General features: G+C 35.7%; 7 protein-coding genes, 1 long non-coding RNA gene and 1 pseudogene across 14 annotated transcripts; 6 read left to right on the top strand and 3 right to left on the bottom strand.

Annotated features, from left to right (window-relative positions):
* Positions 1 to 4,670: 4,670 nt before the first annotated feature.
* Positions 4,671 to 5,795, bottom strand: LOC135790260 (uncharacterized). Its single transcript, XR_010547719.1, has 2 exons — positions 5,263 to 5,795; positions 4,671 to 5,208 (listed from the first exon to the last, which is right to left on the bottom strand). It is a non-coding gene; the product is annotated as an uncharacterized lncRNA (long non-coding RNA).
* Positions 5,796 to 7,369: 1,574 nt separating this feature from the next.
* On the top strand, positions 7,370 to 28,398 carry LOC135790252 (uncharacterized). Of its 3 annotated transcripts, none has more exons than XM_065300370.1 (21): positions 7,371 to 7,683; positions 10,470 to 10,621; positions 10,691 to 10,971; positions 12,446 to 12,691; positions 15,258 to 16,259; positions 18,219 to 18,439; positions 18,496 to 18,757; positions 18,866 to 18,936; positions 19,096 to 19,180; positions 19,270 to 19,308; positions 19,464 to 19,746; positions 19,805 to 19,916; positions 19,997 to 20,029; positions 20,211 to 20,282; positions 20,390 to 20,466; positions 20,512 to 20,684; positions 21,010 to 24,831; positions 24,958 to 25,044; positions 26,284 to 26,465; positions 26,816 to 27,594; positions 27,656 to 28,398. In XM_065300370.1, exons 1-21 carry the CDS (start codon positions 7,555 to 7,557, stop codon positions 27,825 to 27,827), a joined length of 8,280 nt encoding a protein of 2,759 aa, XP_065156442.1. In that variant the 5' UTR covers positions 7,371 to 7,554; the 3' UTR covers positions 27,828 to 28,398. The 3 variants fall into 3 exon arrangements, with proteins under 3 accessions (XP_065156443.1, XP_065156442.1, XP_065156441.1); XM_065300369.1 differs by having other exon boundaries at positions 7,372 to 7,683; positions 18,866 to 19,002; XM_065300371.1 differs by lacking the exon at positions 19,270 to 19,308 and having other exon boundaries at positions 7,370 to 7,683.
* Positions 28,358 to 33,122, bottom strand: LOC135790259 (alpha-actinin-4-like). Of its 3 annotated transcripts, none has more exons than XM_065300380.1 (3): positions 32,951 to 33,122; positions 29,752 to 29,954; positions 28,358 to 29,689 (listed from the first exon to the last, which is right to left on the bottom strand). In XM_065300380.1, the coding sequence occupies exons 2-3, from the start codon at positions 29,935 to 29,937 to the stop codon at positions 29,201 to 29,203; spliced, it is 675 nt and encodes a 224-aa protein (XP_065156452.1). In that variant the 5' UTR covers positions 29,938 to 29,954; positions 32,951 to 33,122; the 3' UTR covers positions 28,358 to 29,200. The 3 variants fall into 3 exon arrangements, with proteins under 3 accessions (XP_065156452.1, XP_065156453.1, XP_065156454.1); XM_065300381.1 differs by lacking the exon at positions 32,951 to 33,122 and adding an exon at positions 30,054 to 30,492 and having other exon boundaries at positions 29,752 to 29,995; XM_065300382.1 differs by lacking the exon at positions 32,951 to 33,122 and adding an exon at positions 30,054 to 30,492.
* Positions 33,123 to 33,190: 68 nt separating this feature from the next.
* Sam-S (S-adenosylmethionine Synthetase) lies at positions 33,191 to 39,829 on the top strand. Of its 3 annotated transcripts, none has more exons than XM_065300373.1 (9): positions 33,191 to 33,413; positions 35,092 to 35,211; positions 35,708 to 35,785; positions 35,847 to 35,969; positions 36,917 to 37,029; positions 37,292 to 37,435; positions 37,698 to 37,916; positions 38,102 to 38,418; positions 38,587 to 39,829. In XM_065300373.1, exons 1-9 carry the CDS (start codon positions 33,206 to 33,208, stop codon positions 38,690 to 38,692), a joined length of 1,428 nt encoding a protein of 475 aa, XP_065156445.1. In that variant the 5' UTR covers positions 33,191 to 33,205; the 3' UTR covers positions 38,693 to 39,829. The 3 variants fall into 3 exon arrangements, with proteins under 3 accessions (XP_065156445.1, XP_065156444.1, XP_065156446.1); XM_065300372.1 differs by lacking the exon at positions 36,917 to 37,029 and adding an exon at positions 36,292 to 36,404; XM_065300374.1 differs by lacking the exons at positions 33,191 to 33,413; positions 36,917 to 37,029 and adding exons at positions 34,770 to 34,896; positions 36,292 to 36,404.
* Positions 39,830 to 39,947: 118 nt separating this feature from the next.
* On the top strand, positions 39,948 to 41,631 carry Yod1 (Yod1 deubiquitinase). Its single transcript, XM_065300377.1, has 3 exons — positions 39,948 to 40,286; positions 40,421 to 41,181; positions 41,239 to 41,631. Exons 2-3 carry the CDS (start codon positions 40,435 to 40,437, stop codon positions 41,449 to 41,451), a joined length of 960 nt encoding a protein of 319 aa, XP_065156449.1. The 5' UTR covers positions 39,948 to 40,286; positions 40,421 to 40,434; the 3' UTR covers positions 41,452 to 41,631.
* A 40-nt stretch (positions 41,632 to 41,671) lies between these two features.
* On the top strand, positions 41,672 to 43,148 carry Dhod (dihydroorotate dehydrogenase 2). The gene is given in 4 exon segments (XM_065300375.1): positions 41,672 to 41,813; positions 41,874 to 42,083; positions 42,145 to 42,634; positions 42,637 to 43,148. Coding segments are annotated over 4 exon segments (1,170 nt in total). The 5' UTR covers positions 41,672 to 41,804; the 3' UTR covers positions 43,098 to 43,148.
* A 23-nt stretch (positions 43,149 to 43,171) lies between these two features.
* On the top strand, positions 43,172 to 44,238 carry LOC135790258 (uncharacterized). Its single transcript, XM_065300378.1, has 2 exons — positions 43,172 to 43,986; positions 44,045 to 44,238. The coding sequence occupies exons 1-2, from the start codon at positions 43,314 to 43,316 to the stop codon at positions 44,119 to 44,121; spliced, it is 750 nt and encodes a 249-aa protein (XP_065156450.1). The 5' UTR covers positions 43,172 to 43,313; the 3' UTR covers positions 44,122 to 44,238.
* Positions 44,013 to 45,216, bottom strand: LOC135790256 (uncharacterized). Its single transcript, XM_065300376.1, has 2 exons — positions 45,094 to 45,216; positions 44,013 to 45,042 (listed from the first exon to the last, which is right to left on the bottom strand). The coding sequence occupies exons 1-2, from the start codon at positions 45,164 to 45,166 to the stop codon at positions 44,138 to 44,140; spliced, it is 978 nt and encodes a 325-aa protein (XP_065156448.1). The 5' UTR covers positions 45,167 to 45,216; the 3' UTR covers positions 44,013 to 44,137.
* Positions 45,217 to 45,777: 561 nt separating this feature from the next.
* LOC135790795 (uncharacterized) lies at positions 45,778 to 52,484 on the top strand (annotated as a pseudogene).
* Positions 52,485 to 55,289: the final 2,805 nt, after the last annotated feature.

Here is a 55,289-nt window from a genome sequence, read left to right as displayed (position 1 = left end):
ATTGTTTGAATGTATTCAAATCTATTTTGAGAGATATAAAGGAAACTCAAAATAAATCACAGAGGCAAGAAATGTTGGTGAAAGCTTATAAAATACATCAATTTGCTATGCAGTGAGTATAAACAATTATAAAAAATAATAGTATATTTAGTATTAAGTAGTATGCTTTACCCCGTGACTAAAGTACTTTATAAACGACAATAATATATTAAGTATAAAGTACTAAAACCTGCGACTAAAACACTACCGCTGTAGAAGTAGTAAACAAAAATGAAAACATATGCAGAAAAATGTATTTTAGTGCTTGGAGTGGAGTTGCTAATACTTTCAAGTGGCCACTAATGGTGCAGTATTTGACATCTGCTATTATTATTGGATTGATTATTATATCGCAATTAATTGTATGTGTTTAATATAAAATTGCTTATTTTTTAAATTATGCTTGTAATAAATATTGTAGAAATTTGATTTTGTATCAATAGCTCATATGTTTATCTATATTATTGGAATTTGTTTGTTTGGATTTATGGGTGAAGAAATGAAGAGATTGGGCGAAGAATTTGAATATGCGACGTTCTATTCAATTCCTTGGGATGGCGACGTGAAAACTGCGAAATTTCTCATATTTATGAATTTAAATTTGCGTAAAGTGTTTGAATTACCTTTAGGTAATTATGCTGTCTACAGTAATCCACTTGCACTTTTGGTAAGAATTAATCAAATAAATTAATTAATAATTAAAACAAATTAATTATTATTTTAGATTTTTAAAATGGTTTATTCGGTTGTCATGTTATACATTAATAAATATAACAGTGTAAAAAACTATAAAAATTTAAACTAAAACGCTATCGGAGTGCAAAATAAATTAATATTAAAACGATGATAAAAAATGAATAAATAAATTATCAAAACACTACTTTGCTGCTCGTTGATTCTAATCTTCCCTAAATATATCAACAAAGACTCCAACATCATCATTTATTTCAAATCTACTGACTATCTTATTGTAATCCAAGTAGATTTTAATAAATATCAAGACAAGAAAACAATAAATAAATAAATAAAATAATTTCTGATGCCGATGGAAATTGTCTGATTATCTTGTCGACACTAACGATTACTCAGAATATAATTTATATACGAATAGTACTGTTCGAATTTTGTCTGCTAAGTTGACTTCTACACTTTGTTCTTAAATTATTTTAGAGATAATAAAATACAATGAGGCTAAACCGTGATCACTTTCTTGCGTGTAAAATTGCAGAAAGAATTTATTGGCCCAGCAATACCCTACTATACCAAAGCATCAATCTAATTTACAATTTTGCATTTTATGTCGTTACTGGTGGTAACATTGCCTATTTAATCAACTTATATCGTGAGCATAATATATTTATATTTTATTTAAACAAAATCTAGAAAAAATAAACTTTTTCAAGTGTCTGGAGCAAGTTTCAGTCAACTTGCATTAAATCTTTCATGGTTAACATCATTATCATTTGGACATTACGCAGCATATTCATTAAAACAAGCTTCAGAAACCGGACCAAACCTATGGCAATTCCTCGAAGACAATTCCTTATTTGCATATCCACCTAACAGACTAAGAAAACTAATTTATAATCACACATTTCTGGTGTATGTTATTCTTACATATCAAGCCTTACAATACATCGTAGGAATTTTCTTTTATGAATTCAGAAATTATGGATTAGTATATCCAGTTGTCCGTAAAATTAAATTTTAAAATTAATTTTTATTAAAATGAAATTTATTATTTCAGTATCTCTACGTTGATGTAAGCAAATCGCCTTACCGTCTGGTATACAATTTATTGTTTATTTGTGTGACAACGTACATTTCAGTGGGAATCTTGATAACATTTTGTTTTTTGCTTCTATTAAGAAGCATCGCACACGATTGTTTGAATGTATTTAAATCTATCTTGAGAGACATTCAGGAAACTCAAAATAAATCACAGAGGCAACAAATGTTGGTAAAAGCTTATAAAATACATCAATTTGCTATGCAGTGAGTATACAAATTTATAACAATTAATAGTATATGATGTATCAAGTGGCAAAACAGAAGTTTGTGTCACGAAATTGATTAAGAGCGAGTATTTAATCGATCGAGTGTTTAACATCGTTTAGCCACGTGATGCTTACACTATTTTTTCTACTTCCACTCTGTTTCCACGTTGAGGTTTTTGTGTTTGAATTTGTGTATGTTAAATCATTGAAATTGGGTTGCACACTACTGGGAAATGTAAGATTATAAATGCCGTGCCGTCCCAACACGATCAGCATCAGCGCATGCGAAGACGCATGCTCCACCCTGTGACTAAAACCCGAGACAAATGTACTTTAGTCACGGCCTTGGTCGTCCGTGTTTAAAGCACCGCTTTTCTTATCACAAAACCATGGAAAAACTGGTAGAAGTAGAAAAAATAAACAAAACATTGCAAAAACACGCATTTTAGTGCTTGGAATGGAGTTGCTAATATTTTCAAGTGGCCACTGATGGTGCAGTATCTTACATCTGCTATTATTATTGGATTGATCATTATATCAGAATTAATTGTATGTGTTTAATATAAAATTACATTTTTTTAAAATTATACTTATAATAAATGTTGTAGGAATTTAATTTTGTATCAATAGCTCATATGTTTATCTATATTATTGGAATCTGCTTGTTTGGATTTATGGGTGAAGAAATGAAAAGATTGGGTGAAGAATTTGAATATGCGACGTTCTATTCAATTCCTTGGGATGGCGACATAAAAACTGCGAAATTTCTCATATTTATGAATTTAAATTTGCGTAAAGTCTTTGAATTACCTTTAGGTAATTATGCTGTCTACAGTAATCCACTTGCACTTTTGGTAAGTATTAATTTTATTCATTAATAAATAATTAATATGGTTTAATAATAATTTTAGATTTTTAAAACGGTTTATTCCGTTGTAATGTTATACATTAACGAACTTAAAGGTATAAAAATGTGATTATATGAATGAATTAAAAATGTGCAAATTGATAAGAAATAAAAAATTAATTTTGAATGCATAGTGGAGTAGATTTTTATCAAACCTCCGTTTGCATACTGAATACTTAATAAAGTTTAGTTGCTAATTGATGTTTCTAATCTTTCCTTAATATATCAACAAAAAATCTCACATTATCATTTATTTCAAATCAACTGACTATCTTATTGTAATCCAAGTAGATTTTAATAAATATCAAAACAAGAAAACAATAAATAAATAAAATAATAATTTCTGATGCGATGGTAATTGCCTGATTATTTTGTCGACACTACCGATTACTCAGAATATAATTTATATACGAACTAGCGACCTGCCCCGGCTTCGCACGGAAGTAAAAAACCGCATGAAAATCCGTTGCGTAGTTTCAATGATTTAAGCATACAAAGAGACAGACAGAGAAAGCGACTTTCCTTCTCCAAACAAAAACATCAACCGGTCAACTTCAACCCACACGTGCACACATACACACGTCTATGCTTGGAGGGGGAAGCTACGAAGCATCGCACAAAGAGCAGACGGGAATAATCGAAAACTTTGTATTTACGACATCACATTAGAAACCTCAAAAATAACAGTACTTCTCCACTATTTAATGGATGTTATTATACATACAAACCTTCCTCTTGAATCACTCTATCTATTAAAAAAAACGGCATCAAAATCCGTTGCGTAGTTTCAAATATTTAAGCGAACAAAGGACCGGAAAAAAAAGCGACTTTACTTTATACTATGTAGTGATGATGGTGTTCGAATTTTATCTGCTAAGTTGACTTCTACACTTTGTTCTCAAATTATTATAGAGATAATAAAATACAATGTGGCTAAACCGAGATCAATTTCTCGCGTGTAGAATTGCAGAAAGAATTTATTGGCCCAGCAATACCCTACTATACCAAAGCATCAATCTAATTTACAATTTTGCATTTTATGTCGTTACTGGTGGAAACATTGCCTATTTTATCAACTTATATCTTGAGCATATTATATTTATATTCTTTTTTAACAAAATCTACTAAAACTAAATTGTTTTCAAGTGTCTGGAGCAAGTTTCAGTCAATTGGCATTAAATCTTTCATGGTTAACATCATTATCATTTGGACATTACGCAGCATATTCATTAAAACATGCATCAGAAACCGGACCAAACCTATGGCAATTTGTCGAAGACAATCCCTTATTTGCATATCCACCTAACAGACTAAGAAAAGTAATTCATAATCACACATTTTTGGTGTATGTTATTCTTACATATCAAGCCTTGCAATACATCGTAGGAATTCTCGTTTATGAATTCAGGAATTATGGATTAGTATATCCAGTGGTCCGTAAAATTAAATTTTAAAATATTTTTTTATTAAAATGGCATTTATTATTTCAGTATCTCTACGTTGATGTAAGCAAATCACCTTACCGTCTGGTATACCACTTATTGTTTATTTGTGTGGCAACGTACATTTCAGTGGGAGTCTTGATAACATTTTGTTTCTTGTTTCTATTAATGAATCTCGCATACGATTGTTTGACTGTATTCAAATCTATCTTGAGAGACATTCGGGAGACTCAAAATAAATCACAGAGGCAAGAAAAGTTGGTAAAAGCTTATAAAATACATCAATTTGCTATGCAGTGAGTATAAAAATTTATAAAGAATAATAGTGTATTAAGTATTAAGTGGCAAGCACCACCCCGTGACTAAAGCCCATGACTAAAGTACTTTACTCACAGTTTTGGCCATTTATGTTTAAAATAAAAAACTTTTTGTGATTCAAAACCATAAAAATATCTGACTTTTTAAAAGTAGCAGTAACAAATGAATAAAAAACATTATATAATAAAACATGTATTTTAGTGCTTGGAGTGATGTTGCGAATATTTTTAAATGGCCATTGATGGTGCAGTATTTGACATCTGCTATTATTATTGGATTGATTATTAATTCAGAATTAATTGTAATTGTTTAACATAAACTTGCTGTTTTTAAATTAACTTGTAATAAATGTTGTAGCAATTTAATTTTGTATCAATAGCTCATATGTTTATCTATATTATTGGAATCTGTTTGTTTGGATTTCTGGGTGAAGAAATGAAGAGATTGGGTGAAGAATTTGAATCTGCGACGTTCTATTCAATTCCTTGGGATGGCGACGTGAAAACTGCGAAATTTCTCATATTTATGAATTTAAATTTGCGAAAAGTGTTTGAATTACCTTTAGGTAATTATGCTGTCTACAGTAATCCACTTGCACTTCTGGTAAGTATTAATTTTATTAATTAATAAATAATAAATATGATTTACTGATAATCTTAGATTTTTAAAATGGTTTATTCTGTTGTTATGTTTTACATCAATGCACTTAAAGGTAAAAATGTACTTCACGTATAAATAAATAAATAACTGTTAATTGTCGCCATTTTTGACAAGGACAAAGCTCGCTTTCATATCACTCGCTGATTAGTTTCATTATTGATTGCGCGCAAAATCAGCGCATGTGCCATCGATCTCGCTGCGCCGCTATTCCCCGCCACACTCCGCGGCGGCAACCTTGCAGTGGCGGTGGCGGCACGCGGCACAGCTGACATTTTCCTTCCGTCGCGACGCCGCGCACCCTCGTCCGTCCTGCGCCGATTGCAATCGCGCCGACGTTGTCTCTGCTTTTTGTTATTGTTCACATCGGCATGTGAAAACTCGTCAGTGACACATGTGCGGAAATAGTTCGTTAAGGTGTGAAGCGTAATATCATCTAAATTCATATATATCAGTGAAAACAATATACTTTTTACAATACAGAACAAAGCCCTGAAATAACCCATAGATATCAACTATTATTATCAACGAAAAAATCATTCTAATCATTAGATTAGAAATTTTATTTACAATGTGATCATAAACAATTGATTCAAAGTGCATAGTTAATAGTTACACAGTGAACACGTATATAATAATCGAAATAAAAACAATGAGTGTTTAAATAATACATAACACATTTAAAATTTTAAAAAATCATTTGATATCATCGCAAACAACGAATTTATCATTTTATTACCACAAAGCATACCGCGAGAGAAAAGTTAACATCAGATAACATCAGATTAAAGATTTAAACTATTAGTAATGTAATATACTGACTAACAACACTATCAACGAGTAAAGAAGTAGTATTACTAGTAAACTTGCGACATTGAAGCATATACGAGTAGAAGAGAAGGGTTTGAAAGTGAGAGTGGAATCACCTCCATAGTCCAAGCATCACCGTCAAAGAGAAACACAGAAATACGAAACACGTCGAGACGCTTGTATAACTTCTACGACACGTGCCTGTGTGCTCAAAACCTTTAAACAATCGAAAACATCGGAGCGCAGAAAAAATTAAATTCTAAAATGCTGATAGTGAGTGTATGTGTTATTTAACAATGTGTAAAGTGATAAGGAATAAAAAATGACTTCGAGGGAGGTTACTTTGGAGGGTGGATCACCATGGGGGTTTCGGATGCATGGAGGAGTTGATGTTCATCAACCTTTAAGAATATCACGCGTAAGTAATGTTTGAGATGCGGTATAAGTGTCGAACATAGGATAATACATTGGTAAAATGTAAAAGTATAAGTATTTAATATTTAGCAAATGTTTGAGTTGCGGTATAAGTATCGAACATAGGATAATACATTGGTGAAATGTAAAATTATAAGTATTTGCAATTTAATCAATGTTTGACTGGCGGTATAAGTAGGGAACATAGAATAATACATTGGTGACACGTAAAATTTTAAATATTTAATATTTAGCCACTCTTTGAGTTGTGGTATAAGTATCGAACATAGCATAATACGATATATCGATGAAATGTAAAATTATAAGTATTTACAATTTAATCAATGTTTGAGTTGCGGTTTATGTACTGAACATAGGATAATACATCGTTGACATGTAAAATTGTTCCGCTGTGTGATTATATTAGTTATTCCGTGTGTTGTCCACTCTTGGTCCGGTGTGAACGCGCAACAGGAAGTAACTGAACCGAAAACAACGCAAAATTAAAATAAATCAAATAGGAAACGAGTCATGTTGCAACGCATGAAAAATTCTATACATCCATATACTTAAAAAGGTGTAGCACTAACCAAACATTTAATATATAATTCAAAAAGTGCCAGAAAGAAAATTTAATGTCACTTGTACAGAATTAAAATATTACTCAGCAGATCAACGGTTTAATTTTTGTGTGAGTTAGAGAAGCGCTTGAATGATGCTCGCGTTCGGTGATCTATTTCCATCGATGATAATACACAGTGCACTCAGTATCGTTTGTGCTTGTACTTGTAGTGGAGTGGTTTTTTCGAGTGCGGTTTTGGCGGTGAATCAAAATTTCGCGCTCGCATGTGCGCAAAGTGCGATGTGTTATTGACGGATTCGGTTGTCCTGATTAGCGAATATAACAAACATCAAACATCAAACATGTTTAATCGGAGCTGAAATAAATACATTTGTGGTTTTGTGAATTATGGAAGTAATTATTGACGTTAAGGTTGATGATGTGGGTGAACGGATTGTTGCGTTAGAAGGAGGTCCACCGTGGGGATTCAGAATGCATGGGAATTGTGATAATGATAGAGAATTACAAATTTCACGTGTAAGTAAAATATTAAATTTTATCTTATAACGGTGATTTTTTATTTTTTGTCAAAATTTTTTGTTTTTGAATTTTTCAACGTCAAAGAATCTTAATACGGCAAATTGTACTTATTTGTTTTATGCGTTACCATTTGCAGTTAACTATTACGTACGTATACAGACAATTTCCCATCGCTTACACGACCAAAACCGTCATACGTTCGAGGAATGTCTTTGCCAATCAACAATTAATCATTTCTAACTGTTTACAGCCACAAATAGTTAAATAAAACGTAAAATTCACGTTTTTATTTAATTTATTTACAGAGGAATGCGTAATATATTACGTCAGGTTTTGTAATCTGCCTGAAGCTACGAAAAAACGTGTTAACGTGTTCGTCTTGCACGACTATTGATTTAAATCGCAATCGTGTTCGCACAAATTCTTCATGGGCGCGTAAATGCATCAAAACACAATACAAGTTTTGCATTTACATTTGTAAACGTTAAAAACGTTAAAATGTCGGTTAAACGTGCTAATGAAAAGTAATGACGACGTGTTAATGAATTAATTCTCCGCTGGACAAATAAAGAATAAATATTTCATACGCAGAGCGTCGATAATTGCTAAGATGGGTTGGGCGCTGAGTAAATACGCGAAACAGTCGTAATTTTTTGTATTTATCGTCTTCAAACGATATCTGAGTGTTCCTGTCACGGATTACTTAACTTGATTGGATTGCACAAACTGTGAACGTGCTAAATTCATTTAAATTACGAAAATTAAAAAATTTCAACCGAATATGCATTCATTAATTGCTTAGATTAAAAAAATTGTGTATAACGAAGTCAAACTGTAATTATGCAATAGTAAAACCAATTATTTCTCTTCATTGGATCCCATTGACATTCAGGCTGCAATTCACCAAACGAACAAAGAGACATTGATGCACAAATGCACAGAATACTTAATTAGTTTCGTTAAAGCATGAAGAAACGCAGCGAATCATTGAGGAATTAAATGATGCGTGCGTGATACTTGAAATTAAACTCTAAATGAAACTTTTATTAAATCAAGCGTATTTTTAACTAAAAACAAATTAATTTAATATAAAGATATTTATACCATATCCGCATATTGTATTATTTATTATTACATAAATATAAACATAAAATATTTGCATTCAGAGTGCGTTTCGGTGTCTGTGTGTGTTTGATTAGCATAAAACATTAAAGCCGTTCGATTCGCGCCGGCGTTTTAGATAAATATTTAACGAGAAAGTGTTTATATTAACCTGTTATGCATAAACCGACGAATTGCCAGCTCAGACTCCGACCACAGAACGCGAAATTCAAATGAAAATCTATCCGATTTATCTCCACGCGGTTGGATTTAACAATAATAGCTTGTTTTGTTGAGGAAGGACAGTGAATTCCGCAGTAACTTACCAATTGCAAGCACGTGCCATGGGCTATTATTAGCAGTGAACAAAAAACATGTTCTTACGGTTTCTGTATCGTTTGTTTAACAGGATTTCTTGCAAACTCATTATCAACAGTAAATGACGCAGAAATTTAATAATTTACGTCCTTGGTTATGTAAAACGGTTAAATATAAACAATTACTGTGTAATTCAATGATTAAACTATTAAAATGCATAAAAACATTAAAAATAAAACGAATAATTTGATTTTTCGCTTTTTTTGAGTTTTTTTCGTGAATTTAGCTCTTGTTCCATTTAAATGTCAGCCAGACGCCATTCTGGCGGTGTCGACAACGCTTTAATGCCTTTCGCTTTGTTTACAAAACATATAAACCTATCTTTCTAAGGCCAGTGGCGTAACCACACCATCAATACAACTGACTAGTGATGTTGGTTGCCTACGTTACGCACACATTCATGCGTATTAGGTTACAAAAAGTTTCCTGACACATAAAAGCCAAACATAGGTATTTATATTATGAATATTTGAGAGGAATACGTAATGAAGTTTCAAATATCGTTGTATGCCATCCGTGTTTTCACAATAAACACGTAGGCGATGCGTGAAAACGCCCTGCGTTTCATTTTATATGCTATTAACATTAACAGGTCGTTTTACACCGAAATACAGAGTGTGAACAGAATTATTTACTATTCTATAGGTGGACATGTGTGGGACACCTACTATAATGTATTGATTTGTTGCAAATCAGAAACGCAATAGAATTCAAGCCCTTCGAACACTCAAAACGATCACATTTCCTCGCATGATATTAAATGATATTAAATGATATCAAAGAACAACCTGAATATGTCGATGCACTTTGTTTTCATTTTAAACATGCACTGAAAACATTTTATTTTATTTTCTGTTTGAGTTTCTGAAGTTTCTGTTGATTGTGGTCTGGTGCGTGTAGAATGCAAATGCAGAATGTATCTGTTCGTTGGCTGTTCTGTTGTTGATTTGCGTCCGAGCTTTTGTTGCATTAACAAGTAGCGCGTGTCCAGCGTTTATTGCGTGCTGTTGACGGTCTCTTGGGAGCTTTCGCGCCGGCCAGTCGAAGGGGGCGGGTTGTTGAAGCACCATAATTCTGGATTCCGACCGCAATCGCGCTTCCAACTCCCCCGAGGGATGCACAAACGTTTTTGCCATTCGCAACATGGCTACAAATCTCGATTCACGAACATCGTTCACGAACAGTTCGGTCTGGTGTTCAAATTGAATCATGCTTAAATTTTGTACAAAAAAGCAAAAATTTAAAAGTAATTGTTTTATTTTTAGTTTAATGATTGTTTATTTAATTTTGTGATATTTTTGCAGGTCAATCCAGGGAGTAAAGCATCATTAAAAGGTGTACGCGAAGGTGACCTCATCACGTCGATCAATGGCCGCCCCACGAAGGAAATCACAAATTCCGAGGCGCACACCCTGCTGAAAAGCGCTGGGGATCGATTGGTATTAGGATTAAACGAGTAAGTTATTACAAAGTTAATATCTACAATTAAAACTAATTAAAACCACTAAATTTTAATTTTTTTAAGAGACTGCCAAAATTCTCCGAAACGAAGACAATACAAAACCATCCTGCATCATCATCGACAAGAAGTCGTACATGAAACATCAAAAACGTCAACATCTACCAGCCACACAACACTTTTCACCACAAATGATCCAAATTCATCCACTGGGAAACAAAATACATCAAATAACACTAATGGCGACCAAGTTAACATCGATGAAGATACACCAGATGGCGCTACAATACCTAAAACTAATGGCGTCGTAGAAATCAACGAGGTTTTCGAAAAGGAAGCGAAATCATGTAAGTTTTCACTCTCTGTATGTTTGTCTGGTGTGTGTTGCGCTTGGAGAAACAGAAGACACAACGATGCCATTGTTGTGAAGCACTTAAACGTTGACTCACGCCCTTAGCTATTAGCTCTGCCTCAAAGCAATAGAACATGTAACATGAAACAACGTCGGAGAAATACGTTTCAGTTGATTTCATTCTATTGAACAGCAAACAAACGAATTTATACTTTCTTCAGTGAAAAATGGATAAATTCATCTAGTAAAGGTTGAAATATAATGATTAAATTCAAGTGTGTGTCATTAAAACGCGGGAAACAAAAGATACAGACATTTTTAAAGAATTTACGACAAAGAAGACGAAGACGAAGTGAAGTATCATCTTCATCTTCATCTAGTTATTCCAATTATAATTTTAATACTAAAAATCATTATTTTAATAATTGGAGAGGATTAAAACCAGGTAAAATATTTTTTTATTATTTTTTATTGAAATTGATATTTATTATTTTAATTTGTTTATTATTGCTTGAAATTTAACGGACGATTAAATATATTTTGGGTACGGTTCATATCTGCGTCTCTAGCATAGATTAATCAATTAAATGTGATTACGTCAGGCGTGTTTAGCACAAAAACAAATATAGGTCAGGAGAACACACAACAAATTGAATTTTATTTATTTCGCTTTGCTTTCCGCCAGTTCCAATGCAATACTCATATAATTCAATTAACTAAAATTAATGGCTAAACAAATAAAAGGTACTGATATAAATTCAGTAGAATTTGCAGAATGAAAGGAGTGAACATTAATGGAACAAGGAGTGTTTTACCTTCGGTATATACAGAGTGTTTTAATCATTTTAACAAAAAATTTTAGAAAATAAAATTTTAAATGTTTTAAATGAAAACAAATAAAAATGAAGGTTTTTTTATATAATGACGTTTGAGGTTATGTAACACATTGTATAAACTATTCAGCAAAGCGCCGCACCCATCCTCTTTAAAGCTTTTATTCGATTCGCATTGTGTTGTGATATTTATTGCCTGCATGCGTTTGATTCGAGTACAAACTGCCATCAAGATATATTCCGATTCTGACATCGGTATTACCTGGTACCGGATGAGTCGATTTTGTCCACCTCATACACATGATACGTGTGCCTAAGTATTTAATTTGTTTACCGGCATTGAAAACACGCCACAGTTTTCAGTTCTGCTTCTATTATTCAGCGGTGTATGTGGACCAAATCGGATGGACGGTCACATGTGGTGATGCGCGCTGATCAAACACAATTAAAACGCCAACAATGGCCGCGGATAGAAAACGGAAATAATAGCCGATGGACGAGTCTTGGTAGGTGAGGTGCAGGGCATCGATTGAACATCAAAATCGAAATCGAATCCATCCGGCACCTCAGAGTGCGTCGTGCATGTCTACCTGTGTGCATCGCCAATCGAAAATTGCATTAAAAATTTAATTCCAGCGATTGAATCGACTCCAAACGTACGAAGAACAAATGGTTTAACATTTGCGAATAATACGAATCCATTTCGACAACCTGTGAGCCCTGGAGACTTGGATAAAGCATTGGAGAGTGAATACGAGAATTTTTTCGAGCAACAGGAGGTTGACGAGACGCCGTGCGTGTCAACTGCGACGCCGACGCCAACATCAGCAGCGACACCTACCTTAACACCCACTTCAAGTCACTATTCTTCCGACACAAGAGGTAATTGTCTTATTTGCTAGCCACACACTGCACAATATACACTCAGATGAGACTAATGCTACATTTCCGTTCGAATAACGCGCCCATCGTATTTATAACTATATTTAAACTTAACATACCGACTGAAGGACGCCGTTTAAATTTAAATTTACATTTAGCAATGTGTTCACAGTTATTCACAACTTGTTATTCATTGATGCACTTATTAAACATGTCGTGTTTTTTTTCCTCAAGGTTAGAAGATATCATATTTTCGTTTTTTTTGCTGGTTTAGTTGCGAAATGTAAAAAATTTTAAATGCGGCACTTGTATGTGTGCGTCTGATATGAATGGCTATTACGTTATTACGCGCGTGTTCCGCAATATTTGCTTGCCATGATCACGATCAGTTCGTGTGAGTTAGGTAATGTGGCGCGGTCGTTCCATTATTAGTTCCCGGCGACACACAGCGCTTTTTATTTTGTGAATCGCGAGATCATCCGAAAATCCGGCGGCGTCGCGACGGTCATTACTATAATATTAACCTTTCAGTGTGTGTGCTAACGAACGCGGTCATTATTTAGTCGCCAGTGAGAGAGTGAGAGAGAAAAAGTGCGAGAACAGATTTTTTTCCTGTTGCTGTAGCTGAATATACTTATCATTGTGTGGCACGTGTTTATGATTAGTATCTCGCAAACAATACACACTAATTGCTGGCGCTGAGTGAATTTTTTTTTGATAACGTTTGAAATACGCGTTTCCAGTTTTATTTTTAACTCGCTGTGCAAATGAACATGTCGTGTGTTGTGTTTTCTACATACCAGGAGTAGGAGAATTGGTGCACGTGCGTGAAGCGACCTATTTTCGCGAAAAGGAAGAGGAAGGACACGGGGATATGCCTCAACGAAAGAAAAACAGACATAGAAAGAATAAAAAGTCACATTCTGGGCAGCAACAAGTTGATAAGACTCCAAAACCAAGTAATAATGAAGCACTACCTCAGAAACAATCAATTGAACGAAAGAATTTTGAGAAAAGTCGTTTGCAACATGTAGAAATTGAAGAAATTGTTACTCCGAGCATATCCACATCAAATAGCAGTGATAATATTTCTGTATATAGAGTTGAGTCACCAAAATTGGGTGCAAAAGATAATTTCTGCATCTAACTCATCAAAGGGGTTAGTAAATTCTGAGAAAACTTCAATCCCCATAGCAAAAAGTAAAAGTTTAGATGATTTAGACTCGAATTCTGTAAATATCAAAATCACAGAATTAAAATCCGGAGATGAGTTGAGTGATGATGATGTTAAAGTCCTCGCTAGTAATGAAGCTTGCATATCCGAAGCGGAAAGTGATGTAGAATGGGAAGTAACTGAAGATTTAGACACAGAATCTCCAACTAAAGTTGGTTCTAAACTGAGTTCCCAAGAAGAAGATCAATTGAGGTATTTTATTGATAAATTAAACCTCCCTGGAGCATCAGGGGCTCGTGTGGATACAGATGAAGAAGATGTAGAATCTAGATCAAAAGCAGCACGTAGTTCTTCTGCAATAAGACAAAAACGTAATGAACGACGTCAACTAATGCAATATTTTACTCCTATTTATGATAATGCACGATACCTGGAAGCTATCTCCGAAGAAACTCTAGATCAGGATAAAATGATTCCGAAAAGTAAAACAAACAGTTCTGAGGAGATTATTAACGTTGTGCATGTAAATACAGGTGTTATAGAAAAAGGTAAAGCTGAAGTTGTCATTCTGGATTCATCTTCAGGTGATGATGAAGAATCGGAAACCTCAGAAGACTTAGAAATGAGTAATTCTGAGCAGAAAACACCTCCACCTACTCCAGATAGTTCTGAAAGCTCCAAACAATATGTAGAAGAGATTATTAAAGATATTGTGATTGAAGAAGAAGAAAAAGAGTCAACGAAACATGTGGAAACTTTCGAAATAACTGTAAAGAAAATATATGATCAAAATACCAATGATCAACTGAACCTGAACAAAACATAGACACAGAAATTGCTGTAGTTGAGCAAAGGATCCACCAAACTGAATTGAACATTGCCCATGACCAGGAACTCATTGATCAGTTACAGAATTCTTTGGAAAAAGACCAGAAAGAGATTCTAGAAGCGCAGGAAGAGATTGAACACATGAAATCATTCGAGAAGGAATTTAAGGAAGTTCTGAGTCAGAAACAAGTGTTTTCTCCAAAGCGGACTAGTAAAGAACGTTCTACGTCTAGGAGTAGTGAGTCTTCGAATTCTTCAATTGGAACAACGGTGGTATTGAATCCTTCGTTAAAAGATATGGCAGCTATCACTGCAGAAGCGGAAGAAGCAGCAAAACAGACTGCAAAACGGAAGTTGAAGAAGACTTGCAGAAAATTGAACCATTGAGTTTGAAAGAAAGTTGTTTAAAACTTTTGGTTGACCTTCCTTTCGGACAAGATGCCCTTGAAGAACTAGCAACGGTTTCTAACAGTTTGAAGGAGTTTACTGATAGTTTACTTGCTTCAAAATCTACAACCTCGATCTCTTCAATGAATAAAGTTCTGACTACGAATATTGTTACAGAAAGCAACTCCAAACAGGAAATAAACTCGAATGAAGTTATAGAAGACCAAAATGGCGTTAACATCATCTCGAATACATCAAAAGAAGAATTGAGAAAAACAACAAACGAATCAGAAACTATAAAAGAAGAAATGGTGATACAGAAAGTAGTAGACATCACCGGAAGTAAAAAATTATTAGATATAATCATAAAAGAAAAGCTGAACAATCCGGAAGTTTGCGTGGAGCCAACGAATTTGATGGATTTGACGAATTTGGAAGAACTTCGCCGATTGCATGAAGCACGACTCAATGCTAAAGATAAGTCCGAGTGGCTGCAATTGGTGCGTACGTCACCAGCGGTGCCAAAAAGACAACTTCCGCGCGAGTCGGAAAACTGGGTCAACGACGGCAAGAACTCCGCAAAGCCGCGTACGCCACCCAAACCGGCGCCACGACGCCGACGGTCGCTCCCGCCTGAATTACAAGTCAAACAAATGCAATATTTAATCGAGAAAGAGAAACAAATTCAAGCACAGTTTGACTATGTCGAATCTGAGAAACGCAAGTTATTGAACGAAATGTTAACACCACGTGCTTGTAATGTCAAGAAAACAAGACCAACATCATTACCACCACAGGAAGAGTTTCGACAGAGAATGTATGAAGAATATCGCCGACAACTTGCCGAACGCGAAGAGCGTAAGTCCCAGAAAGTTATCAAGATATCACTCAATGAAAACGAAGAAGTTTTGTCGCCGGCTATCAAAATGGCGGACTTTAATGATATTCAGAAAGAGTTTATGGATATTGTTAATGAACGCAGGCAACAAAATGGAAATCATGCTAATCACAAGGATAGTCGTGAGTCAAGTGCAGAGAAGTCAGATAATGATACAGTGTTAGTTTTGGACGGGGTTGAGTTACGTGCGAAGAAAGTACCAAAACATTTACAAGAGTTTCTAAGCAATACAGGAGAACAAAATGGACATAGTGAAGAGTATGATTCTGGTGATGGTGACGGTGAGTGCTCGGTGTGAATTCTCAGCGGCTGTTTTCGCATTTTAAAATCTCTCGCTTTCAATATCATCGCTTTGTTTTTCATGTTGGTTTTTTTAGTGCGAGCGTGTGTCGTAAGTTGCCTACAGTCACGAGTGAAATTTTTCAAATTATTTTCAATTCTCAATGGCCGCATGGCTAAAAATACTCTTTAACACGATTAATTTTCGACACAGAGGAAAACAACAAACTTTATTCTCATACTCGTAACTTGGAGATGATGAAGTTTGAGGATATAAGCAGGAATAAAACCGAACGTCGTGTTCGACGTATAACACGCTGCTTGGCAAGGAATCGTCAATCGATGGGCCGTTTTGAAGGATTTCAGGATTTATTGCACGAGATTGACGAATGCTTAACATTGGCTCGAGGGTTTTTGTTTGCTAAGGGTGGAGGTATACAATTAAAACTTGTAACGCTCATAATAGCTTACGTTTCTAACCTTAAAATATGCTTGCGCACAATTTGAGTGTTTTTAGCACAGGAAACGCGTCGGCGTGGATGAATTATGCACGGTGATTGAGTAATATTCAGGCCATCGGTAACATACTGTTGTTCACCGCAATAACAAACACACATTGAAAATATTATCAGCTACGTGCACGACCTTGACTTAATCATTAATCCACAAAAAAAATCCGATTGTTATTTTTTGTGTCATTGCATACGTTGTGTTGAAATGCGTGTAAAAAAGTTTTCTACTTGTTGAAAACAGTGTTTTGGTCGGCTGTGGGTGCCGTTGAGATTCGTTACAATTTCTAAATTTGTATACGCGGCGTTTCGCTTTAATTTAGCTCTCATTTGCCGTCTTTTCCGCTCGGTTCCGAATGCATATGTTGGTGTAGCGTCGCGACGCGCACGGTGTGATATTTTTACATTTACCACATGTTAACATACAGAGTGTGGCAGAAAACAATCAAAATCATTAAAAATACAACAAAACTAAAGAAATTAAGTAAAAATTTTGTTTTTATTCATAAAAAAAATTCAAAAAAAATTAGTTTTATGAATATTTGAAGGAAATTTTCATTTTTGAGGTTTATATTTATTGTTGCCTGTTTTCGATGGCAGTTTGCAGGTTGCGGCCGTGGAAAACCTCAGTGCATGCCGTGCCGGCGGCCGCGACGTTTGATTTTCCACATTTTCATTTCAATTCGGCGGCGAAAATAGCGCGCGCGCGCTCCACAAACAAATCTCATCCGAATGCATTAATTCATTGTTTATCAATTAAATGAATCGTGTCGTGATTGTTTCCTGATTGTGCTTCGATATGATTACACCAGCGCCGACGTTTAAAGCCACCGCTCCAAATCAAGGTTAAAATCACACGTTTGCCCTTTTGTTTTAGTGATAACAGTCTGATAACACTTTTATTTCTACACGAAACGTATTGTTTAAAGTCTAAATTTAGTCTGGTTGTGATGTTTTAATGTGCGATGCCTGGCGTATGTAAGCAAAACGCTAATTGCAAAAATTCTAAATTTAAATGCTTTTATACGCCGCCGTCGATGGTAATCTCGCCTGCTGCAAACGTTTTCATCATCACATCGACAAATGCATTACGAGTACTGTAAACGCAAACATTAGTATTTGTATTCGTATTAATGTGTGTTTTTTTGTAACACTCAGTATATCAGGTGTCGGTTTCAATTTTCAACATTTTACTTTTTCATGAACATAAATGTCTTGATAATACTTGTGTTACCTGTTGTACCACTGCCAATTTTGAAAATTATGACAATTAACATAACCTATTCTAACCTCAAAATCATATATTGTACATATCGCATGCACACACATGAAAATTATTAAATTTTTATCCATTTTGTATGCATGTGCATACTAAAAATTATTCATAACATTTTTTCGTGATTTTATTGTTTAATTTATTGTAAAATTTAAAAATAATTTGATTTTTTGCAGGTATCTGGAGTCCCGGCCAGAAATCGTCCTTTGATCGGACAGAATTACAACGAGAGTCAACTCAACTTACATCGCAAGAATCTTTACGTAGTGACGATAACGTTGCGCCCATTTGGACACCGAAAAGTGCTGGTTCTTCGCCAACGCCAGAGCGTAAAGAATTTCGTCCGGTTAGCTTCGAATCGCCTGTTCTGCAGCGTAAAAATCGCACAAAATCAGATGTAAATGTGTTTTATTTTATTTATAATATAATTATTATGATTTTGATTAATTTTAGGGTTCTGCTAATGCTGAACCACCATGGAACAAAGATATAAATAGCAGTGTAGACGAGAAGAAACTTCCGACTAGCCAATCAGCGCCCGGACCTGGTTTCGGCGCTGATTTCAGCCCACGACTTCCGAAAGCGCAGAATCCCACCATTACCCTACTGCAGAAAGCTCGCGAAGGGCAAATACCGCCGAAGAGTGCGGTTTACATCGAACAGGATCGCGCACGGAGGAAAAACGAATCGCCTTATAACTCACAAAACGATTTAAGTAAGTATATCGTTATATATGCAGCCAAATACACAATATTTGTATTATATAGTATTACCGACTATTTAGGCAACCAATTATACATTTAATATTAAATTTTCATTGCAGTATATAACTTACGAACCGAATCTATAAGTGATTCGGATAGCGAACGTCCGAAACGTGTTGTGCATCATCAGGTGAGACAACCCTACGAAGGTATAGGCCCTACGACAACTCATGGCATGCCCGTCGGTTTGAGATCCGTAAATATCATTTGTATTGTTTAATTGTTAACATAATCATGCAAAACATCGTAAAATTAATTTTATGATTTTTTAATTTTTTTATTAATTTAGGAAATCCGAGATGCTAATATGACACATTGGTACAAACGGATGTACGAAACGATACACAAACATCGCCCAAGCAAATACGACGACGGTAAATATTAATTCTTCTCAATAATAACGTAAAATTTCATTACAAGACAATGAAACGTTTGAGTTTTTCTTTTTTCTATATTTTTACAGAAGAATACGTGACGATTCGTTACAAACAACGAAATCGAGGTAAATAAATCACATTAATCAATAATTAATCAATATAATTTGTATTCATATTAAATTCTAAGAAGAAATCAGTGAAATATGTGTTTATTATCGCATGTTACGATGAACTCGACCTCTGTTATGCGTTGGTGATAACATGCGATGAAATATTCCAGCTCGACAACCTTTCGCGACCGGGTACCTCTCAGAACCGGAAGCTGGTGCGTACGACAGCGACGTAGCCCTCTCCGACGACAAGTACGCCACCCTAGATCGTCGGCGTACCAATCCCTACGGTGGGAGCTCGTCAAACGTCGCTTTTCAAACCGATCCAACTGTTTATAATCGCTACGCGTCTTATTCTACAACAACTCTGCCGAATTCAGTCAACAAACCAAAAACTGCTCTCAAACCAACGTCTTCTCTACGAAAACGTGAGGAAGACACAACAACTATAAGGTAATTATTAATATTTTGTTTATTATAGATGATTAAATTTTTATTTGTTAATTTTAAGATATAAACCGCAAGTTCAACAGACGCAAAGTGCTCTTCAATTGAATAAACCCGGAAAGATTGAGAATTACACACCTGGGAAGTCGTCAATCAGTGAAAGTGAAGCTAAAAAGGTAGATTTTTGTGTTTTTATGAATGTTATCGCTAGTTTTTATTTTGGAGCTGTTTTATTACATTTAGAATTTTGTTGTAGTGGTGGGACGAAGTCATGGACATATTCGATGGGGTAAATCATAAAATTTGAACATTTTTCTGTTGGTTTTGTTTGAGCTAAGCGTTGTTTTCTCTAACATATCATTATATTGAAGTGCAAATGTGTGTCTAATGTGTCTAACTTGGTTGTGGTTTTTGTGTTTTGATTTTTGTGCGCTCGTCGATTGGCACTGCTTGTAATATACTCGTAAAAGTGGCTGGACGATCATTCGGCTATAACGTGTCCATCGCGTATGAATCCATATCATATTGCTCGTCAGAATGCTGTAAGGATGATAATTTTGTGTTCCACTTTAAAAAAAATCAAGAAAATCATTTTTGCACAAAAAATTTTTCGAGAAAAATTTTTTTAACATGGAAACTAATATTTTAGATGGAGAAACAACAATTACAACAACAACAGCAGAGACAGAAGGTACCCTTAGTACAACCAAAAGGATATTTAAGCCAGTAAGTCTATTTTTCCAAAAAATTTTTTCCAAAACTTTGTTTTAGAGCTTTGAAAGAATCTGGATATGAAAGTGATTCTACCCTGGTCTTCCGTCGTCGTGATGAAACCGCCCAGCAGTTGAACCCTCATGAACAACGTGAGGTTTACAAAATAATCCAAAAAGGCGGAGATGTCCCCCTGCACGGCCTACGAAAAGTTGTCCCAGACAGACCTAAAGGTAAGCTATAATTGCTGCAATCGCTTAGATTTAGACTTAGATTATTTTAATCTCGAAACATAACAATTTGTTGGTGCGGCTTTTGGTGGTGGTCCATAATCTTGAGTAATTTAGTAATCTTTAGTGTTTACTGTGTGTAAATTGAATTCAATGTGTGACTAACATGTTTACGCATGGCCAAAAGTAAAACAACATACGTAGGTCATAAAAAACAACACAAACAACACCGTACAACGTTTCTTCTTCAACATGTTTTTGCAGAATTCGCACAAGCACAACTATCAAAACCCTCAGCATTCTTTTGATAGATTATTTGATTTTCTAGAGGATACACACACGGAATACATGCCTATACGCAGTAGAAGTTCAAGCAAAGATAAAGAAAGGGAGCAGATTGTTTGTTTTCCGGTTTTGACTACGTTTGATAATGATACTTTTGCTGCGTATAAGAGAACAGCTCCTTCAAGTCTGTACAAAAGAGATTCTACTAAACCTGTTCTGGATGACAGTAAAAAACGGGTTTCTGTTAAACCAAAACCTCCAAGTCCACCAAGACGTAAATCATCAAGGAATAATTCTACTTTGCGGATGATACACACTGTAAAAACTCCGAAATCTACTAAATCCAACTCTCCAGCTTCTTCATCTGGTACCAATCGTCATGAAACTTGTTTTTCGCCAATTCCGAAACCTCCGAGCAGTGTTAAAAGTTTACGGGAAAAGATAACAACTAAATTGTCACCTGTACAAGTGAAAACTGAAGAAAAAATGAAGAAACGTGTTCCCCTGGTTAATAAATGTTACTGCACTCGGAGTAGACCTTGCTCCAAGTGTAGGGATAAAGATACCAAAGATAAGTCACCTGTAGAAGTGAAAAAAGCTGTGATGAAGCAAATAAGTGCTATGAATGGCAGTAACAGTGCTACGATTTTGGCGAAAATCAATGGATCACGTAAAACACCTTCAAAATTACCCAATAAAATAGGTGGATCCATTGCAGGATCAAGGAGTACCCTGAAAAGTACCTCGATGGATTCACTTAAGTCAATTAAACAGATAAAATCGCCAAAATCAAAATCAACCTCCAAAAGTGTTTTAAAAGAAGATTTGAGTAAGAAAGTATTGAAAAAGACCAAATCCAAGAAGGAGTTGTTGAATACCCAAGTGAAATCATCTGGTAAACCTGTAAAAGCACCCTCAAAAGAGGTTATGGTAGAAAAAGTTGCCTACGTTCCCAAGGCAACTGAACTTATCAAACAACAACCTGAAGGTTTCTTCCAACAGTTATTTTTTGGTCCCAATTATCCCCTGAAACAACCATCGGAGATTATTCCTTTTGTTTCTTCAGTTGTAACACGGAGAATCTGTGATCCTACTTTGGGAGCTCTAAAAAGATACTTAAGTCATACTAAACCAGTGAGTGAATCACGTTTCAAGTATTTGGATATGGTACGTTCCAGATCCAGTAGTCCCAAGTCCATTCAATACAATGACACTACCCATGAAAGAAGTATAAGCCTACCACCAAAGTTGATCTTCACCCAGACAAGTCGTCCCGTCACACCAACATTTGAACGTAAAAGATTATCAGTCTACAAACCACCAGAATCTCCAAGAATTGAAAAGTTGATTTTTTCACAAACGTCAAGACCTGTTTCTCCTGTGGTGGTAAGAAGAGCAACTACACCTAGTTCCATTGATGGTTCTTGGATATCTTCAAGGTGTCCCAGCCCAAGTGAGACTCTGTACTTTTCTGAAACATCCAGACCCGTATCACCTGTAATATTACAAAGGGTACCACCACGTCCCCCAAGACCCATTTCACCAGTATACAACCCCCCGGAATCTCCCAAGGTTATAAGGTCACCTTCTTATAGGAGAATCAAACAGAAACGATCAAGACCTCATAGTACCGAGATAATGACCAACAGATCTGAAAGATTTAAGGAGTTAAATAAATTCTATCAGGATCTGGAACGTGTGGGACAACTGGAACGCACTTCATCTTCAAGTGATCTACGTCCCAGGCGTAAATTCGAAGAGGAGATCATTGATTACGATCGCTGGCAGGAGGTACGTCAACGTGAGCGTGCTGAACGTGAACTTACATCCCTCTACAGACAACTGAAACAAACTCAAGAGGAGCATGATTTTTTATTTAGAACCAAACCTTTGTGCAAATGGCGGCGTAATTTGGATCGCGGATTGCGGATCAAAGAACGCTCTGTGGAGAATCTCCGTGAGGAATTCGAGAAAATCCGCAAGGATCAAATTGAAAACGAGCGGAAGTTGAAAGAGGAACTTAATATTAAACGAGGTGTGTACAAGTCTCTATGGAGAGGTAACTCTGTGGTGAATCTAGCACATACCTTGAATGATTCTCAAAGGTCCCAGTCTGAATCCCGAGCTTCTGTTCGTGAGAGAATCTCGGAGAATGAGAAATTATTGACGCATGGTATTGGTAGTCGTATCTGGAGCAGTTTGTCAATGGAACAAGTGAATATTTTGAAAAATCAACTCACGGAAATTTATGGGAGTGATAATCGTTTTTCGAAGACTAAAACACCAAGTCTAAGTCTACCTAGGAAGAACACCATTGAAGTAGCACTTGATAAAAACAAACCTCCAAGGGAGTTAAGAGTGAGGAGGAATTCAGATACCATACCATCAAAAGAACACAAACCTATTGAAAAGAGCAAAAGTGCTACTTTGGTTGGTAAGGTTATGAGTGAGGAGGAAAAGATGAGGATATCACAATCGTTATCAAAGGAGATATTAAATATCCACTTTCGGAATACCAGGGATAACGTAATCAAAGCAAAGGAGACTTTGGGAGCTGTTGCTGCTGCAAATGCACAGTTATCCGAAACTTCTTCACCAAGGACCTGTTATTCCCTAGAAATGTCTGAAGATGAAAAAAGGTCGGATTATCTTCTAGTTCTTACCAAAAATGATTCCAAAACATACAAGGATTCAATCAATGACACTTTAGAGGTGTGGGCTAAACCCAAACCAGTTGAACCTCAGATAAAAACGGATTGTCTCACTTTGAAACACCAAAAATCTGAAACAGAAAGCACCAGCACCGACGGATCAACAAAAACAGTCATTTTTAATGACCCAGGTGCAAAGAAAGATAAAATCAAAGAAAAGGTGACTTATTTTGAGAATAAAGACAAAGAAGAATACACACCTACAATTTACAAACCCTCTGATGAACCTGCTGATGACTTAGGAGACACTTTACTGTTCAGATCAAATTTACCAAGGTCCCAGTCCAATCAGGACTTACGGGAACTTTTCGGAGAGTCCCAGTTGAACCGGATGGCAACAGAACCTTTATCCGCTAGCCGGAAGTCAAAATACACTCGTCCACGTTCCCCGGTTCTTCGCAGTTTGTTCCACAGAGCTAAAAGTTTGTCCCCACATCGTAATGCAATCAAAGTAACAGATTTGAAGAAAAAATTTGAAGGTTACTACAATCAAAGGTATGCCCTACCTCCAAGACGTTGTGCAAGTGATCCCCAATTGAGTAAACTCTTCCATGATGGTGAGAAAGTGAATGAATTACGTTCCAAGTTTGAATATCCGAAGATATCCGGTAGGGGGCGCAGCAGGGTCCGGAAATCCGGTCTGATAAGTTCCGCTTGTTTGAGGGCTGAAGATCGTTACATGCCTCATATTAATATCATCAGTAAGATAGCAACACTTTATCCAAAGACCCACCGGAAGGAAACTTCAAGGAGTTCGGAGAATTTAGCGAAGATTTTGGGTATACCAGTTGGAGAAGTGCATAAACTCCGGGAACGTTTTGATGCCGCAGATAAACAGATGTCCATTCTGGGTCACATGTTCACCTCATCGCCGAATATCAACGAATTACGTGATGTGGCCCAGTATTTAACCGGAAGTTGGTACGCACATAAACATCCCAAAGCTGAAGAAGGTGATGTGGTACCTAGAGTATTAATAAGACCGAAATCAGCGAGTCCACCACGACACAAGAGTAAACTGGCGTCCATTTTGAAACTCCCAGTACGTCGACGCACACCGACACAAAATGGCCGAAGGAATATCCAAGATGTACTCACCCCGTTCAGATCATGGTGGACGCCATCATCAGCGAAGCATAGTGTGCATTTTAAAGGTTTGAAGAAATTACAGAGCAAACACAACTAACGCTTAGCTAAAGAGCAGTTTAGATAATATAGTGTAGAGTTAACCTAGAAATATGTATAGAAACGAATAGCAACGAATGTTATTTATATGATAGAACCCGAGGGGCCACCACCACCGCCACCTAGCGTCGAACATGATCCGGAAACTCAAGAAAATAATACCAATGTGGACCTGAATGCAGGTAACAGGAGAATATAACAAAATAACAGACAAAATACTAAAAAACATTTTTTGCGATTTTTTGACGAATAATTCGGTAATATTTCGATAAGATAATATCCTATCTTATCAGATGATTATTACGGGTATGAATGTTTATATAATTGAATTTAGTTTTGATTGTTCAACATATTGAGCGGAAGTGAGTCAAAATGGTGTCAAGTGATGAAAAACGAAGAAATCGTTACAGTTCGTACCATGAACCGGTGAATCGTGACAATAACTCTAATAATCATACTAACCTGGATAATGATAGGCTGAATAATCGAAAATCGTGGTTATTGAACGGAAACAATTTACAATTTTATGTGCCACGTCCATATCGTACGTATTCACACATTAAAATCATGTAAAAATGGGAGAAAAATTAATTTCCGCAATTCTGTTGAAATCAAAAGTTTAAACGTTTTAATAACCTGTCCGCAGGAGAGATATTTAAAGTAAAAGTGCACGAGTGAAAGTTGCACAGCCTCCAGAAATGATTTGAAATTTTAATGCACGATTGATTCCTCTCTTGCGGCGAAAGAGAAATTTCGGTTCGTGGCCGAACCGACCAAGCGGAAATGATGCTTTATTTCGTCTCTGCATAATTTTAATCTTAATAATAAAACAACCAAGGCCAGAAAACAATGAAGTAATTAATTAAGTTAACTGTGCTTAAGTTAAGTCTAAGATGCGTGTTTCGAAAACAAACTGTTTCTTGAGGTCACCGCAGAATACCGCAATTCTGCAAGACTTGGAACGGTTTGTTTGTTTATTTTTTATTTATTTATTGACAAGTGTTACTCGTACAAGTCACAGTCAGAGTATGTGGAGTTATGTGAAAGTCACTTTAATGTCTACGCAGCGCCTTTGTAAGTCACAGTTTTGTTCGGTTTTGTGCTCTCCTCCTCTTCTGTGCTTCTTGCACATGTGCGCACACCGCAATTTCTCATTCAACAACAACGACCACAACGCTGACGACGTTTGTACATAGTAAAAGTAGAAGTTGTAACAGTTTTCTCTGAGCATCGTCACTGTTCGGTCGTAGACAATACAAAAATTAATTTATTTTCAAAGAAAAATAATTTACAATGAGTTTGGTGTTGAGTAACATCTTGACTAACATTCGTAAGTTGTTTATTGTATAAATTATGAGAATAATGTTAATTATTCGGTGTGAATTTTTAATATTTTTAAAATTTGTGGTGGATTTTTATAGAGTCACCGCGTAAGTACGTCGAGAATGAGGTAACCATCCATTACCGGACACCGGTGCGACAGGAAGTAAAGGAAGAAGTGGATGAGCATGTGCTCGCTCGACAGCAGGCGGATGCCATGCGGAAGATCTACGAGAAGGACAGACAGCGGAAACATCAGCAGGTTAGCAGTTATTCGGATAATGTAAGTCAACGAGTGGATTTGTCTTGGTTTTGAGTTGGAAGAAGTTTCGTTTGCCATTTTCTTCAACAAAAAAAATTTTAATTTAATAACTAATAACTAACTTTACAAGCAAAAAAAAAGAGAAATTTGTAATTATTCTCGCTGACAAATGGAAACCACAGCGCCATGAAGAGTAGACATGTTTGTGACACGATTTGATTTGATGTTTTCTCTTCGCAGCGTTTCTAAATTTCATTAAAATGGCAACGTTTGGCTTCCACTAAACATAAACATCAAATAACAAATTTACTTTTGACTTATCCTACTACTTAACTTCATAAAACAAAAGTTTTAATATATTTTTCCCAAAGGAATTGCTTGATAGAAGAAGCAGACGTCATACAGACAATTTCACACCCTCGCAGAAATCACCGATTCCCCTGAATCGCTACGATGATTTCATCGAGGAAATGTCATCCCGAATGAAGTCACGTCCACGTTCACCGGAACCCCGCCTTGTTGCACGTGCAGTGTACAACTTCGTGGGTCAATCCGCACGTGAGCTAACCTTTAAAAAAGGCGATGTTATCTTTGTCCGTCGACAAATCGACAAAAACTGGTACGAAGGTGAGCTGAACGCCATGATTGGTTTATTCCCATCCAACTACGTCGAGATTGTACCTTATGAAGGTATTAAAACAACCACTCGACGTGCTAATGAAGGACAAGCACGTGCCAAGTACAATTTCATAGCACAAAGTCATCTGGAGTTGTCTCTGGCGAAAGGAGAACTCGTAGTGGTGACACGCCGTGTTGATGACAACTGGTACGAAGGCCGTATTGGTGGACGCAAAGGGATCTTCCCAATGAGTTATGTAGAGATGTTGGTTGATCCACAAGAAGCTCCCAGCCTACCATCAAGCAAACCTGTTGCTAGTCCAGCAGCGCATTCAATGCTCCTCAATGGAAGCTCAGGTGGTAAGGAGTCAATGGGTACACATAACTATGTACCAACATTTCCTACACAAGATCTTGGTATGAGCTACCGGGCGAAACCAGTGCAGATCACCGATGCAGGCACCTATGGCTCCCTGAAGAAAAACCCAGTTGAACAGGCGCTGCATATTGACATTCAGAATGATCCTGTACCGTAAGTAGAATATTTCTTGCTATTTATTATGAATTATCTACTGATGAGGTTATGTTTGTAGATACAAAGCATTATACAAGTATCGTCCACAAAACGAAGACGAATTGGAGCTGTTGGAAGGAGATGTGGTACAGGTGTTGGAGAAATGTGACGATGGATGGTTCGTTGGTACCAGTGAACGAACTGGTGCATTCGGCACCTTCCCGGGAAACTACGTGGAGAAGATTAACTAAAACTGCAACCAATATTAATTGTAGATGTATTCACGGTTTGAGAATCTAGTCATCGGCCAAATACTGTTAGAGTTATTTATTCGAGGTGGCAGGACAGGAGATTTGAATTTTAACACGAATTGTTCTTCCATATACACAAGCATGACCTTGAGCAACGGTTGCGAAATATTAACAGACTCTCACCTCTGGTGCCTTTGATGTAATGTCGTAATTAATCAAGAATAACAAGTTATACTCGAACAAATCACGATGGTATTTTGCGTTCTCGTTTTTCTTTCGGTTTCATCATGTAAACATGTAAAGTAGAAGATATTAATTAATTAATATATATATATATATAAATTGCATATTGTTGACATCAGTTCATTAGAAATTAATGTTAGTCGATTGTAAGAGATTCAGATGCGTTTGTTTTTAGTGATTGTTATATTTTTGCGTAGATATTATTTATTCAACTAACGCCATCACAGCGAATCGTGTATTTTGCTCGCGATTCGTGCACACTGTTTTGTTAAATAATTCTATTCTAGTGCATTCAAAGCAATTTATTAAAATAAAAACTAAACTAATACGGGATGTTTATTTTTTCGCTGAAATTTCCAGTGGTACCATTTTGATCTTTTTCACTTTCTGCATCACTATGACCTTCTCCTGTTTGTTGACTTTCAACTTCATCAATCGTGGTTCAATCATCCTGACGTAATTCGCTGGTGCAAAACCTTCAGTTCCGTCTGCCTTACGTACACACCACCAATCCGCGTTGTTCTTACTAGTTAAAAACATCACCTCTCCTTTGACAATCGAAAAATCATCTTTACTATACGGAAACAAAGCTTGTACCTGTGGAATCTCCCTTTCTGTAAGCACCAGACGATTTTCCAGCTTCTCAACTGGTTCCTCTTCGTATACTTCAACCGGAACCATTTTGGTTTCATAACTTGCCTCTTCCACAGGTTTATCAACAGCTGTTTCAGGAGTCTGATTCAAATTGGACACCCCGGGTGCGTCTTGTCCTTGTCCTTTACTTCTAGACTTTATACTGTTTAATATAATGTGTAAATCATTAATTTGATCCAGAAGAGCCTGGCATTTGGGTTTGTCTGTATTATAAGCTTCATTTTGTTTTAAAGATGTATCGTCTTGTAAACGCGTTGTTGTTGTTTTATCAGTAGCAATATGTTCTTCAATCTGCGTTGGATGCTGATTCCGCTCTGCTTTCTCGTTCTTCATGCGAGCGAATGTATGGTAATAGGATGCCACATAGGTGATGATACTTTTTTCATCTGGTCGACTCGTATCGATATCTGCAGAATCCAGCAGTCGTGGAATGCCGAGCTCGTTGTTGGCCACGTCGAACGCATGATTCAGATTGTCTATGTGCGAGTTTGGTGCCAGTTTTTATAGTCAAAGAGTTCCGGCCGATGGGCATGGATGAGCGCATTGAAACCCAAACCACTTCGCCACGAACCAGAAAAGTCGTTGATGTTGACGCCGGAATACCCGTGCGTCTTTCGTTGCACCCACAGCAGTAACGCATCTTTGGCAGATTTCTTCTCGGAGCTTTCGCTCTCCTCATCCACGTCGATTTCGATCTCTTGGATTTGAAACCGCAGAATAATCGTCCATATTAAACCCAACACCAGAGTGGGAATACCATCAACGATATCCTCGGCTCCTATACTCTCCAGTCGCACTTTGGTATGCAGAAACGCTAAGCTTTTGTTCACATTTTCGAGTTTATGTAGGCGCAAGCTTCCCTTATTTGGTTTGGGCAGTTTCTCGCCGGTGATTATCTCGAGAAGTTTATGCAATTTTTTACCGTCGGCGAGGTCCTCGAAGAGGTCCACCACCTCCATGCGAGCCTGTGAATTTTTCAAATAATAAACAAACAACCTATTCATGCATATTCAAAGACTTCACCAACCTTTTGCAGAATTGAATTGATCCATTTCGTGAATGTTTTCTTTTGTATATGCAAGCGTTCCTCTTGCAGGACTTTAATTCGTCCCGCTTCGTACTTTTGCACGTCGTGTCGCTGCGTCATAATGTTCAATATCAATGTAGAATTGTCACGACTGTAACTCGTCATAATCGAAATCCAGATAAGCATTTGTCAATCGTTGATATCTATAATCCGAATGTTATCACTTTATTTTCAATTTGCCGACCTTCAACGAGCATTCTCAAGTATGAAATAATAAAAACATTTATTTAAACATTTGTCACCTCACAAATCACGCTCGATTTTTATTTCATCTGTGCATTATCATAAACTACACAAAACTAACATCATCTGTTTCGGGTAAGTTTACCACGCGTCATACTCAAACAGATATAAATCAGCTGTTGCTAAACTGTTGCTATTTGCAGGCGGTATGCAACAATGCATAAATAATTGAGCACGTCTTGTATCAATATTGGTATATGTATTCTTGGCGTGCAAAAATGATGCTCGAATGAATGTTATTAACGTTATTTACGCTGGTTTTAGCTTTTCACCTTGCGCAATATTAATTCAACGATTGCAGCCTTGATTTCTTTTCGTTTATTTAGATGTGTGCATTTTTTCAGCCACGCACAGTTGGTGAAAATGTTTTTCCGACGCGTGATGTGCTCCCAAGTTGTATTGAACAATGTTAAAAACTTGAGAAACTTTCGAAATTTAAGAGTGACAAACGTCGGATTCGCTCAGTTTAGAGGTAATGTTATTTATTATCATTTAAATAAACTGAAAATGAACCTTGGTTTGATGTTAAAAATATTGAAATTGTTAGAATTTAAATTAAATGTTTGCATAACGAAAATTAGTACGTTGGATTTTTTTAGATAAAAATTATTTTATTATAAAACGTAAATGCGTTAATTAAATTTTTATAAATCAAGAAGATAGTTTATTAAATTCTACGTTTAATAAAGAAAACCGCATTTTGTTATCTTTAAAACTATAAAAGTTATGATCATTTTTGTAGTGAAAATAGATACTACTCATTTTTATTTGGTCGAATTGTCAATATACTTTTTACAAAAATGTTTATATCTTTAAAACGACAAAAGATTAAGACAAGCCGTTTGCGGTCTATTAATTACCACATATGAGACTATCAATTTCATCTGTGATAATGTCATTAATATATTTACTTTGCCCTGAAATAATTATTTTTGGACCCAAAAATTATTTTGTCATCTTTTCACAAAAAATACATTTTATTAAGGTACACTAATTTGTTAATTAAGCTTTTATGTTTGTAGAAGATAGTTTAATAAATTCTATATTAATTACTGAAAACCGCATTTTGTTATCTTTAAAACTATAAAAGTTATGACGAATTTGGTTGTAAAAATCAATACATCGCCCAAAATAATGTAAAATAAAGTTAAAAACTCAAAAAATTTAAGACTGACAAACGATATATTCACACTATTTAAAGAAAACATTAATTGTATTTAAATAAACCAAAAAGAAACTTTGATTTGTCGTTAAAAATATTGAAATGATTGAATTGAAAACTCTTGACGTCACATCACAGTCATGGTCAATGTTGCAATCAAAAGTTATACATTTACATCATCCAATCATCAAATATTTACATCATTATTACCATATCCTTGTATTGATGTAGTAAATATTTTTAATTTCGCCGCCAGCGAGGAAAAGCTCGCGCCGCGAATGCGCTCGAAAGGTATAAAGATAAAAGATAAGCGCAAGTAATTTAATAAAAGTCGAAGTCAGCAGATCGCGTCACGTTATTTTTGAAAGCTGCAAGAAATTATCGCGCATTTCTTATAATTGTTATTTTGATGGCAATTATCTGCTATCGTATAGGTTATCGGCGTTCTCGCGACTTTTTTTTTGCGTTTTAGTGCTGCGCGAACATTTGACGATGTGTTTTGTAACGATGCGATAAGAGATAACCCTGTGTATTGTCAGCGTGGCTGAGGAACACAACAATAAAAAAGCAATATGTGTGTCAACTCACGCAACGTAGTTGGTTATTGTCAGGGGGTCAAACCTTAAATTTATCTCGGTAATATTCTCGTCACATTCGCATTTTTTTTTTTGTTGTTCGAATCGTCATTATGACGATTAAACGAATAATATATTCGGGGTTTCACACACTCATCACGCTCAATCTTCTCGTGGTGAGACAAATAAGTACTTTATAATGCTTCCATTCATTCGGTTATCGTGAATTCTCGAGAGTTTTTCGTCTAAGAGTTAAACTTCAGTGAACTGCGGAATAAATTCGTTCGAATTGTCAATAGACTTTTTACAAAAATGCGTATATCTTTAAAATGACAAGAGATAATGACATGATGTTTTCCGCATGGTAATTAACACATCTTAGACTACCAATTTCATCAACGATAACATCATTAACCTAATTATTTTGTCAATAGTAATTAATTTTGCAAAAAAAATTATTACATCATTTTTTTACAAAAAATCAGTTTAATGACATAAATACATTTGTTAATTAAATTTTTATTAATTGAAAAGATAGTGTATTAAATTCTACGTTTACTACTGAAAACTGCATTTTGTTATCTTTAAAACTATAAAAGTTATAATGATTTTTTGTTTCGAAAATATATACTACACATTTTTATAGTCAAACTGTCAAAAAACTTTTTATAAAAATCTTTATATCTTCTAAACGACAAAAGATAATGACATGCTGTTTTCGGCATGTTAATTACAACATCTTAAACTGTCAATTTAATTAGTGATAATAATATTAATATATTTACTTTGACCAAAATAATCATTTTTCAGCAAAAAAAAATGTTTTTAATTTTTTCACATAAAATTCATTTTATTATAAGTCACAAATGTTTTAATTAAATTTTTATTATTGAAAAAGATAGTTTATAAGATTCTACGTGCAACCATGAAAACCGCATTTTGTTATCTTTAAAAGTACAAAAGTTATGACGATTTTTGTAGTGAAAATAGACACCACACATTTTTAACTCATGAATGAACTATAAATGATGAAAAAAGTGAGTAACACGAGATGACGGCTCAATTAATCAATCTCTTTGCGACTTCTGCAGTGTCCAACAAAGCGCACGTGTCTGCTTCAACCCATTAAACTTGAGCCGTATTAAAAATATCAACTTACCAGTGAATTAAATCAGATTACTTATTGCAAACAATGCACATGTAGACAAATAAACTTTTCTTCTATAACCAGCACACGTAATAACTACTTAATATTACTAATACATTTATTATTACATTATCAATCGATGTTGATTGGTTTTAAAAATCATTAATGACGTTTTTCCGCGTCAAATTTCCAAGTCATCTTCGAACTGATCGAAGTTATTATTGATGCGTTTAATAATTGCTTGATTCGGCCGAAGTGGGAGTGATAATGTGTCTTGCTGGTATCCGCACGCCCCGCATCTCGGCAAATGGCGGCCGTGGTGCTTCCTTTGCGCGTTGCAGCTTCTATAAGCCGCGCGGCGCGAGAGTTGCGCGTCAGTCGTGCTTACAGTTTTCAGCGACTTGCATCGCATCTAGTGAGGTTATTCATCGTGCTACGCGCAGACATTCAACGCTAACACATTCCAAAAAGTCAGGTAGGGTCATTGGGAGTGATACGTGATGTTTGTCATAAACAATTTTGTTTTAAACGGCGATATATTCCAATATTTCACGGAGAGTCAACTTAAGGGTTGAGTTAAGTGCGCTAAAAACAAAAATCTGACTTAAATTCATTAAATTTTTGCGTTGATTAAAGTTTTTCTTATCTACAAAGTCAAAAAATAATAAAAATTAATTTTTAAGGGATTAAATTCTTTAATTTAAACTAAATTTGTTTATTTGTTGATTGAAAAACGTTAAATTCTTCAAAATTTCAATTAAAACACTAAAAATGATGAATATTTGCTCAAATAATCCTAAAATATATAAATTTAAAATATTTTAAACTTTATTTTGGGAATAATTTAAGTAAAGTTGACCTTTAAGCAACTTTTTCACTTAAATTCTTTTATTAAATCTAAAATTGTTCATGTTTAGAGTTAAAAAAATTTAATTCTTCAAAATTCTTATTAAAACTTTGAAAATATTTAATATTTCGTCAAATAACATTAAAATATTCAACTTATAATCACTTCTAACCTAACTTTTGTTCAAATTTAAGTAATATAACCCCTTAAGTCATCTTACACTTAAAAATATACTCTACTCATGCGCTTTCTGAAGATACATTAATTATAGCCGCGTTCACCTATTTTCGTGCTCGCAACATAGTGCAAAGTACGTGAAAATTCATTAAGTAAAGAAAATTACTCCCGAGAATGCTTAAAAACATGTTTTAGAAGCTTCCCTGCTTTTAAAAAGGCAATGACATGATATTTCGAGATAGTAAAGTTGCATATGGTCACGGTTACATAATTTACAATTACATATTTTATTTTTGAGAGTATCATAAACAAATTACGTAGATTTGTTATCTGACATATGTTGTCATGCAGATGAGTCTTATTTTTGGGCTACTCAGAATTGAATTCTATATTATTACTGTATCACATGCAGTAATAATCAATTAATGTTGCGTAATGGTTGATATTAATACTAGGAAGGGTTTTTTGAAGAAAGTTTTAATTTTCGATGCGTTATTTTGGAATTATTTATAAAACAAATTTGTTTTTGAGTTTTTAAGTGTATGCAACCAAATATACGGTAAAAAATTGTAGAATAGGTACATTAACGGATTCATTGTATTTTTTTAGTAATTACTGCGTGTTTATTTGTTGCTTCAACGGTTTTTATACGTTTGCAATAAAAATATTTGAAATAATTTGAAATTGTCACCGTTGTAAATCCCCACTGCATCGTGCGCCTTCGAGAATATTCGATCGGCGCCATTTCGAATCCCACCAATGCGCGCGCGTGGTTGAGGGTCAGGTGACAACACTGCGCGTTTATAAAGGTTAAAGCAAGCACGACGCGGTTCTCTTTTCCACAGTTATCGATGCCGAGCGCGGACGGATAACAATAACACGCTAGAAAACGCATTGTCGACTGAAGTGCAACAATAAACTATCCCGTGCATCGGTAATACTAGTCATTAGATTTGTTACTAAGTCAAAGAAAGACCAGTCAAGACGACGACAACGAGCAAAGCGCACGGCGTTTGGTGTTCATCTTTCATCAGCAGTTGTGCGCGTGTAATAAACACGCACGCCGTACGCTTTGATTCATTTGAGTCATCGGATGTGAAGCAAATCGTAATTACGATTCCTTGTACAGATTCCATCAAGATGCCACAAACGGTAGCGAACGGTTATCCCAACGGGCACATGGCCTACGACATGGAAGATGGCTCCAACTTCCTCTTCACGTCGGAGTCAGTCGGCGAAGGACATCCAGGTGAGGCTAGAATGTATTAATCAGCTCAGAATATACATATTCAACGAGTGTCATGTTTGTTTAAACACACGGAAGTCGAAATGTTGTTTCATTTGCAACGCTCCGGTAACATGGCGTCTTGCTCGAGGCATTCGTGCAACGCAAGCGCTCTAAACTCGAACCCCAAACTATTTTTGGTACGCCGGCATGCGGCACTCACCGAAAATAACCGTCCTAGATTTAGAACGGCTAATGTCCAACTGTACGTTCTTCATATCCATCGCAAAAAAACATTTCCAGAAACACGTGTTTTCTGGCGTGATTGGTATCGTCGCGGTAATTATTCAATTGTCAATGACAGCACGACAGTTCCAAGTTGTCACATGCCGCCATTACTGGGGTTATGTTTCGAATCAATTTTTGCTTTATTGAAATGACCTTGCATTGCCTACCATTGAAAAAAACGATGTATCACCACGTGGTTGATTTATATATTAATACCTCTTCTTCTACGCAGATAAAATGTGTGATCAAATCAGTGATGCAGTTTTGGACGCTCATCTTCAGCAGGATCCCACCGCCAAAGTCGCATGCGGTGAGTTTTGTAACTAAAATTTCAAACCGAACGAAAATTCAAAATGGCTACTTCCTTTCAGAAACCGTCACGAAAACCGGCATGATTCTTCTCTGCGGCGAAATCACATCGAAAGCAATCGTTGATTATCAACGCGTGGTGCGCGACACAGTCAAACATATCGGCTATGACGATTCATCGAAAGGTATGCCCACTTTATCATTACTTCCACCGCATTCAGCACACACTAATTGAAACAGTTCCACTAAATTTAGTTGCGTTTTGTTTTTTCTTTGTGAGTAATAGTCTTACAATACTTTATTTAATTATTGCTGCTTGCATTAAACATATAGTTTTCTTTAATTAACCCTCACATGTGGTGTTGGCACTGAAAGCAAGCGACACACACACACACCAAGAAAACGCACACACAAACACACACGCATATCATGTTTCTTATGTTATCTTCTTTTGTTTCCTTCTATCGTTCGGTTTTTCCGCGCTTCCGGTTTGTTTGGGTGTGTTAGGATTTGACTGGCGTACGCTCAATCTGCTCGTCGCCATCGAACAGCAATCGCCCAACATCGCCGACGGAGTGCACGAAAATCGAGAGGATGACGATATCGGGGCGGGCGATCAGGTACAGCCAAACCAAAAATTTTAGCATCTTTACGAACTGAATCAAAATTCGACACTGAAAATCACATCCGGGTGCATAACTCTCTCCTGCTTCAAATAACTGCCTGATGCCTGAGACAACGCAAAAATCGGGTCGCATTTCAATCATCAGAATTAATTTTAGTCAAGCATGTTTTGTTAATATTTATTATTACTATTATTATTATTATGCTTTTGTGCTCTTGCAACCGAACACGTAATATTCGACATGTTGTTTTGAAATTGGACGCATTTCGCATAGAACATTGTCCACATTCTCGCGTCTTTATCGGAGCGCTCGAGTGTACATAGGCTGTGCAAGAGTAACAGAAATGACGCTGCCGTTCCCATTCGATGCGCACAGTGTCATCGGATGCGGGGGCAATGTCCATTTTACACTTGAAATCGTTATCTCGTTTCGAAACAATGTGTCCTTGATGATTTACTACACACAGACATATATAGGGGTATTAATCTAGCGTTAAATCTTCATAGGATTTGATTACAAGACCTGCAGCGTCATGCTGGCGCTTGACCAGCAGTCGTCCAACATTGCGGCTGGTGTGCATGAGAATAAGAACGAAGACGACATCGGGGCCGGCGATCAGGTGAAACTTGTGACGCTTGTTTTGTGCTTTTTCTTCTCTTCTTTTATTAGCCAGGAATATCCGTAGCCTCCTTCGTAGCCATCTTGTGTTTTTCTCTATTTTAACTTGAATTTATTAACTTGGGGTTATCTTTATTGTGTTTGGTGTATTAATATTAATATCTGCATGACCTTATTTTTCTACATTGTATGCTTGCATGTTGTTTTCTATTTATAAACAAAACACAGTCGACGTTTTTCTTATGTTTATCATCATGTTGTAGGGTTTAATGTTCGGTTATGCAACCGATGAGACAGAAGAATGCATGCCGTTGACCGTCGTCCTCGCACACAAGTTAAATCAAAAGATCGCGGACCTCCGAAGGACCGGTGACTTTTGGTGGGCTCGTCCTGACTCGAAAACACAGGTTCGTTGTATGTTTTATATTTGACATATAAATATGTGTGTATTGCGGGTTGCATAGAAAATTGTCCACATTCCAATGTCTACCAAACGCGCATCGGAGTGTACATAGGCTATGCTAGATTATAATAATGGCTACAGGCGTTCCCATTTGATAAATTATTATTGGATGAGGGCAATGTCCATTAGACAGACATCTCTTGTTTACGTTTCAAATTTCTATTGTGTTCGATTGCGTTGTGCTTATTATGAGCGTGTTTTTATAGGTTACTTGCGAATACAAGTACCATCATGGCGCCTGCATTCCTCTGCGTGTACACACAGTGGTTGTGTCGATGCAGCACAGCGAAAAGATCAGTCTGGAGGAATTGCGCAAAGAGGTACAAAGCAAAGTCATCGAAGAGGTGATTCCAGCCAAGTATCTGGATGAAAAGACCGTCATTCACATTAATCCATGCGGATTGTTTATTATTGGTGGACCACAGGTACTAAAAACCAATTTATTTCATACTTTTTATGTGAAAAATATCAAATGATGTTATTTTGATTGTATTTGCTACTCTTGACGGCCATGATGTCAACACAATTCTGATATTACTTAAAATTTATTATTTTTTTGTTATAATTTGATAGAATTGTGTTTAAATTTGTCTTAAATTGTTTGTTTCAGAGTGATGCAGGTGTAACTGGTCGTAAAATCATTGTAGATACCTACGGTGGTTGGGGTGCGCACGGCGGCGGTGCCTTTTCGGGCAAAGACTTCACAAAAGTCGACAGATCAGCTGCGTACGCCGCGCGCTGGGTGGCAAAGTCCCTTGTTAAAGCAGATCTTTGCCGCAGGTGCCTCGTGCAGGTAGCTTATGCTATCGGCGTTGCTGAGCCACTTTCCATCACTGTTTTCGACTATGGTACCTCTAAACTCACACAGACCGAACTGCTCAACATTGTTAAGAAGAACTTTGACCTGCGTCCCGGTAAAATCGTCAAGTAAGTTATAAATGATGAAAAAATTGGTAAATTTTACTATGATGTTAGTTTATTTGCTACTTTTGACGGCCATGATATTAATTTTTATACATTTACTGAGTTTTTATTGTTTTTCGAGCGGAAATTTGCGTTTATGTTGTGTTTTTATGTGCAATTTTTGTGTTTCAGGGAGTTGAAACTTAGGCAACCAATCTATCAAAAGACAAGCGCGTACGGCCATTTTGGACGCGAAGGATTCACATGGGAGACGCCAAAGGAGCTGCTTCTGAATTGACAGCACGTCGACTAAGCTTAATTCTCGTTTATTTTATTCTTTCCGATCTTTCTAAACGTAGCGTCTTAGAGAAACCCAAAAATCTCCGCCGTGTCCTACGGATATCAGACGATGGTCTGTCTGTGAAGGACGTAGATTTATTATGTATGTAGGGTAAACCATTGCATCTCGTAGTTCCTTTTTATCACGCGACTCTTCGTGCAGCCCGCGCGCGCTGCGGACCCACAGCCGGCTCTTCACAAAAAACCGAATTATATTCTCGACTCTGCGCGCATTTATTGTGCGCGCGGCGTTCGTAAACTTTTGATAAAATGCATTACTTTTCGATTTCCATTCAAAGAGCAAGCTGCAACACGCGTAGCGACGTCTTGTGTTGTGTTTACGTAAAATCCATTTAGTGGGAAAAGAGCATTTCCGAAAACACACCTGGGCCACCGCATGCGCGCGCCCCCTTCATAACACTTGTAAAAAATCCAAACAAAAATGAGGCTGTGTTCATATTTTCATCGTGTTTAATTTGTTTTTTTTTTTCTTTGGCGATTTGAGAGAAGCGCAATGTGTCGATAACTAGTGCGTCTATCAATACATAGAGAACCCAAGTAAGAAATTTGCAACAATTGTACAGTACTAGTACAGACTTCCCATATATATACTTAGAGAAAGATATATGTGTGCATGGACTCTGGGCATTTTTGATTTTCGGTGAATAATTTTTTATTATGCTGCCATAAACAGTTGATCGAGACCAAATATTTAGATAGACGATTGAAAATTATTATTCTATTGCATACAATTTTGCGATTTATTACTAAAAATCATGTTTTGTTGTCTACATTGTTTCCAATTGACGTTATATTACCTATAAATATTTTTTAAATTATATTTATATAACGATGGTAGATGATGACGAATTCTTGATGAATTTTATACGTTCGAAAACGATGGTGCGATGCCCATATTGTATAAGCAAGTTAGACGCGCATTCAAGTACAATGCAAAGATTAAAATAATTATCTAGACATGTATGTAGGTGTCTTAATTATAAACTAATTGTTTAATCATGTTTAAATTTCGAATTGGAGTATCTATTATTGTATATGAGATGAAACATGAACTATTAAAAATCACCAAAATATATACTGAGAGGTTATTGCTATATTAACAAGATGGCGGCGTTAGAAGTGAAAAACATAACCTTTTTTCATTAAATATGAACAAAAATGAATGAATTTCGTTGAATTGACTTTAAAATCCTCTGTATTGCTAGAAAATGTTTATTCAAAGCGTTTTGCGCTTTTAATCGATTTAAATTGGTATAATTGTTGATTTTGACAAGTCATTGTCATAAACACACTCCAGATACAAAATTATTGCATACTCACTGTAAAACTCGTAGTTTCATCTCATTATATACTCATCATGCAACAAAATCACGCATTACATGACCATTCGACTCTCTCAATCGAACATAATACGATTTCATACAGTTAAATTCACTACAGTACAAATGGCCGCATCGCAAGCGCCTCTACTGTAAACAACTAAGTAAACACAAACGACAACGATTTTTTCATAGGATAAACACAATTAAAACGTGAGTAAACCATATAATCTCATAAGTACGCCCTGAATCAACATTAATACCAAAGAAAATAATGGTTTAACTCATTGTAATCCGTGAAAATCTTCAAAATAAGATTCTAACCTGTAACGCTTCTAAATTCGTAGCTCACAAGAGAACAATGACTAGATATGCTCTGCGGGTGAAAACGAAAGAAGGCCAGCAAGTGGTCAATACACTAACGGCCGAATCCACTGCCAAAGAGTTGCGAGTTCTGCTCGCCAACATATCAAACATACCAGAGAATAAGTTACACATACTTTCTGGTTTTCCACCCAAACCACTCATTCTAAATGACAGCGAGACACTCAATGTGAATGGGATTACCTCAGGTGATACTTTAATTCTGCAAGAGTTGAATGATGCTTCCACTGCCTCTAGCAATGTACCTGCTGTGAAGCCATCAGTGACTTCAACAGCACCTTCAAAGACTGATGATCATTACCAGGAGCAGGAGTCAGCCAGTGTGAGTGGCATCCTGATGAAACATGTAGTGCCAGCGGATAATTCCTGTTTATTTACAAGCATACATTTTGTGTTGAATGGGAAAGTTGATGAGACTGGCAGTGTGGCACCTTGGATGAGGAATATTATTGCTGAGACTGTTTCAAGAGATCCTGAGACTTACTCGGATGCTATTTTGGGTAAAGCAAACAGTGAATATTGCAAGTGGATCAAAGATGATAAGTCTTGGGGAGGTGGGATTGAGATTTCAATTTTGTCCAGTTATTATGGGATAGAAATCGCGGTTGTGGATATTGTAAATGCAATTATTAACAGATTTGGAGAGGATCAGAATTATGGACAGAGGGTTTTCCTTTTATTTGATGGAATTCATTATGATCCTTTATATTTAGAATCTACAAGTGTAAGTTTGCGTATATTTTGTCATTCCTATGTAATTTTTGATGAATTTGGTCCGCAGGGGGAACATTTACGCACAATATTCCCCACGGAAGATGAAAAAGTCTACCGTGACGCCGAACAGCTTGCAATCGAAGCGAAATCCAGCCGGCAATACACAGACGTGAATAAATTCACCCTTCGTTGTGTTATCTGCGACATACGATTAAAAGGACAGACGGAGGCGCAGCAACACGCCCAAGAAACAGGCCATGCCAACTTCGGCGAGATATAGCACCATAAAAATTAATTTATAGTCTAATTATATTATGGAATTATGAATATCAAGAACAACCAACACATTTGATTCAAAATCTTTTCCAAACCAAGTAAACGCAGTCAGAAAAGTTACAAAGTTTCGACTCAACATTTATTATGTGTCAATCTAATAAAATAGCATCAAGTAATTTTAAAATTTGTTTAGGAACAGATAAAAAATAACGAAATGTTTGTTACTAAGAAACCCAGTACACAAATTTATTGGTTATGTTCCTTTAAAGCTTTCAAAATCGTGCGGAATTGTATTTTTTAGTTTTTATCGGTTTTAACACCTAAATTATTATCATTTATTGTTGACTGGGAAGCAAAATGAGTCTCGTAAGTTCCAGACACGTTTTTTTTTATTATATTTTACAACATTTTGATTTAAATTTGTAGAAGAAATTAAAGTCAGCAATATTTCTCACCTGTGGAGGTGTAGCTGCTTACATCTCTATAAATCTCTTCAAGTACAACGATAAATTCTATGAGGAATATGTTATGCCAGCTGTGCACACGCTGGATCCTGAAACAGCACATAGATTAGGCATTTTCATCAGTAAATATAGATTATTACCAAAGAGTCCATACATTGATCCAGACCTATTGGTATGTTTTTATAATCAACTATCAAACAACTCTTAAAGCATTAATTTGTAACTAATTCCAGAAAATTGATTTGTTTGGTCATAAAGTATCCAATCCTATTGGCATAGCAGCTGGTTTTGATAAACATGGTGAAGCAATCAAAGGTCTTTTTGATCTGGGCTTTGGTTTGGTTGAAGTTGGATCAGTTACACCTCTGCCACAGCCTGGCAATGACAAACCAAGACTGTTCAGACTCAAAGAAGACATGGCGGTTGTAAACAGGTATGGATTCAACAGTGATGGACATGAATCTGTCTTCAATAGGCTGCAGAAACTGTCTTTAGAGACACCACATGATAAACAGGGTTTGGTAGGGATAAATTTAGGTAAAAACAAGACTTCCCAGAATGCTTCAGAGGATTATGTTATGGGTATAAATAAATTCGCGCCGGTTGCTGATTATTTAGTTGTTAACATCAGCAGTCCAAACACTCCTGGTTTGAGAAATCTACAGAATGAAAAAGAATTGACTGAGCTGCTTGAAAATGTAACTGATGCAAGGGATAACCTGGAAAAAAGGTGCCGATTTTATTGAAGCTAGCTCCGGATTTATCCAGTACTGAGAGGGAAAATATTGCTAATATTGCAATGAGATACAAAATCGACGGACTTATTATTAGCAATACCAGTGTGGCAAGGCCAGAGACAATGGTATCTGAGTTTAAAAATGAAGTTGGAGGCCTGAGTGGTGTGCCCATTAAAGATGGCGCTACACAAATGATTGCTGAGATGTATAAGTATACAAATGGCAGGATTCCGATTATAGGAGTTGGTGGAATATCTTCTGGTATTGATGCGTATGAAAAGATCAAAGCTGGTGCGTCTGCACTACAAATTTATACGAGCTTAGTATATGGAGGACCTCCAGTGATAATAAAGATTAAATCTGAGTTAGCTGCGTTGTTGCAGCGAGATGGTTACAAAAGTATTAAGGATGCGGTTGGTTCCAGGTCGCAAAATTATGCGTTGAGTTGATTAAAGAAGAAATTGCATGTGTTTTGTTGTAAATATATATTTTTTGGTCGAGTTTTCTGTTTGTTTTTGTTGGACAGGGTTGTATTATTGTTTTGGTTGTTTGCTATACGCGTCTCACCATGCCTCGTGGCGTTTAAGATGAAAACATAACCTACAAATATTTTGAAGTGTTAATTCTGTTAAACAACTTTGTTGAATTTATAAATTTAAACAGCGATGGCAAAACAAAAGACAAACGAGTTTGATTCGATTCAGACATATGACGAATATCAAGAGTCCTTGAATTTGAAACAAACGTATGAACGTGATACTGCGAATACTGCGTTCATAAAACCTCTTGCGGTAACTTCGAAACCAAATATAAATATTCCCCAAGTGGTTATTAGGCCAACAAGCACTGGTCCTCTACAAGAACCGAAGACAATAGAAGTAGATTACGACCATCTTAACATATCATCGTTCGTGGTCAACAAGAACAAGATGGCGGCGAAAAAAAGATTAGGCCTTAAGAAGAGGCGTTTATACAGCAGCCCAGAGCTGAATTCAAGCCCAGTTTTACCTCTTGATACCATAGCAGATGAAACTGCACTACCTGTACAACAAGAGAATACATCGAAACTTTCAAAGCATAAGAAACTTGCAGCAATTTCCGAAGAAACTGTCAATACCATTAACAACGCTTCTATAGATTCGAGAGATTCTTTTGCTGGTCATAAGTTTCAACCAACAGTTGGCAGTACACCTCTGGTCGAAGTAGAAGCACAACCTAAGACGACAACACGAGTTAAAAGACCACGAAAACCATGCATAATTGAGGAAGATTCAGATGATAGTGACAGTGACAGCAAGGAAAGACAACAAGAAGTTATTGATTACTTCTGGCAGAAAAGTATGATTTTAATCAAAACAAAATCAAATATTTAATTCATTTTATTTATCTTTTGTAGTTGGGAAGTTAAGACGCAGCGTTAATAAACTCACCGAAAAGGTAAACGCTCACGTTGCGCAAAGCAACCGCCAATAACCTAACCGCAAATAATTCACTTCTTCATCTTTTTTTGATTAACTTGTTTAACTTTAATTTCTTCAACTTTATCTTTGGGTGTATACTTAACAATATACAGCGCCTTTATTTCTTCAACATTATCCGCCCATACATTCGACCATAATTCGCACATTTCGGTAATATTCTTCATGGAAACCAACTCTTTCAAACATAGATGTTGATCATTACGAAAATGTGTAATAATCGAATCAAATTCTTTACTATTTTCATTCGATGTGTTCAAATAATCACCGCTGGAATACTTTTCTTTGATTGTCGATGCTTTAACCCATTTGGATTTGATATACGAAGAGAATTCGACTGAAGACACTTTCAATCCTAGTTTTAGTAACTCTAGTTTTGAATTTAACTGATCCACTACCTCGATATTCATTGAATCAGTGCTTGGGGTAATCATTGCCTCATCAGACATCATTATACGCTCAAAATACGCAAGTTTTTGTCTGAGTTGTTGAAAAATGTGTTCATCTTCAATGTAAAGCAGAATAAAGTTTTCTATGCATTTCTTCAGACGTGTCTCCATCTTGTCCATTTGCACTTCAAACATGGCGACGTTTTCGATCACTTGTGTTTCATATACATCATATTGTTGATCTAATAAGACTTGTTGATTAATTGCGAGGTCTTGTATCTTGTTATATTGAATAGTTAACTCTTCAAGTAAGTTTTTATTGTTTGGATGACCATGTAGAGGTTTCAACTGGTCTATTAACGTTTGGAATGATTGATCGATGGTTTCACGTTCTTGTTTTATGATTCTTTTGTATGCGATGCAGTTATGTGAGAGTTGTTTAAGTTTTTGTTCGATAAACTCTTCGATACTTCGTTTGTAATAATCCGACATGAATGATAACAACTCGTCTAGTTCCAGGATATAATCTAAGATTATAAAATGTTAAAATAAAATGGTTGAGTGAGGTTATGAATTACTTATGGTGACTTCCACTAAGATTTCATCACATTGTAGTTGATAGTAGAGACATTTTGCTAAATGGCTTATCATGAATGTTTTTAATTGTGTTTCGTAGTCATCCGGGTTTATTTTCTTATAGTATTCCTAAAAATTTAAAACAAATATTTAGGTGTCGCTAGTGTCGCTTTTAAAATGGTAAAACGTCAGAATTAATAAAAATTTTACAGTGAAACGTACAAAATCTCATAAAATTACAAATACAAGATGTCTGCGCTTGCTCTACATTGGGTTGAAGCAGTGAACAAAGAAGACCGACTTAGATTAAGTTGGTTCGTGAACAACGAAGCCAAAATCCGTGAATGCGCAGATAAAGAGTCCACAGGCGTCAGCGAAGAACAAAACAACGAACTTGTCGATCTCATGAAGCGTATGGTAAGCAATAACGAGCGTAAATATCGCCCCACCGGCCAAGACCCAATCCCACCGCCAATAATAGAAGAAGAACAAGATAATAACGAAAATGTACCCGATGATGATTCCGAATATATAATCGGTGCAATAATGCGGCCTTTTCCAGTGTAGAAGATCATAAACTAATCGCCAAGGAAGGCAGAAAAGTTTACCTTAAGAAAAGGAATCTTTTACTACCGGAAAACAGGTATTATTTTAAGGAGACTACAGGGTTTGAGCACGGATGGAAGATGTGGGATTGTGCGAAGACAATGGAGAAGAAACGACATGGAAAATCAGCGATTATTAAACAGACGTTTTATCGACGCAGGGCTGGAATTGAGCAAGATCCAACTTGGTATCGGACACCGATTAGAAACAGTCCGACTGTTTGTAATTCATCATGGGATTAGACACACTAGACTACACTGAATTAACAATTAATTAAAAATTCAAAAGTTAACTTCTACCCTGCATGAAAGCTTCTGTAGATCTTCCTGTGTTGCCTCCGAACAAAAATGTTTACGATTCCCTTGACATGTAATCATTTTAAATGGAAAAAGTCGGAAACATTACTTTTTACTGTTGCAGTAAATTAGTTTCTTCTAGTTTTTCTCTTTGTAGATTTTCATGATTACATTAGTTTCTGAATGATTTTCTGTATTTTCTGTTGTTTGTTCCTCATTGTTTGTTTCTGGTAGTTTAAACAACCGTATACCGTTAAAACTTCTTTCTCAAAAGAGATTTTTTCGTATAATTCTTCTTAAAAAATTTTGTATAGAAAGTACTCCGCAATTTGACGTAAAATCATCCAAATATCTGGATTTGTCCGATATTATTCTCTGCTAAACTCTCAAGACGTTCAACATGCGCTTGATAAGTGATTGTAATTCTGAACTAATGCCTGTGTTTCTTGTTTTAGCGATGTACTTTCCTAGTGAATTTATCGGTGAATTCCTTAAATTCTATGCTTGAAATTATTCTTCGCGTTTGGATTCTTCATTGAATTGTTCTTCGATTGTGTTTATTTCTTCTAAATGAGCTGATATTTTGCTTCGTTTTCTTTATCAATCTCTGATTTTGTTTAGTCATGTTTCTTTTTGTTTTACCCTGTAAATTTTTCTTCTATGTTTGCAATTTCCTCATCGATGTATAACTACCGTGTCTTCGCTGAATAGTTTAATGTGTTTGATGAATTCCAGATTGAGTGTTTTGTAATTCAGTAAACGATGAAATTTATCGTCCAGTTGTGTTTTTATTTGGTTCAGACTAACAATTGCTGTGTTTTGAAGTGCTGAAGTTGTTTGGTTATTCCGGTGGTGGTATCTTTATATTTGCTAATGATTTATTTAGTTTCTTCAGTTCCATATTCATTTGGAAGATTATTCGGCGTAAATATTTTCTTTCGGTGTGAATTTTATTAATTGTATTAATACTCCTTAAAAATAGTTAGGTTATAAGCTAGAATAAGGCTATAAGTTGTTTGACAGCCAATTTAACCTTAAAAATATCTACTTACCAAAATATGCTCTATCTAATTCTTCTTATGTTGAATTATTTCGCAAGACGTACACGATAATAATATAATGAAATATTTCGATACATTTAGCAATTAACGCTGATTTGAGTTGATAATGTCGATAGACAATGATGTAATTTTTTCATCCAAGTATCGCGTATAATAATGTGTTCTCATGACAGAATTCGGAATTTTTCTTATGATATTGAGAGTAACTCTGCAAATAAAATCATAGGTGGCAGCCATATTTGGACTATTTTTATATTTTGATTTATAGAGCCACATATAAACTGAAGTGAAAAGTAACTCTCAAGGCTTACCAACAAAATGATATTTTTTATTTAAGTAAAATTATATTTATACCTTCAAAGTTCAATTTTAAAAATTAGGTTTTTGGTCCAAATTAAGAAACCGGTTTCCTAAATTGGACCATGTTTTTTAACGGCAATTGACAATAGTAAATTTTAGTTTTAGTAGTAAATACGAAGCACATTTTGTATAAAACCAAAGTGCGGCATTTCATACAGTGATCATTTCCGAAGATTTGTGCTCGTCCACAAGCTTTTCTAGGAGGTCGAAAAATGTGATACGTTTTCCTGTAAAACTCGGTGTCTGTCTTCGGTCCAACTTTGGGCAACTTGAAGAATTTATATATAATGATCAAATGTAACAATCTTAATATAACATAACCTCTCAAAAATTAATACTATAAATTATAGATAAATAAAGAAGCTTTCTGATGATAAAATAATAATCGGTAAACTAACGTTTTAACGGCTTTGACAGTTTTGCACTTACGTCGTTATAATAGATTTGATAATCAATGATACACGAAGCTGTTGTCACGACGAAAGCACGCGGCAAGTTTTAACCCAAATACAGTTGCATTAATTGTTTATAAATACGAGTAAAATAAGGGGCCATTAATTTTTTGCATAAACTTCAACAGTCCGCGGATATCGTGGTGGTCCAACTTAGGCGCTGGTCCAAATTATGTTATTTTCCTCAAATTTTAAATTTTAGATGTTAAAATTTAAAAGATTACTAACCCATATAACCAGTTATGCATTGCTTGATATCCGCATCGAATTCTTTCATCAATATCGGTTTGTTTTCCGGTGGGATAATTTCTATTCTCGACCGGACGTCCTCGCGAAAAATCACAGGTTAACATCACCACTTAAAAATAACTTAACAAAAATAAGATATTTCTAGGTATAATATTTGGACCACTTTCTTTACTGAATCATATCACGAAAACCTGTCGAAAATGACGTACGCAAGTGCGTGTTTCTGATAACTTTCTTCAGATCTAAAAAAATTCAGTTCATTCATAACTTGTATTAGTTTTTTTTACATATAAGTACGATTTTGTAAGGAAATCCAGTAACTTTACAATCTCCCATTAATTTATTGAGAGAATCTTCATTTGGACCCATTCTCGTACTGTACCTTGCTGTTTTATTTAATGCTGCCATTGTAAATTGAATTAAAAGTTGTTATTTTAGGTTAAAATAGCATTTTGAAGGTTAGAATTTGGCTACATATTCAAATTTAGCATTCTAACTGCAATACTTAACATTTTCTAATTTTTAAAATACAAATTTAACCTAATATACATTTAAATATTATTATTTTAGGTTAAATTAATTTTAAAGGTTATACTATGCGTACATCATCATCATCATCTGAAGTATTAATTAAATCCCACAACCATAGAAAAATATATCAGTGACTTCAAGCTGCCGCACAAAATGTTGATCCCAAATGTGTGGTATCTTCACAATCTAGTTTGCTTACAAAATTCAACTTCATCCGCCAATCTATCGACAACATCTCGCCATCTTCCCATCATTACCTCCGTGTACTCAGTCACTTTTTCATAACTTTCAAATTCAAACATCGATCTGTAGATCTCCCCATCAAATACCCCAAAGTCACGTTTTGGTAACCCAACGAAATCTGTTCCCAATCATGTGCAATTTCCACGAAACGTCCTTCGTAGATGCGCTTCAAAACTTTGTAAATCATATTCGTTGCACCCTTTCTGGCCTTCTTGATTCCAACAATTGAATACTCATTGTTAAATTTTCTGTAAACGCTTTGATCTTTAGCAGTGTTAAGACACCACGTCAATGTCATCTCCCGAAGAATATTTGTCTTTATTCCTTTGCTGTTCTTCATATTTACGTTGGAGAATGTAAAATTTAAGTTTATCGACTTTTTTCAACCAAATATTTTCGTTACTCAACGCAATATTCTATCAGTTGACTTTGTAGCTCTTAAATACAGTAGTGGTTCGATAATGTCATCTGATTCAGTAAATATTATTTTACTTTCAAAGTACAATTCATTGGAGTTCAGTAAATTTGGTAAGAAATCTTTGTTAAATTCCTTCATGCTAAGATCGAAAAGCTGCTTTAATGAATTCATACGTTCCACCAACTGCTCAGTTAAATCGCCGCTTAGTTATCGCTAGTTTCATCCTTTACGGTATGAATCGCAATCATTTCTAATCGTTTAAACATTTCTTCGTAATGAGCGTATAGTTAAAGTGGTTTTATTAAAATCAAATGTATATTTCTCCATGTCTTCCTCTACGTATTTTTGTATTAAAAATGCATTGTTTTACATTTTCTGTGACGCGTTTCGAATCTTGCTTTCCGTTTCTACTTTGATTTTAATCATGACGTCTTTAAGATCAGATAAGCGTTGATCGTGAAGTTTTTTTGCCTGTCGCTATAAATTCTCGATGTACTCGAGGGTTTTGTATTAGGGGCTGAAATTAAAGGAATTTATTGCGGTTTTAATGATTTTTCTGTAATAATATTTTTTATCTAATCCGTTGGTAATGCATTTATTTCGGATGGTACGAATGCTTCATCATTTTGCGATGATTTTGGCATCATATCGAATGGTAACACTTGAATTTGGGGAAAGTAACGGTGTAGACATTATATTTCATTTATTTTGCAATATAAAAAAAAGTATAAACTGTGACTGCATGGGTGTGAGGTATAAATAATGTTTTTGTTTAAAATGAGAAATTCAGATAACAGTCACATCTGTATGTCAGTAAGTCGGGATAACCTCGGCCAAACTCATAGTGAAGTAAGTGAGTTTGTTATTATTTCTGAACAAAAGTGGGCTTTAAAATGTTTATAACAAAGATTTTCGATTAAGTGTAATATCTGCTGAATATTTCTTTAATCACACAACGAAAAATCAATAATTTGCCGCATCAGTTGCCACTGACAACAAAGAGATTATTAAATCCATGCATTGATCAGTTATCAGTTGGAACAAACAAGACTGTAACAGTGTAACAATAAAAGTGAACTACTCATCAAACATCACACAAGAATCTCCGCCTTTAGATGCTGCAACATTTGAGAATAACATTTGTGAAGAAACCTTGATCATCTCACTGAATACTTTACATAGTGGAATTAGAACCCAATTTAAAAGTGATGCAGATATTTCATACAGTGTGTGTTGAAATTGTATATTGCAGACATGATTATTGGTATTTATTTACAGAGTGGAGTATTTGACTGCGTATCCCTGTGGAGACTTGGAACTTATGTCATCAATAAACAATCTCAACAAACAAGCAAATCTGGTTGAGTTCTCCAACTTCAGCCCAAAAAGGTTTGATTTCACAAAAACAACAATATTGGGTGTACAGTCATACTAAAGTGTTCTTGCTACGTTTCTACAAGAAGAACTACCAAAAAATCTTCACAAGTGTGAAGGATATTGACTTTTCAAGGTGTTTGCTATAGTAAATTGTAGCCCTGGTCGTATGTTGGGTTGTATACTAATACTTTATTATAAATTTGTAAGAGTTTTAAACCGACGCCATTATGGGAGGTGATGGAGGATGGGTAACTTCATGGACAAAGTCTTGATTTCGATCCAACGATGGAATATTATACTGTGAGTCTCTACAAGTAAAACAATCTATATTGTAATTTTGCGTTTATACATCTAGAGAAACAATCAGTTCTCCAAGAAAAAATCTGTCCTGGTGTGGTTGGAGGTAAGTTGACTTTCTCGGTCGGCGTCTTTTGCCGCTGTGAAACTTGTCCTTGGTGGGAGTACTATTCGTAGCCGCTAAGCAAGAAGGACCTTGGTTTCCTTCAACAGCAGAAACCCACAAAAGTTTCAAATGACGAACATGGCGCTGGTATTGCTAAAACTGTGATCCTGGCTAAATTTGCCATAACGAAATCCTCTCGATCAACTCCTTGATCACTCTGCATGTTTCGACTCAAGAGGCGCTTGATCATGCTGATTTAACTGTGTTAACCGGTACTATCTGCGCGGCAGTTGATTAAAACTGTCTGTGGTGTAAAGTGTCCAACGCAGCAGTTGCAAACAAGCCGGTTTAGACGAATTGCAGAAGTATCAAAAAGAAATATCAAGAAAATGTAAGGAAGCATTGGCGGAAAGAGATTGCTTGACTTACACTCGCGATTGTTGTCTTTGTACATTTTACAAGACTCTGAGGGTTTAGAGATTGGGAAAATGAGCGTGTTTTCTGCAGAATCTGAGCGGGATCTTATGTTATACAAATGTGGTGGCTATACATGCAAGGTAAATAATATAATATTTAAATAATGAGTTATTTTCAAACAAATATTGTGGGATTATTTTCACTTTTTAGGTACCAAAGATGATCTCTGGAACACCTCGTCCCTCTCCCAAAATGGCGCAGCGTGTCTTTGCAGGTACAGCAAAACGAGTCTTTAACCATCTTAACAGTAAGATATTCATGCAATGCCATCGTGAAAGCAAGAAGTCAACTTACACAGTCGATATATCAAATTCTATTACTTTGTGTAACAAAACCCAAGCGCAACTGCAACATGTTTTCAATGAGTTCACTGAAGTCAACTGAACACACAAAAACAAAATGCTATGTGATATTCATTCAAAGTGTCGTAAATACAATCGTCTTTATTGTGTGTGGCAGTGACTTGCATGTTTTATGCCAAAATGTTCAAGCGAGGTTATGATCAGATAGGTATACTCAAGTTTGCCACCAGGACCAAGTCCGGATCACTTTTACCATGAATCATCTTATCCGGAGTTGACTTAACTTCTGCGAGTTCTTTATTGAATTATTGTCCTTACCGCAGCCCCAACCAAATTAAGCGCAGTTGTTGAAATTATCTGTATGGATGAATGTAAGTCGGGAAAATCTTCTGAACGCCGCTTTGAATGAATTGAAAACGTGTTTTCAAGATGATTCTTCATTTTACATCTCAAAAATAAAGCAAAATGCGGGTGTTTTTCTCTTGCCTCGAGATGGTTCTTGTAAAGGCGTTGACACAACCAGTACCTTTTTGACAATGAAACATTATCATGATATAATCACAGGCTTACTTGGTGTTAACAATTGGCAACGAACGTGAATACAGGCACTACTACTAAAAATTCATAACGAAAGATGCAACATGGATGAAATCGTTTGATAAACGCCATGTTTGGTCCTGCGCAACGACCACCTTGGTATGAAGCAATCGTCCAATTAGCGAAACCTTTAATGAAACCCATTAGTGATATTGTTATCACGCAGTGAAGACTGGTGCGAGTATGTATCAAGCATCATCGATTGTTTTGACTGCTTTTTACTCAACTATGGGACGTATTATAGACCGAATGTTTATCGCTTATCAAGCATGCTACAAGATTTTACTGTCAACTAAAGCGTCCGATGGGCAACTCCAGTTTTGTTGCAATTTTTAATCAGTGGACTGTATTCGGAACTTTGGAAAGCTCTACATCTAATCCACCAAGCGTGACGATTCATTTAGAAGATGATAAAGGAAATAAAGCAAAGATAGTTTATTTGACGGTGCCAAAGAGTACCCTGAAGAAATAGTACATTGGCTGTAGCTGAGGCTCTATGCGGAATTGGAAGGAAGATAATAAAACATACAGAGGAAATCAACGCATTATTACATGAAGCAAGCGCTAAGCAGAAGATAATCCGATGAATACTGAAGTGAATACGCCGAGCAACCATTCTGATAATGTTTTAGAAGTAATGACCTAGTTTACTCTTGAGTAGCAAACAAGGCAAGCGAAGTTTAAAGGTAATTTGATCATGTTTAATCTTTTGAAGGTAAAAACAAAGTTTTTATAGATTTTGCATCATTTTATGCAAAACAATGATGAATGGTTAATGGATATTCTCCAAGGGAAGTCCACAGAGTTAAAACCAACTTTGGCCAACAAAAAAAAGGCAAAGGTTTATTACACACTATGTTTTACATCGGCGATAAACCTTTCTGATGAAGTATAAACATGAATATATTTAAATATTTTACGCAGAATTTAAAAAAATAAATTTTAGTTGTTAATTGGTAACTGACACCCAACTGGCAACAATTGTTCACTGTACCCATGGGTCTGAACTGTCGCTATTGATACTGCCTATTTCGGGATCTAAAACATATGGTAATAATCAGGAAACGAATATTCAGAAGGTGGAAACCCACAGAATTTAGTTCAATTGTTATATGCAATGATCGTTTTGTGCTTAGCCCATATCACTTTGTGGAGTCTCTTTTAGAAGGCACTAATTGATACCCGTCATCAACCGCAGCACTTTCAATGTGATTAATGTTTAGTCCAGTATTGTTTTCCTCTTTTCTGCTGTTTGCTCGCTCTTACTACAATCGGCAGATCTTTTATATTGTTTTAAATTGATTGAAACGCACATCAGCTTCCCAAAATAGCAAACCCTTCCGGGTAAAACACACCCAAGTTCCATTGTAGTAAAAATTTGAGTTTTTACGTAGTAGTAGTCATTGAATAACTTGCCATAGGTATTTATAAGGACTTTGCCTCTGCCATTTGTATTAAATGTTCTTCAAATCCTCCAGTTACTCTTCGGTATCTTTTGGCCACGCCGATTTTCCTGTAGAGCAACGGTTCAAAAATCAATTGTACAGTTATTAGGAAGAATTTTTGTCGTACGTTTTACAGCTTCTCTCTTGTCTTTGCTGAGTATATCATATCGAAAAGTCGTAGGGAACTATCAGCGAGTTCATCCGTTATTACGTGTGTTGCCTGGGCAGATTACAACGCATGAAGAAGAGTAATGAAACACTCGAAAAATCAAAATGACTGATTTAAAATATGCTGTTCTGGATACTCGATTTGAAGGTGTCGGGTTGATGTAAAATCCATACATTTTGATATTGCTAAGTTCTACCTGGACGGGGACGGGATGGCAAGGCGGAAGGATTGTCTGCTGCGGCCAGATAAGAAGCTAACGATACAATACAGGGGAGAAAGATTACAAAATGATTGCAAAAAACCATTGAATAACTTCGCTGCCTGTGAACATAAGCCAATATTTTAATAAACACCCAAAATGGCATACATTTTGGGTTGTTTTGCGTACTTTGGGTACAGAAAAACTTCTAAGTATCTAACACTGAGGTTATCACGATGTCCTCCATGAAATGAAATCGGTATATTCTTCTATTGAAACCATTTAGTACCCGTCTTGAACAATAGTAGTACCCGTATTGTTATGTATAAAGTATATAGAGATGCATTTGGGTGTATTTGTAAGGAGTTTGAGATTTCTGTGCTGCGTATTTATTTGCCACTACATTGCATCATCTGTAACGCTATTAAAAGGTTATATCCGGCGCCATTTTGATTTTTTATAACCCTAGACGATCACGTATACGAACATCTTGTCTGGCGCAAGGGTATATTATAACTTCCTTATTTGGTCAGTAACTTTATCAGGAAAACAGATTGAATTTGCACAAACTTTGATTTGGTAGAAACCAAATGTCACAATACTGGTTATTGTTGTTGCTTCTATACCGACATATTTGTAATGAAAAGAAAAACATAGCGATATTATCTAAAAGGTAACAAAAGTTTATTATCTACTTGTTGATTTTCTAATATGAATACCTATTGTATATCTCTAACGTCAAAGTTGATATATTAAAGAAAATATCCTGATATTACAATTCTTACAGATTTGTTGAGAATTGTATTCAACAACTTGTGTTAAATATACTTGAGGAACTGTTGATGAACAATGTCTTTGTTCTGTAAAGTATACATTCTAGTGTATCATTGAAATATTTAGACATAATCAAATTAATTTTAGATATTACCGGATATGTATTTAACCTTTGAAGGTGTTTTATAGAATGATACAGAATTAACGCGCAAATTTTCAAACATTAATAATTATGCAAG

Source organism: Atheta coriaria, unplaced genomic scaffold (assembly GCF_025399875.1).
Source record: "Atheta coriaria isolate IRGN ID8LTWV9N9 unplaced genomic scaffold, Caltech_Dcor_3.1 hic_scaffold_4_pilon, whole genome shotgun sequence".
NCBI lineage: Eukaryota > Metazoa > Arthropoda > Insecta > Coleoptera > Staphylinidae > Dalotia > Dalotia coriaria.
Note: the sequence above shows the minus strand (reverse complement) of the source record. Positions and strands in the feature narration are given on the sequence as shown.

What these genes read in the sequence shown, in the direction of transcription:
- LOC135790252 (XM_065300369.1), top strand. Translation starts at nt 7,555, where the DNA reads ATGGAAGTAATTATTGACGTTAAGGTTGATGATGTGGGTGAACGGATT. An exon ending in GAAGACACAACAACTATAAG is followed by an intron (nt 19,747 to 19,804) that starts GTAATTATTAAT and finishes GTTAATTTTAAG; the next exon opens with ATATAAACCGCAAGTTCAAC. An exon ending in TTAGCAGTTATTCGGATAAT is followed by an intron (nt 26,466 to 26,815) that starts GTAAGTCAACGA and finishes TTTTTCCCAAAG; the next exon opens with GAATTGCTTGATAGAAGAAG.
- LOC135790259 (XM_065300380.1), bottom strand. Translation starts at nt 29,937, where the DNA reads ATGCTTATCTGGATTTCGATTATGACGAGTTACAGTCGTGACAATTCT. An exon ending in TCAATTCAATTCTGCAAAAG is followed by an intron (nt 29,690 to 29,751) that starts GTTGGTGAAGTC and finishes AAAAATTCACAG; the next exon opens with GCTCGCATGGAGGTGGTGGA.
- Sam-S (XM_065300373.1), top strand. Translation starts at nt 33,206, where the DNA reads ATGTGTCTTGCTGGTATCCGCACGCCCCGCATCTCGGCAAATGGCGGC. An exon ending in AACACATTCCAAAAAGTCAG is followed by an intron (nt 33,414 to 35,091) that starts GTAGGGTCATTG and finishes TTCCTTGTACAG; the next exon opens with ATTCCATCAAGATGCCACAA. An exon ending in AGTCGGCGAAGGACATCCAG is followed by an intron (nt 35,212 to 35,707) that starts GTGAGGCTAGAA and finishes TCTTCTACGCAG; the next exon opens with ATAAAATGTGTGATCAAATC.
- Yod1 (XM_065300377.1), top strand. Translation starts at nt 40,435, where the DNA reads ATGACTAGATATGCTCTGCGGGTGAAAACGAAAGAAGGCCAGCAAGTG. An exon ending in TATATTTAGAATCTACAAGT is followed by an intron (nt 41,182 to 41,238) that starts GTAAGTTTGCGT and finishes TTTGGTCCGCAG; the next exon opens with GGGGAACATTTACGCACAAT.
- LOC135790258 (XM_065300378.1), top strand. Translation starts at nt 43,314, where the DNA reads ATGGCAAAACAAAAGACAAACGAGTTTGATTCGATTCAGACATATGAC. An exon ending in TGATTACTTCTGGCAGAAAA is followed by an intron (nt 43,987 to 44,044) that starts GTATGATTTTAA and finishes TATCTTTTGTAG; the next exon opens with TTGGGAAGTTAAGACGCAGC.
- LOC135790256 (XM_065300376.1), bottom strand. Translation starts at nt 45,166, where the DNA reads ATGATAAGCCATTTAGCAAAATGTCTCTACTATCAACTACAATGTGAT. An exon ending in CTTAGTGGAAGTCACCATAA is followed by an intron (nt 45,043 to 45,093) that starts GTAATTCATAAC and finishes TTATAATCTTAG; the next exon opens with ATTATATCCTGGAACTAGAC.